Source organism: Ixodes scapularis, unplaced genomic scaffold (genome assembly GCF_016920785.2).
Source record: "Ixodes scapularis isolate PalLabHiFi unplaced genomic scaffold, ASM1692078v2 PGA_scaffold2__306_contigs__length_199485367, whole genome shotgun sequence".
Classification (NCBI taxonomy): domain Eukaryota; kingdom Metazoa; phylum Arthropoda; class Arachnida; order Ixodida; family Ixodidae; genus Ixodes; species Ixodes scapularis.
In genome coordinates this window covers 197095325-197167413 of record NW_024609857.1, presented here as the reverse complement: position 1 = coordinate 197167413, position 72089 = coordinate 197095325, and the positions used below count along the sequence as shown (strand labels likewise).

The window sequence follows — 72089 nt, the reverse complement described above, 5'->3', positions numbered from 1 at the left end:
CTGTTTATCAGGACTCCACGTGATTTTTGAATTGTTCTACCGGTACTTTAGACAGTTTTAAAAGTTTTGTTCGCTCAGCGTGATTACCACAGTTGCGTGCGTGGGAGCGTAACATCAGAGTGATAAAGGATCAGTCGCTTTCGTGTGGTTGGACGCTGCTACGTCCGACGGGCTCAACGTCCTTTGTGACAATGAGTTCCGCACGTTATGCAACGAGACGTTGCTCCGTAAAAGAATGCCGAAGAGACGGCCGCGCGGCTGGCGTCTCGCTGCATCGGTTTCCTATCGACACTCGAAGGTGAAATTCTGTTATTGTCAGTGAGATACCTGCTGTGTTGTGTTATGTTATGCCCCCTTTTAAAGTATTCTCCTATCTGTTAGTTTTCATGAATCTATCAGGATTGGCTGGATGTGCACAATGACAAATAACAAAGCTACACTCGGCCCACTACTGCACTGCCTGGAGGCGTGGCGTGTTTTTACTAGAAATGTTTAGCTTCGAATTCGCTCTGACTTTGAGCGTTGTTTGCGCTCATTACAAAAGCACCGAGGATAATCGAATTTACCTGAACAACTTTGGCCCTCTAGAGTATGGGGTCATAATCATCGACGCTCTAATCAATATGCTTTTATGTTATCAAACTTTTTCCTGTTCTTGGTTTTAAAAAACCTTGTACAATTTGGCAAGGAATGTAAGTTCTTATTGGCTACAATTTACATATTTATGAACATCCTTAGAGTTTACTGATCTGGGACATTTGTCACGTTGCAGCATCAAACAAAGGCCGCCGCAATGACAAGAGAAAGATGGACACAATGAGAGCCAAGGTACGACAGATAAAACAACGAAACAAGAGGCTGCAAAGAAGGCTGCACCGGCAGCGCCAGGTGAGGACTGTTGACGAAGTAGTTGAGACTATCTGCGTTCATGTGTCTCCAGCCGTCGCTGCACTCGTTGAGGCCCAGCTGAGGATGAGGGATGTAAGCCGGTTTGGTCGAAGATGGTGCAGGCAGAACAAGGCTTTGGGTTTGGGCCTCTTTTTGATGGCTCAAAAGGCCATAAGTATATTTTATGCGCCGGCTTAGGTTGTCATCACTCCGATCACTATGTGGCTTCAGTGTGGTCCATTGAGAATTGGATTTTACTCCGACATTTTCGAGCTGGTAAAGAGGCGAGCAACTTCCTTTTCATGAGCCGATCGGGCCAGCAGCATAGTCTTTGATGAGATGCACATTAAAAGAGAAATCTCAGAAAACCCCTCATCTGGCTGGTTCGAAGGACTTGAAGAACATATAATGGCGCGCAAGGTGAAAACCTGTCAAACAAGGCTCTCGTGTCTATGGCAAAAGGAATCCGAACATCATGAAAGCAGTCACTTGGCTACTTTTTGTAGCGTGAGCTACACAGCCCGAGGTTGAGCAGTACCGCGTGGCTCGCATAATGAGCCGTGCTCCATGCTGCGCATGCGCGAGGAGCAGTGATGTCACACGGCGCACAGCTGGCGCGCCGGAGCCGCCGCCGCCGCTCGCTCCGCCGCCGCCGCGCCCGCCTCGCCGGTCTGCGCGTTCCAGAGGAGTGACGTCATACCCGCGGCAGACGCACTGGCGCCGCCGCGTGCCCAGCTGTGCGCCTCCGTTGCACAGTAGCCAAGTCTGACGCTGCACCGGAGCCGCTTGATAGCGCCGCTCATTTTGAGTGCATAAGCTCACGCTACATATATCCTGGCGTAACCGAGCTAAGCCAGCCCGGTTTTTTTTTTTTTTTTTGCACATAAGGGCACGACTACCTATGTCCTACAGGATCTTCTTTTCCAGCGCTACAGCTCCCTTGTGAATGTTGGCCTGGAGGCAGTAGCTGTGGTATGTGATGAGGGGAGTCAGAACGTCTTCCTTTTTTCATGCCTTGTGATTTCCGAGAAGCCTTACATAGATGTCAATGGCAAATCTCTCTTTTTTTTTTGACGCTCCGCACCTGCTGAGGTGCCTCAGAAAATTGTTTTTTTAAGTATGACTTCAAAGTTTGTGATCGCGTAGTGAAATGCTTGTACATAAAGAAAGCTTAATAAAAGGACCTGACACTTGAGATCAGTTCTATGCCCAAGCTGAACGAGAAGCACTTTAATTTCACGTTCTGCTCAAAGATGTCGGTGAAACTAGCGGCCCAAGCGTTTAGCCATGACTGTGCTGCTGCAATGTGTGACTTTCTAACGTCCTAGCAATTGCCAGCTGCTGCTATTCATACAGAGAGATTCATTAAAAAAATTCGGCCGTCTCTTTGACAGCCTGAATAACTCGCACAAATTTTACAAGACGGCCTTTTCCCTTGTAATTTATAATGGCTCTGTCCATGGAGGGTCCATGAGGCAGCCAAACTGCATTCGTGGCTTCTGCTTGACTATGAGGATGCTCTGCGATCTCCTCACAATTAATTATGGTTTTGTCCAGCTTTTAACCCGCCACTGGAACCAGGATGAGCTTGAAAACACCTTCGCCATCATGCGTTCAAATTCTGGCGCAAACGCAAACTCTTCTTCTCGTCAGTTTTAGTCTGCGTTCAGGCATCTTTTGATTAGCAACTGTTCAAGTGGACGGAAAAATCAAACTGCGCTGAGGACATGATGGAACCAACCCCCTGAAATTTCTGCGAGTGGGTAGCATACTACGCTTGGGCACCATTGTGGTCAGTTTGCCTTGCTGCGTACCCGACCCGGACGAATACCAGGGAGCCAAAGGTTTCAAGAAAAAGAAACTACATTTAATTGGACACGGACGAGATGATCAATACACTAACATTGTTACCGGCGGCGCTTGAGTCCGGGCAACAACTGCCTGCGCGCCGCCTCTGATCGGGTGCGCACTTTCGGCCCCGATTTGATGTCCAGGGTGCGCGGCCAATGACGTCACGGACGTTCAAATGATATTTGGTGTTCCTTGACGCAAACGCGTTTTCTTTTGGATGCTGCCGACTGCATTTCAAAACGTCGGTCGGTCGGCGAGTGTGCGCGCGTGGTCGGGTGCTCGGCGGCTCGGCGGTGTACTCGCTGGTGTGTGTCGACGTGCCGCCTGTGCTCGTCGCGTATCAACTGCCGACATCCAGAAACAGTGTTTTTTTTAATTTCGTTCGCCCGGTGCCGTCGGTCACTCCTGTTGGAAGATTCGTAGTGACTATCGTACCGTCCGACGGCACTTCTGCAGAGCGTCCAAGTACCGCCCGACGGTACTCCACCGACGGTACTCCGCGTTTAGTGGCGTCCGAATGTCTCGTATAAAAGGGTTTGTCAAAACGACATTTTCGAAGCTGTAGCGTAGCTAAGCGGTTGAGATGTCTGCCTCATGAGCAAGGAGTTGTGGGTTTGATTCGCAGTGGAACCTTAATTTTCTTTCGTTCTTTTTTTCGAACATTTTGTTTTGCTGGGGCATTTGGCGATATTTACATTTCTTTTTTTACGATTAACACTGAAAAAAAAAAGAATGTTGTCGACGACAGTGCTAAAAGCGCGGCGGGCGGACGGAGGGACGGGCGAGCGGGCGGCCGGACGGACGGAGGGACGAACGGACGGGCGGACGGATGGGCGGGCGGGCAGGCGGGCGGACGGACGGACGGGCGGGCGGGCAAGCAGGCGGGCGGACGGGCGGACGGACGGACGGACGGACGGACGGGCGGACGGACGGACGGGCGGACGGACGGACGGGCGGACGGATGGACGGACGGACGGACGGATGGACGGACGGACGGACGGGCGGACGGATGGACGGACGGACGGGCGGACGGATGGACGGACGGACGGACGGACGGACGGACGGACGGACGGACGGACGGACGGGCGGACGGACGGACGGGCGGACGGGCGGACGGATGGACGGACGGACGGACGGACGGACGGACGGACGGACGGGCGGACGGATGGACGGGCGGACGGATGGACGGACGGACGGACGGACGGACGGACGGACGGACGGACGGACGGACGGACGGACGGGCGGACGGGCGGACGGACGGACGGACGGACGGACGGACGGACGGACGGACGGGCGGACGGACGGACGGGCGGACGGGCGGACGGATGGACGGACGGACGGACGGACGGACGGACGGACGGGCGGACGGACGGACGGGCGGACGGATGGACGGACGGACGGACGGACGGGCGGACGGACGGACGGGCGGACGGACGGACGGACGGACGGGCGGACGGATGGACGGACGGACGGACGGACGGACGGACGGACGGACGGACGGACGGACGGACGGACGGACGGACGGACGGACGGGCGGACGGGCGGACGGATGGACGGGCGGACGGACGGACGGACGGACAGACGGACGGGCGGACGGACGGACGGGCGGGCGGACGGGCGGGCGGGCGGGCAAGCAGGCGGACGGGCGGGGGGGGGGGGGTGGCGGGCAGGCGGGTGGACGGGCGGGTGGGCGGGCGGACAGACGGAAGGACGGACGGACGGATCCGGCTGAGCCCTTTGTATCGGACGGTAGCTCACGCCACCTAGCCATTTTGTTTTACCATTTAAGTTTACAATATAAAGAAGTGAAAACTATATTCACCCCGCACTGAAAAGAAAGTCAGGCTGTAAAACACCCTTGCCATTAGTTAATAAGAAAATATCTAGTTTTCTCTCGCTTTCTGCCACCATTCACTTAATCTTTGCTTGGTAATCTCTACTGTCTTGAAACCCACTTCTCCCTTGCTGTGTCTAAAACCCAGTGACATTATTAAATCTATGTTGTTCTCGGCAGGCATAGGGTGAAGCCCTTTACAGTAGGGTATCAAGTGCCCAGCCGTCTCGTCCTCCTTTTCACAAGCAGCGCACACTATATCCATTTCCTGGTACTTCGCTCTTTATATTCCGGTTCGCAAAACACCTGTCCTTGCCTCAAACAAAAATGAGCTTCCCCTAGAGTTGTCATAAATTCTTTTTGTGGCAATAACTGTTTTGCTTAATCTTTAGCTTTCCAGAGCCGTCTTGGTCTGCATTCCCTCTAGCCACCAATCTCTTTCTGTGGCCTTAACTTTCTCCTTAACTGAGACCTGCTCTTCTTTAACTCCACTATAGCCTACAAACTTTCCTCTTAAATCAATCACGCAGCACGAGCGCTCCTGAAGCGGGTGCACTCATGCCAGTCAAGGCTACTCGCTCGCCGCTTGCACGGCCTTCGCAGCTATTCTATGCAAGGGTGATAATCCGTCGTATTACACACAAGTACAGCTCCAGAAAAATGCGTACAAAATTACTGCGGCTGGGCTCTGTCGCCTCCGGTACACGTAATCTTCAATTGCAACAGAAGTGACGGACGGCACCGGGCGAAGTTTGAAAATGGAGACCGCTTATTTTGACGTTCCTGAGAATACGAAGAGTACAGGCGGCAACGTCGACAACACGCACCAGCGCGGACACCGCCGAGCTGCCGAGCACCCGGCCACACACACGCCGAGCGACCGACATTTCAAAATGCAGTCAACGGCATCCAAAGAAAACGTGTTGTTGACGTCGAAATAACTAAGATGTCAAAATAAAAGCTGTTATTTTGACGTCCGTTACGTCATTGGCCACGCCCCTTGGACATCACATTGGTGCCGAAAATACGCAGCCCCTCTGATCCGTCCAACGAGGTAGAGGGGCTTAGAGTGATAAACCGGAAGTTCGGAAGTGGCACCCCCCCACCCTCCGTTGCCGCCATGCTTTACCCAAATGTGACAACTCGTCACGTGACCTCCCAAGAGCCGTGACATCAGAGGTAAGATGGCAGCGCTCAGAGCTGGCGGATGCGAGTTTGTTCGGTGCGCGGTAGCCGTGATCTGCAGCTGCTTTCCGACGACTTCGGGCTTTTTCGTGTTCGCTGACGCAGGTATAATGTAAAAATATAAAGGAATGAGACTTTATATCCTTTTTGCGCGAGATCGCACTGGATCATCTGGATATTAACACCTGTGGGGCAGCACCAGCCATATCGCCGTACCGGTGCTCGGATTCGGGATCTGTTCGAGGATCGATAGAAATTTGAGTGCTTTCAGCATAAAATTTTTGCATTCTCTTAGCTTTGTTTGAACGTTGGAGTGTCTGAGAATCGATACGAAATGTATGCGTCGGATGTAGGCCCTAGGGGAATTTGTTTCAGCCCTAGGTAACTGCATAATCAAAGCAACTTTTAGCGAGGAAGCTCCTGCGAACTTTGCGTTTCGCACTTATCAACAATTTTAAGATATAACTTCAGGCATAAAATATTCGAATTTTTCTAGCTTTGTTTGAACGTTGAAATGTCTGAGAATCGAAGCGAAAGGTATACGTCGCGTTAGGGCCTAGGGGAAGTTGTTTCAGCCCTGCGTCACCGAATAATCATAGCAACTTTTAGCGAGGAAGTTCCTGCGATCTTTAACCTTTTGTGCTAATCGACGATTCTACATTCGATCGCTCTTCGTTTTTTGTGAGTGCGAAGTGCACACTTATTTTTAGCTGCGAGGATGACGTTTTATTGAGTGTGGGGATGAATAAATCGTTGCAGGCACCCGCTTCAAAGCAATAAGAAGAACCGTTTTGCTGTACGCATAGATTACCCGAAGGAAAAATCCATCAATGTAACCCTGCTTGGCAGTCAATGTTTTCTAGGGGACCGCTGACTGTGCCTGACTGTACGTCAAGCATGTCTGATTGGCCAACAAGTTACTCTGACCGACAGTCAAACTCCAGTCAAACTCCAGTCAGACTCCGCTTGTCGGCTTTCTAATGGTTTCCTGGTGGCAGTCGGCCGCCGCGAAATGCCATCAGGATGTCTTGGTGGCGATTCTGACTGTACATCGATTTCTCTGACTGTACGTCAAAAAGCTTTGACGTGCAGACAGACGTACGGTCAAAGGACGTAAAGTTCGTTCGGATGCCACTATTTCGTGAAATCTATGAAAACGAAAAGTAATCTATGCACGAGAAAACGATTTCGGGACGGGAGCCCATAAAACCGCTGACGTTAGAGATATGACACGCAACCGACCGACAACCTTGATCAGAAGCCCGCCGAAGCGCCGAACACGACACTTCGCTTCGCCCATAGAAACTTCGCCGAGCTTTCATGAACGATCGCTCTCGACTCGCTTTGTTTGCTCGCTTGCTCCAACCTGTCGATCTTTCCCGGGCTCTACAGTGTCTTATGTTTAGTAGAATTTCTACTCGACAAGACCCAGCCTGTTGTGAGTTCCGACGATGTAAGGGACTTTAGCGGTGTAGTTGAAGACGTCAAGGTGTACCAGGTCTACTGGGCCGGTGACGCGCAAACAAAAGGATCGTTCTACGACGCGAAAGTACTCTACATGGCAGGTCAGTAGAACTGAAGTACGGCGAGTAATGTGCGAGTGCTTTGCATAACATGCTGACGGCTTAATTGCGTTTGCAGCCGAAGCATCTCGTATAAAACGAGTAGTCAAATCGAGTTCCCAAAGCGGTGGCATAGCATAGGGGTTAAGGTGCCCGATTTGTACGCATGTGGTCGCGGGTTCGATGCGCAATGGTCCTACTTTTTTATTTTCTTTTTCTTGAACATTTTGTTTTATCGAGGCATTTGGCGATATTTATGAGTGCGTATAGCTTTACTCTTATATAAATGCTGCCCTTGTTGATGAAATTCCCTTGGCAGTGGCAGTCAGAGGTCATCTGACGGACCATCAGATGACGTCTGATGGTCCATCACGTTCCACCAAGTCTGATGACTGGCAGTCAGTGTCCCAAATTACGTACCTTGATGGAATTTTCAATAGGGTAAACTGCACATTTTTCCTTTTGTAGGATTTATTGCAGCAATACTTTTTTTTCATCAAGAGTGCATTGTATTAGTCGGTCAATTATTTACTTGTTCTAATTACCTCGACAAGATTATTCATATGTGTGTTCATCCCTTGCCCAAAGAGCAGTCTTGTTAAAAATGTTTGACTACCATTCCTTTTGGTCTCTTCAATAGACTTTTTGAAAAGTGCGGGCTGCCAATACTACGTATCACCGTAACTTGGGAAATGGCAACCGCCACAGCCCCCTCGTGCCAATCAGAGACGGAGTGAAGGTGTGTGACAAATCTGCGCAGATGAGCACTCAGATGATATGTTGTGATGTGCCTCTCTCCAACGTGAATATTTACTCACCGAGACTGTAGCCTTTGCCGTTTGCCGAATTGTGATGGAACGAATTACAGGAGGTACTACTCTAATCGCCCAAGGCCTTCGTACTTTGGGCATTTGTTAAACAAGAGTGTTATGTCCGCCATCACTGTGAACTCAGCTGAGCGCCTATTGGACTCGAATGCAGCATTAGCGTTCGACGTGAACTGGGGCCCATTCGTGTGCTTTACGCCAGAAGAAGTATGGCGACAGTCGTGTTGCTTGATGGGGTTTTGCAAAGGGTCTATTGTGTCATACGTATAGGAAGTGTCCTGCTATAAAACAATGCATCAACACATACTATTGAAGTATATGCTCAGAGGCGTGTTTGTTTCTGCGATTAACAAGTTACAGCAGTGTGCTCAAATGTTATTATCATGTGTGTAGGTTTAAGTATCCTCTCTGCAATGCCTACGAAGGCCCCTGGATGGAATAAATTAATAAATAACATTTTCGCATTACTGGAGTTGGTCTTCGAAGGCACCAGGTGTTCAGGAAAGGTGGAACGAGTGCAGCCCCATGCAACAAGTCTGCCAGTCTGGTAAGTCCCATTAATTAATGTTGAAGGGTCAGAGATGCGGGTGTCCTCAAACGGTCCAGCGCGTGCAGTGAACACAATTCTTGGAGGTCTCAAGGAGTAAAGGCAAGCGGAAATATGTTTATCAGGTTAGTGTATCAAATATGTTTATTTCCACTTGATTACATAATTATTGATTCTTAGTTAATGGTTCCGTAACGAGTTCTTTCTGCGACAGTCTTCTGTCAGGCGTTCAGTCGTAGTACCTGTGAACCTTGTTATCGGATGACGCTCCTGGCACGTCGGTGTTTAGTTTAGTCGAGTAGCAACTTTGACCGACTGATGCCGTCTTGTAATCATACGTCATCTGCAGCCACTGACATCTGATGCACTGAAGCCGCAGGGCTGGCTTTTAATCCGCAAATTTTCCTGGTGGTTTTCTGCATCAATCCAGCAACCTCGGGCTTGTATTGGTTACGTGGCTGTGCCTTTTCCTGTGCCGTTGACTTGATAGCTGGCAACAATGTTTGTTTGCTATCCCAGCCATTTCACTTCCATTTCGTAATGGCGATTTATTCTGCATCCCGCGACCACTGAAACTTGAGTAACTTTCGTGTGGCAAAGTGAAGTCTGGTGATGCTTGCAGTCCACTCTTGAGAGCAACCAACCATTCTATTTCTTCAAGTGTCTCAGCGGTATTCTCCCTCAAAGTTGGAAATTGTGTACTTCGTGGCGTGGACACAGATAATTAGTCGCAGCAAATGATTAGGTATCGTTCTTGGACGACAACCGACACCAGATCAACTGTCCTTGCATTGCCGCTCAACCTGCTTTGTCCTGCTTACCTCCCGTCCAGATAAGGTGGATCACGAGCTTCGGGGTAATGTCGGCACCACACTCTAAGAAAAAATGGAGGAAAAAGGTAGCAACGGCGCCTCTTCCTCCCTTCTACTGACGCACCCCCAAGCGGACACGAGAAAAGGGGAGGAACGAAACGTTTTTCTCCTTCTCCAGGCAGACGGGAGAAAGCTTTCGCCCTCCCGACTCATCTCCTTTCGGTTTCGTTTTTCGAGAAGGTCGCGCACGTTGCTTAATAAATAGCTGTTGAGTTGATTGAGCTTCAGCGGCAGCGAAGGGCGCCTGTAATTCCGTCTTCTGGTCTAAACGTGCAGAACATTTCGGTTGCATTGACGCTTTTATCACTAATTTTATCAAACGAGCAAACGAAGCCGCTAGAAACAGCGAAGTTCCGGAGCAGTGCCAGCAGCGCCACGTACACTGGGGGATGGCCGTCTCCGGATTGCGGCACTCGCGCGGCACGAAACTGACGGAACCACGGAACTACAGTCACTACAGTAGCGAAACCAAGCGGAACTGTGTCGACGTTTTCGACGTTATGGAAACCGCAGGAACCGCGTCCAAGACAGGCAGGTTTTGCTGCCGGCTGCCTGGGTGCCTTCCGTCCTGAGTTCGGTTCTGTTTTCCGATGCCGAGTACAACCGGCGTTCAACGTGGTTCTGTATTCGTGCGTGCCAGCAACATAGCTGCAACATCGTGTAGCATTGTTGTGGGTTGTGAACAGAAGACAGGAATTATCGCCGATGGGAACGTGTGTTCGCGTATCAGTGGTGTAACAACAAGATGAGATCCTAAACTGGTCGGGCATTGATGCCGTTTGTCGGGCCGTGATCGGAGGGTGCGAGGTGTCGCAGGTTGACATTCCGCTTTACATTAAAAAGTTTAATACCACTTGAGAGATTACGTGCAATCGATCAACGTGCGGATAGTCATGTTGGAACGCTGGTCTGAACTGAACAAGGCAAGGACTGAACAGTACGAAATCGTGACGGAAAGTACGTATATTTACAGTATGGAATTTCGGCATTAAAAAACAATAGTAAGTAAAATCGAAAAAAAGCTACCCTTTATTTTGCTGTTTAAATGTACTACTGTTCCTGGAGAAACTGCCCTCCAAGTGGCGCGCTGGGATGAGCGCTAGAAATTTTCGGGCTCGCCACGGCGTAGCTTCGTACACTTAACACCTGCCGCAAGTCGCGGCTTTGACTGCATTCAGCTTGAACGAAAAGCGATTTTTCAGCCCGTGAAGCATCACTCCCAGCTGAGTGAATATACGCTCTACAGAGATTAATTCAAGACGGCAATTGCAGCTTTGCGCGAACAGCACAAATAGAAAAACCAATAGAAATGCAGGCTATGACGTGCCGTGTGGGGAAACAAACTCATGGCTTCGAACCGCACTGGAGCGGCTTGATTTATTGGCTTTCAAATAATTACGGCATGATTGAGCGTTTACTTTTTAATAAGAGATTAATCCCCTGAGCCATTCAATATACTCTCAGAGGTATGACATTGCTTTGAAAAAATCAACATGCTGGGAATATTTTTTATTGCTTAGGGAGTCACCGAAAAGTTCCGTACGTTCAAAACGACCAGTATAAAAGACGGAATCGCAGAGAGCGAGGTAGTGTTCGGGTTAGTGTGGTGTTCCGTTCTATTGATAATTGTGTGTGCCGTGTATGTGCTCAATGTATGGTTACCTGATGCTTGTAATAAGCGTAATGTGTGTATAGTAGAGGATGCCCAAGCGCAGTAGTGGCCTGAGGAGAGCAAATTATTTTTTTGCAGAACATGAATTGGGCGGTACCTTTCGCCACTTAGCCTAACTTGACCCCGCCATCTGGTGGCTAGCGATTTAACCTTCCACGCTACGCGATAAACAGTGGCTTCGACGTTTGTTCTTTCGAGAGCGGCTTATGATTTCGCGGATTGAGTTTGCCCTTCTCCGTGATGTGGGGTTGACGAAGGAATTGTGAATCGAGGAACACCAAAGGTAAGACGCAAAGTGCGCGAAGTAACTGGGTATCGGTTCTCTCCGTTTAACATCGCAGTGCTGTCGACGAGAAGACTGAGTAACTGCTTTCGAAACGAAAGTTTCTGTACCTGTGGGGGGAATCTGGCTTCGGAAATAAACACAGTTTGCGGTAAGCCCGTGTTACGCTTTTATTTGCTGCTGCTCTCGTCCCGTACAAGAGACGTAGCGTCCTCGTCAAGCCTTATTGGGCTCGATTTGCTCGATTCGGGGCCGCCATATTGAGATGCGAGCGACGGAGGAACTTTGCTCCCCTGCTTCAGGGACGAAAGTTTCTCCCTTTCTAAAGGAACATAGGTTACAAGACCGTTCCTCCCCTAACCGCTCATTCACACTGGAAGCGGATCCGCGCTCGCAAAGCGGTTGCGAACGCGGTTGTATAAAGATCCAGTACAATTGCACGCGCACTTGATGTCATCGAGTGCGCGTGCAATTGTGCTGGATCGTTATACAACCGCGTTCGCAACCGCTTTGCGAACGCGGATCCGCTTCCAGTGTGAATGAGCGGTAAGGGAGGACTATCCATACCCTTTTTTCTAAGAGTGCAGGGACAAAGACCGCCGAAGATAATCCTCAATCTTCGCGGACGCTCGTCGAGACGTGGTCGAGGGTCGTTCCGCACGAACCCTTGCAATCCAATTCATTTGTACGGGCACCCCTAGTAGACATGGTCGGCCTCATGCAACGATAGCAGACCGGTTTTAGGTTGGCTATTCGCAGCACCTCCGTTTTCGTCGGTGCAATTTGTTCAGCGCGGACCTACTGTGGTTCTCCCCGATGTCAGGAATGCTTCGGCGTTGGGGTGTCTCGTTGAATTGGCATTGAATAGTAACAGATAGCCGGTGGTGGTCGTTGTGACTTTGCGGCATAAGTCGCCCTCGGTTCGTCAGATGCCGCTTCGCTCGAAGAAGCCTCCCCAGGCAGCACACGATATTGGGCCAACATTGGAATTGATGGGACAAAGAATGGCCCAACAATGGCCCAACTGAGCCATGTGTTTACCAATATTGGAATTACCTGGGCCAATAATGGATTATCATAGCCAATGTTTTTCCAATATTGGTGATGCACTGGAATAAGCTGTCCAATATTGGACTGTGAAAGCCAATGGCTTGCCAATATTGGATAAATGCTCGCATAACCTGTCCAATATTGGACTGTCAAAGCCAATGGTTTTCCAATATTGGATATATGCTGCCATAAGTTATCCAATATTGGACTGCCAAAGCCAATGGCTTTCCAATATTGGGTATATACTGGCATAACCTGTCCAATATTGGGCTGTCAAAGTCAATGGTTTTCCAATATTGGATATATGCCGGCATAAGTTATCCAATATTGGACTGTCAAAGCCGATAGGTTTCCGATATTGGATATATGCTGGCATGAACTGTACAATATTGGACTGTCAGAGCCAATGGCTTTCCAATATTGGATACATGCCAGCATTAGCTGTCCAATATTGGACTGTTAGAGCCAATGGCTTTCCAATATCGGATGCATGCTGGCGTAAGCTGGTCAATATTCAACTGTCAAAGCCAACAGCTTTCCAAGATCAACTCATGCTGGCATAAGCTGGTCCAATAGTGGACTGTAAAAGCCAATTTGGATTTCCAATTTTGGAAGTATGCTGACTTGTGCAGGTCATATTGCACTGCCAAGGCCAAGGGCTTTCTAATATTGAATGTATGCTGTCATATGCTGTTCAATATTGGAGTGTTAAAGCCACAATTCCCAGTATTGGAAATACCGGGATGAAACTGGGCAAAGCAGCTTTGGAGAAATTTTGGGAGCAGAAAAAAACTATTTTCATGAGCTACTTTTAGTTTTACGAGAGTCTATCGCGCTATAAAGTCATATATTAAACTCGGGTGAAGTCTCAAGAGGGTTGCTTCGACTGCCAGTGCACATGTCATCAGTGTAGGCAGAGCAACGACGTAGCAATCGCGACGCGAGAGCATACTGCGCCTCGATCTGGCCGGCCGCGCTCGCTCTGCGGAAATGTGAGCGTGGGACTCTCGAGCCCCGTTAGCTTACTGATGCTCCAAGACGCTACTTTGTTGTCGCGAATCATTTGCCCTTCGAACGGTCGCGAAGCCGTTGCGCCCGGCGTACCCTACGCAGCATATTTCAGAAACCATTCGCGCAGCATCGCAACCTTCTTACTGCGAGCGAAGGTGATTCATCGTGTGTTGAAAGTCGGACGATGTGCTGTTCGAGGTGTCTTTTATGTGCAACTCTCGTAAAAAAATTTGAAGTTTAAAAGCGCGAACCTAACAGTGTACAAACAGTTTTAAATTTATTGATAAAAAATATATTTATATATTTATAGATATATTTGTGTACATCGTGCGCAAAAAATAGTCGCGCTTAGTTCTTCATTCTAAATTATAATGTAGGTTATACGACGTAAAACATGCTGTCGTCACACTTGCCCCGTTTAGAACCACTTTTGGACTGGACAGTTTCTTTAGAAGTTCGAAAGCTGACCTTCAAAGAGCTGTCCTGTTAAATCGGTAATGACAGCAAGGTAGACGCTATGCGTGTTTAAGGCCAATCCTGTCTCCGGTTAGGGTCACGTGACTACTGTTTCAAGGCTGGCGATGAGGCAGAGCACGGAACCTGCCTAAAGCAAAAGGTCGTGCATAACTTCTACTGCACTATCAACCTTGGGTAGAAGTGACAAATTCTCTCGCTCCGTTCATTGTTGAGATGCCCCTGAAGATAAGCCTTTGTAAGCGCACCCCACCCCCGTTCTGGCCTGCTTGCTTTGTACTCCTTCTCTCTTTTTTTCTCTCTCCCTAAGTTGAAGGCGCGGTTGCTGTGCGTACTCGCCGGACTTGAATCCGCTCTCTGTGCGCGGGTAACGGCAGAAGTGTGATCATGTGGTTTGACGGATGACTACCCGTTGACAAACTCGGAATGCCTGCGTCGCAAGGACCGGACCTAGTTTCGCGCGTGATGCGGCCTGCGGGTGCAGGCCCGCTGTGGATTTCGCTTGTGTGGTAAATGGTATCTCGTTCGAAAAGTCCTACCCGTGTCGATTTCTTCAAAGAGGCCCAAGACATTCTTATGAACAGTTTAGTGTCCGGTTCGACAAATGGCAGCGTGTGCTACATTGTGTTGAATCTTCACGGATCACTTCCTTGTAGTTTTTGTGTTTGAGTGGTTGTTCTGCAGTGCCCGTGTTGACATATAAGTCGGATTACATCTTTCAAGTCCAGTATTTTCAACGTAAGTGTGCTGCAACCTACTTGATGATCATTGTCTGTTCTTGTATGGGCAATCTTCCGGATAACCTCTAGAATTGGGCATTGCCTATCTCCTGGCAGCTGGGAGAATAATTTTTCCGCAATCTTACCGACTGTCGCCTACCATTATCTGTCTGAAATAATGTCACAACCGCAGGTAGAATACTGACTTTTTTATTCTACCTGCGTTTCGCAAAAACACGTTTCGTTGCCACCTTTCTGGTCGACATTTACGTTCCATCGACATTCGTTACGCGAATTGCGCGCTGTAGGGGCATTTCGTCGCGCGTGTATTCCTGAGGCGCGTGCTCACCGAACCAGCCCACCCTTTCACGCCGCTTCATGCTAATCTGAAGCGGTTCATTGCAACAAAAAAAGAAGAAAAGAAAACATATTTTGAGTTTTTTTATGAAACATCGCGTGTTGATGAAACGATCTGTCTATGAAATGTAGTTCGATGAACTGATTGCACCGCCAATGAGGGGCGACTAGTGGTAGAATTTTGGCGAAACAATTCTGTCAGCTGCCGGGACACTGGACACTACCCAAGAATTACCCCGGTTGTTGCTTGCTTTGCAGTCTTTTTAATTGTATCACAGCTGAGTAGTACCTCTTCACATATTACGAATTGCTGAGATTGTGCTTGTCTACAGAATAAGCTGTGTGAATAAACTTTTAGGAGATTTCAAAACAATCCCTTGTGTCTGTTTACCTTCCTTTTTGCAAACAACTTGGCGAGGGCACTTGCAAAGAGCTGGGCGAGTGCAACGATGGCCAAAAATCAGCATGACGGCCAACATTGGATCGGGTCGCGCTTCCAGTGTTGTCCAATATTACGCCGGTCTTCGCCAATGTGGGAGCACCTTGGCTGGAACCATGGTTTAGCGATGGCCCAACGTTGGCACCAATGATGGGGCCAATATCGGCTGGAACAACGGCTGAATACGGGCCCAACATTGGCACCAATGATGGGCGAACATCGGCTGCGACGATGACTGAACGTTGGCCCAACATTGGCACCGATTACTGGGCCAACATTGGAAAGGGTAGCGCTTCCAATATTGTCCAATGTTGAGGCCGGTATTTGCCGATGTTAGGCCAATGTCGGACCGACATTGGTGTGCTGCCTGGGTCCGGTTCAAATGCCTGTCGAACTTCTTCTGAAACAATCTCGGCGATCAAAATAAAAGCCGGGCAACTGATGGCAGGAACTAGCTTCCTTATCTCCTCCCGGACACTGTTGTGGATGACGTCGCGGATGCCTGGGGGGCTGGCATCGAAGTTGCAGCTGGACGACTCGAGTGTCGAGATGCTGGGGAGTTTTTGACATCGACAGGCTCGGGCCTGCAATGTACATTCAATGTTGGAAGCCTCGGTGATATGAACCCTTCTACTGTTGTCGTAGGGTTGCGGACTAGACTACCGATGGTGTTGTCCCTCACATGAGGGACATGGGGTTCTTAGCTTCTTGTCTTCTGTAACATCAGGGTTGGCGTGGGTGCTCGATCAGGCGCAAGACATCCTCCACAAAGGTGGTGACGCTCTTGCTGGGACCGTGCCCTGTACAGAATCAGGAATTCGGCTCTCTCTCATCAATGTTGGCTGATGAACTTGCACTTCAGCTCGGTCTTGCAAACTTCCCACGACGTTGAGAAGGATTCCTGGTTCTCAAACCAGTGCCTGGCAGTTTTTTCCACGAGAAGTATAGGTTCTGCAGGAGCTGGTTGTCCATCCTCCCACTGTGGCGGGTTACATGGTCATATGCTCATATTGTTCAATCCAGCCCCCGACATCTTATGCACCTTGCGTGAAAGGGCATCACAGTGCGAGGTGCGACGGGCATGCAAACGATGGTGGGAGCGTACGCGGTTTGCTGCTACAGGTTTGTCATTGTTGGCTTAGTCAGCTTCGGTTTTTCTGGCAAAATACCTAATTCCAATGCTTCTTGCTGGTAGCAGCGACTAGCTTGGATTTCAGGATTTTCGTGGGGTATTTCCGAGGTTCGTCCTTGTGGTATTCGCTCGTCTTGTGGTTTTTCTGCCGGGCTCGGGATAGGACTTGGTTCACGGCTCGCCGGGGGTTTAAGACGCGGGACAATGTGCCACCCGTGTCCTGTTATCGGGCAACTCGGCTGAGGAGCCGCCAGGGTCCACACAGAGTGAAGGGCTATGGGTAAAGTGCGCAGCACCTCCACCAGAACATACAATGACAGCTGAGCATAGCCTGGAACTTTCCAGAATAATAAATATTAATAGAAAATAGGACTGGGGCAAGGATCCGTGACAATATAACAAAAGAGACAGAAGAGAGTCTATCCTGACCGCTAAAGAAGCTGCATTGCTTTAGTGGCATTCTGTCAGAATAAATCCTCTCCTTCGGGGTTTGGCGACTGCCGAGGATGAGCTGAACTGAAATGGATGTCGGACGACTTTTCTGGTAATGAGTCACTGCAGACTGTCGTCGCAAAACGGCGTGAACGGGTGGACTGGGCAGGTAACACGCGCGACGAAATGTCCATACAGCTTGCAATTCGGGTAACGAGTGTTGATGAAACTTTGGTGTCGACGAAACGTGCGACAGACCAGCAGAATCAATACCAACTGCAACAAGTCACCGTGAAAGTACACGTCTGCGCCAGAGCAATTTAGTAGGCAGCACAGCATCACCTAAAGCACGGTACAGGTACTACCAGCTTGAAGGCAGCTCTTCGGCGCGCCGCACACCTGTAAGGAACAGTTTGGGAAGCAGCACAGTATCATTTAGCACGGCGGGGTAACTACAAGCGTCAAGGCAGCTCTACGATGCACCGCACAACAAAAGTGAGCCTTCGGTCATTTGAACGAAGCGGCACCGCGATTGCACACCGCCAAACACGACTCATGCAATTTCCGTCGCTAAACTGTGTATCCAAATATATTGCACACGCTTCACTGCAGATCTCGAAGGTTCCGATGGTCAACGCGAGCACAGAAACGTTGCCTTAAAATTTATCCTAGTGGTGTCCGAATCAATCCGAGGTCCGAGCAACGTAGGGCCGATTGTCTCTTTCGTGGCAACATCCCCGTTGTTCACCAGCGAAATGCACACCGTTCCTCCGTATTTTCAAGTTATATCTACGTCAGACACCACGCTGAACTCTGAAGTCGCTGTCGACCGGCCTCATATGACGGCTTCCGCGTCTGAAATCAACTCGCTGAGACGAACGATAACCAACAAAGCATACAACAAGCTCCGGCCCAGCTGGGGCCAGCCGCTGCATGGGCGCTGCCATTTTTTCTGTGACTCACGTCCTTGGTTTGGTCATGTGACGAGTGGTCAAATTTGCGTACAATGGCAGCCGCCTTATGGGGGTCACTTTCGAGTGCAGACCGGAACCCCGGTTTATCGCTCTAAGCCCCTCTACCTCGTTGGATCCGTCTTATCAACGTCGCGCGTGCCTTTGGGCGGCTTGACTCTGCCGCCACGCGGGAAAGTCTGCCGCCTGTGTACCATATTTTGGCAAATGGGCCGGCGAGCCGCCAGGGTGCCCACAACTTTAAGGCCTACATACGCACGCTAGACCTGCTTCTCTCAAAAATCTGTGGCAATGTGCATTCGCAGGTGTGCCCCAATTGTCAGCAAAAGCCTTCAGAGGAATTCCAAGAAGTGACAGCGATTGATGTGTGGCGTTCGAGCAATGCGGGCGAAATCTTGGTGGAAACTGAAGACAGTGCTGTACATTTCTGTTATTGCAGTGTGGGTGCACTATTTTCACACACCGTGACAGCAGAGGTGGATACTGTGTTTTGTGCACTGATACCCGAGCGCGCGTGCCACCGTGTTCTCGTAGCAGTGGTCTGTATAAGAAATTACGGCCGTTGTTCTGCGTGAACGTCACCCGCGTCACGGCCCGGGTCACGGCCGTTTATACGGGAAGGCAACGCGGATGAAAGAATTGAGGTAGATGAAGGAGCATCTGCCATTGGAGGACGTCGTCTGTCCGGAAGTTCCCCTATGTCCTACTCGGCAATTTCCGCAGAGCGGGCAAGCTAGCTGAGCTACCTGCATGCAATGCCGGCCTGGGCGTCGAAGGCGCTTGCCTTCGACGCGACGGATCCTCCTCGAACGGCGCTCTCTCGAAAGCCTGCGGCACCACGGCTAGTATACCTACCGCGGTCGCGCGAGTGCGATTCATGCCGTTCCCGAGCGGGTGGCGGCGTCGAACACGCCATCAACGAAGTAGCAACGACATTATTTCTTTGGGCTTGCGGACGTTATTCTATTCTAAAACTCCCTAATGTTCACAACTTGTTCCACACGTGTACAATGCAAAGAAAGATCAAAGCATGCTTACCAATTGCGTTGAGTTGCTCGTAAGGCTGTCGCGTAGTGGGTCTTCCAAGCTCTTCTTGAACATAGTCATCATAAGAGGAAACTTCAGAGAGAGATAAACTTGAATAAATCGGCACGTTTCCACGTCTAAAAGCATCTCCATCCCGCGAGACCAACGCGCCCAACTCAGGAGCACAACCACGTCCTAAAGAACAACAAAAACGTACTAGTGTCGCTACCAAACCGAAACTGACAAAATCGCGATAGAGGGTTGCTGTAAACTGTCTTCAAAAACTTACGAATAAGAGAGGGTGAATACAAATATTGTTATAATGATAGAAAATAAATATCTAGATCATTAACCAAAACCGAAACTGACGGAATCGCGATTGAGGGGTGCTGTAAAAATGTCCTTACAAACTTATAAATGAAACAGGGTGAATACGACTATTGTTATAAGGACAGAAAGTAAATGTGTAGATCAGGAACGAAAACTGAAACCGAAACTGACCGACACGCGATAGAGGGGTGCTGTAAAAATGTTTTTACAAACTTATGAGCAAAAAGGGGCTGAATACAACTAGGAAATAAATGTGCCGAAACTGACCAAATCGCGATGGAGGGGTGGTGTAAAAATGTCTTCACAAACTCATGAATAAAAGAGAGTGAACACAACTATTCTTATAAGGACAGGAAATACATGTGTAGAGCATAAACTCGAACCGAAATTGAAACTGACCGAATCGGCGATAGAGCGGTGCTGTAAAAATGTATTTGCGAACTTTTGAATAAAAGAGGGTGTATACAATTATTGTTATAAGGACAGGAAAGAAATGTGTAAATCATGACTAGCACCGACATGCCATTTGTGTCGGGTGCAATGAAGTAGGTAATAGATTTCTTGTTTTAACCCATCAAGATATACATTTTTTGTGGAGAATACTTTTCATTTACACGCAGCTTACAGTGTTTTATTAGTAAATTATTTTAACACACCAAGCTCCAAAGCGTAATTTATATTATTGTCCTAGAATTCCGTCAGAAAAGCAAGCATTGCAATACGCTATTTTTGTTTTCTAGATTTTGACTCTACCTGAATTTTTGATCCTACCATTATTTCGAGCTACAAAGCTATTTGAATTTTCGTACCTTCATTGATGTACAATGATGGTGTGCTATGTAACCTGCGTGACAAATATATCAGTTTCGTCCAAGAACAGCTCTCCAAGAGTACAGAAACCTGTTCCCATTGATCGGAATCTGAATTGTTGTGTCCCATGCATATTTCCTTTGTTCTGACAGACATATGTCTAATTGGTTTCTATTGCTCAGATAGACACGGACAGTTGGTCTCGACATCCCTACTGGACCATTCGAGGTTTCCACTAGTCAAGGAGACATTCCTATTTGGCCAACAAAACTTTTCGTGACTGATAAAAATTCCTAATGGTCCGATAAAGTTCCTATGGGACCAGTCTAACCTTATATGTGACCAACAGAAATTCCTATTGGAAAGATAGAAATTTCTAGGGATTAACAGGCTTTCCTATGGAACTTGTACACATCCCAATGGGACCAATAGAAATTCTTATGGAACCGATACTGATTCCTAAGGCACCGATAGCAATTACTATTGGACCGATTGAAATCTCCATTGGTCCTGTAGAAATCTTTATCGGATCTTTTTTTGCTAGCGAGTGTACTAATACTGAAACAGTACATTAGAGACGTTTCAAAGATTAATAAGTTGCTTCCCCTAATGGCCCTAATGACATCCCATGTCGAGTGATTTTTTTTTTAATTCAAACATTTATTACAAAAAATCCGTAAAAGATGCACCCATGCGGTTTGTGCAAGGGAGTTATACGGTTAGGAGGACATTGTGTGGGTGGCTAATCTTTGCAATAAGTCAGATAATAATTAAAATTCGTTAATTAACTTTTGATTAGTGAAAAGAAACATATGGTTCCCATTAGAAACTAAGAGAGCGTCATCGAAAACCACCAGACCAACTCTTCTTAGAACGACTTGAAGCTCGTGGGAAACTCGGGGGCGCGCCAAAGTTCCCACTCGTGAAGCAGGCGCAAAGCCAGCAGTGGCGGAACGCGGGTGATTCGATCATGAGGGAGTTTTCGTAGATCGTTTCCGCTGTCCTGCAACACTCCCCGCAACCGGCTACGCTAGCCGGAACTCTAGGGTCAAGGCCATCGGCACGCAGGCGCAGTAGCGGCTTCTTCGTTGCGGAGGGCTTAGCGGAGGGGGAAACGCGGTCTACGAAAACTCCCTATTATCGCGTTCCGCAACTGCTAGCTTTGCTTCTGCTTCACGAGTGGGAACTCTGGCGCGCTCTCGAGTTTCCCACGAGCTTCAAGTCGTTCTAAGAAGAGTTGATTCAGTGATTTTTGATGGCGCCCTCTAAGTTTCTAATTGGAACCATATGCAAATTTTCACCAATTAAAAAGTTATTTGACAAATTTTAACTACATAACAAACTTATCGCAAAGATTAATTACCCAGATAATGTCCTCCTGGCCGTATAACTCGCCTGTACAAATAGCATAAGTGCATCTTTTGCGGATTTTTGTTGTAATAAATCTGTTCGAATTAAAAAAACAATCACCCGGTTTAAGGCCATACAGGTTGTGGCCTCCTGTAAGGAATCTCTTAGGACTTCCTTTTTTAGTGTATGCGGGAGTCGATTAGTTTCCTCACAGACCATACAGGAACTGGTTTCCCATACAAAGAACCCGTATAGGAAACAAACAGGAAATTCCATCCTGTAAAACTTCCCATACAAAAAATACAAGAACCCCTTTCCAGTAACACTTCTCATACAAAACTATACAGGAAAAACATACCTTCCTGTAACACTTCCTGTATAACATTTATAAGGTTTTTTGTTAATAAGGATGTTTTATTTTATTTTATTTTATTTATTCATCAATCCACCTGGCCCAAAGGCCGTGGTAGGAGAGGCACAAAAATACAAATAATACGAAAGCTACAATTGAACACCAGGAATATTGTGGCCCAAAACATTATACAATATAAATATAAGTAGCACCCAGCATACAACACAATAAATATTAATAGGACAGAATCTGAATTGGTCACATCAGCGTGCAGAAATAAGGCCTAAAACATTATGCAATATATATAGCACCCAGCATACAAAACAATAACTATTAACAATCAACCCAGGTAGCACGCCAGAGGAATGCCCAACTTGGGCAAAGGTCTGGCAAACATAAGGGCCCAACTTTGGCGCAGTTAGGTTTTTGCACCATGGCATTCATCAGTGCCAAAGTACGGTGCCTAACTATAGCCTTAGTTGGGCGATCCTATGGCATGCCAAAGTTTGGCTCTTCTCCGGTACGCCAGAGGAGTGCCAAAGTTGGAGCCATACTTGAGCCATAACTGCCATAGTAAATCCTAATCTGGGAATTCGGGGCGTGCCAAGGTTTGGCATTTCTCTGGTCTGCCAGAGGAGCGCCAAAGTTGGTGCCATACTTCAGCCATAACTGCCAGAGCAACGCCTAATTTCGGTATTTGGGACGTGCCAAGGTTTGGCGTTTCTCTGGTCCGCCAGAGGAGCGCCAAAGTTGGTGCCATACTTCAGCCATAACTGCCAGAGCAACGCCTAATTTCGGTATTTGGGACGTGCCAAAGTTTGGTTTTTCTCGGGTCCGCCACAGGATTGCCAAAGTAGTGCAATACTAGAGCTATAACTGCCAGAGCGATGCCCAATTTGGGTATTTTGGACATGCCAAAGTGTGGCGTTGCTCTGGTCCGCCAGAGAAGCGCTAAAGTTGGTGCCAGATTTGAGCCATAACTGCCATAGTAAAACCTGAACTGGGAATTCGGGGCATGCCAAGGTTTGGCGTTTCTCTGGTCCGCCAGAGGAGCGCCAAAGTTGGTGCCATACTTCAGCCATAACTGCCAGAGCAACGCCTAATTTCGGTATTTGGGACGTGCCAAGGTTTGGCGTTTCTCTGGTCCGCCAGAGGAGCGCCAAAGTTGGTGCCATACTTCAGCCATAGCTGCCAGAGCAACGCCTCTATTCGGTATTTGGGACGTGCTAAGGTTTGGCGTTTCTCTGGTCCGCCAGAGGAGCGCCAAAGTTGATGCAATAATTCAGCCATAACTGCCAGAGCAACGCCTAATTTGGGTATTTCAGCCTCGCCGAGTTTGGCTTTTCTCTGGTCCGCCACAGTTGTGCCAAAGTAAGTGCCAGACTTGAGCCATAACTGCCGCAGTAAATCTTAATTTGTCGATTCGGGGCATGCCGAAGTTTGGTTCTTTCCTGGCTACCCACTGAAGTGCCAAGTAAGTGCCAAAAGTGGTAAAGAAAGCCGAGAGGCCAGCCCAAGTTTCGAATATCTCTGGTGTGTCACAGAAGTGCTCTTTTACGCGTCCCAGAAGAAAAATAAAATAAATAAGCTTTGGAAGCACGATAGTAAGATGTCATCACCTCCGTTCCCAAGCAGCACGGCAATACTTTGCAGTATCGTGCCAGTGCCGGCCGAAAGTCGGTTCCAATATCGCTCAACTGTCCAGTTTTGCACCACCGTTTGATACCCGGCAGGTATTGCCGTACAGCTGTTTCGCCCCGGCCTAGCGTTCACGTAATATTGTGCGAAAACTCTACGATGCGTCTGCTTCGTATTGACCGAACGTCGTGCAAGTATGTGTACGTTGCATGTCATTTGTTGCATATCCAATCACTTATACGGACAAACAAATTTTTTCGATCGCTCCCAGAAGTTTATTAAACAACTATCATTACACACAGTGTATTCTCAACATATTTACAAGGTCACACTTCTCTGTAAAACGAAAAGCAAGTTATAAAATACAATTAACACTGTCCTCATGCCAAGCAAAACTCATCACACGTAAAACCGCGGAGAATGAAAGGAAAGCAGGACGACTATCAGAATCATGCTGGCAGTGCACTTACTAATAAAAGAGCGATATCATGTAATCCTTGATAGATGCATAATCCAACTCAGGCACCCCACAAACACATTCGAGGAAGAAGGTTGCGCACATTCAACTGACGTCTCGTCGTCGGCGAAGAGCAGTTTTTGTCGAAGCGTGTCCAACAAACACATCACAAGTATTCCACGAACTCCGGTGCAAAAAATGACTGTTACCGAAAAATTGGCATGGACGTATTCCGACAGTTTACGACGAAAAAACACGGCCGCGTCTGCAACGCACGAAAGCAACAGAACACTGAAGAGCCCAGTTCGAAAACCGGACCTACGTGGCCTGCTTATTTCTATAACTAGGCAAACGGCGAAAACGACAGCTCCGGAGATCCCATCAGCGTGACAGAGAAAGTCACGTGACAAATTTTCGTCCAAACGTTTTTGTCCTACGCGTCCTATGTAGAGAGGTCACGCTGAGTCACGCGTTTCGCTTCATCCTTTTGATTTGCTTAAAGCGGCTGTCGAGCTCGCTGACAGCCACACGAAGACGCAAAACCAGGTGGGGAGGATTTGCAAAAGGCGAGGTCGAAGGGGCATCAGCAACGCATAAAAGGAAAGGCCGCTTCTGCCGGTGACCTTGTCGCCTTGCCTAGCCTGTCAGCGTTCGGCTTCAAGTCCGAACTCGTCGACCCGCATGGACGTCAGGACACCAATTTGACATTGACAAGGCATCGACCTTGGAGGGGGATAAAAGGTGGGAACCGAGGAAGCTGCTGGAATCTTGGTTCATCCAGAACGACAAACGCGGAAGTGATTCATCGCTGGTAAACAAGAACCGTGGCCCCCTGCCGGACGTGTACACAAACTTTATGCCTAAATAGCCGAACTTTTTTGTGCGACTCTCACTCGCTCTGTGCTCTACTGAAGATGCCTCCCGCATTGGAGGCGCAACGTTTAATTAAATTATTATTTTTGTTATGTCAAGCCGTTTTTGTTATTACATAAATTAGGAGCGTAACCGGGACATTTTCTCCCGTGAATGACGATCGGGTGCTTGGACTCCGAAGCCGCTCTTTCGGGGTTCATTTGATGTTCTCGGAGTCGGTCGTTGAGGCATCGCCCCGTTTGCCCGATGTACCTGGTCCCGCAGGACAGGGGGATCGCGTACACTTCCTTCGCTTCCTCTCCTTCCGCCAAGATTTCTCTTTCCGGTACTCCCACGGAGCGGGCGGGTTTCGAGGTTGAAGCCGAAAATAAAGTTCGCTCTTTCCACTTTTTTTTGCGTTTCCTCCTCTCCTGCCCTCCTTTCCTCCCTTCACCGCCCTCCCCCGAGGGGCCAACGCGGAGAATGGATTAGGAGACGCCTCCGTTAATCCGGCATAACCCGCCGTAGAGGGGGCGTGCTGCTTGACTACAGATTATCTCGCTGCACAAAAAAAAAATAAATAAATAAATAAATAAGTAAATAAATAAAAAAAATAAATAAAAAACGTCGCGGGCAGCGCTTTGCCGGATGCGTAACGCTTCGCCCGCCTTGAACAAGCTGGTATGCATTGGACTAACATTTTTCGAAGGGCGGCAGGTTTAGTGTAGGTCCTATCATAATGGTCCTGCAAGACTTCCCTGTCCGCCACAAGCTAGCCAATAATTCAAGGACATAACGACGGCAGCGTATTCAAACAGTGTAAAATAAAATGTATATAAGATTTATAAGAACACCATCGTCTTCACTGCTTGGCTTTCAAATTTTTAGCGCCGCAAATAATCGTAATCAAAATATTTTTATAATTGAAGACCCCTCGTCGTGCATCGAACCCAAAATTACGCTTGCGTGAAACATGATTCGGCGCGGGAGCAACTCGAGCCACCGTAATTCTTTTTTTTTTTAACGTGGATTTTGTTTTTTAATCTAACTGAGGTACCACTGGCAGAACACGAATCGGATACTTGGAAGCATCTGAAAACTCATATAGCTGGTTGAGTGAATGCAATACTATCGCATTCGTTGAAGCTCGATTTGTTGATTCGAACTTCAACAAATCACACGCACCCATTCTCCCTATTTCTGTTTACCCAGTCATAGTCGTTCCCTCACGATGCAATACGAGTACAAGTAACGGCAGTTTATGCAATGTTGACGATACACAGCCGTGATCGCACGGTTTTTAGAAGCGCTATAGAGCGAGCACAAGCGTCTAATTTCGGTACTCTGATCGATTTCTGTCTTCCCGCCGTGACACCACACGACAAAAGCGATTTCGTTCCGTCTGTGAAACTAGGAACAAAGAAATCAAGATATAATCCCGTAATAAAACAATGCGAAATGGATCTCTGCAGCCAATACCCAACCGTTCGCGAGGTGACTGGGCAAAAGCATATATTGCCTCCGTGCCTTTACCCTCTGCGCACCGCCAGAGAGAGTCATACGAACTCCTTTGCGCTATTATCAACACGATTGCGTTTGCAAGCCGGTAGGATTCGTCCCTTCTGACATTCATAACTCTCTATGAAACCAGAAAGGTAGATACTTTTCTCCATTGGGTTGGTTTGCCCGGGGCCTCCATTTATTTACGGCCAAAATCACACTAGAGGCGCTTCAGCAATGTTCACTCTGGTCGACACACGTGCTCCTTAAAAATGCCTGTCGTCAACCCTTTCCCAAAAGATACTTGAAGAGCCAATCTTAGAGACCGACGGATAACGAAGCCTTAGACCTCAAAGAAATTATAACACAAATTTGGCGTCGTCATTCCCAAACTGGTTGCCGGACGAAATCCAGGGTTGGTAATAGTAACATAAGATACGTACGGCAGAATTCCCTGCCATAAATAAAACGATTTGGCTAACGCCAATGTAACGCGAAATAGGTGCATAGTGTTTTGCGATAGGAAGCGTAAACCGAAAAAAAGGAAAAAGAAAGAAAGAAAGAAAAAAAGATTGAAGAAAAGGAGAAATTAGAAAAAAAACCTCTGGTGACTTGGCAAAAAAAAAATTCTGTTCATGTGATTTTTCTTGTCACGTGACCAAACAAAAAAAAAACGAAAAAAAAAATAACACGAGAAAAAAAACATTTCCTGCCCGGTTTCGAAGCTAGGCCCTCTTGATCGTGAAATAGCGCGCTATCCGTTGCGCGAACATAACTTTTTTTTTCTTACTTTATTGCAAGTTGCGCCAACATAACTCTGCCTGTAATGCTCACGCATTCCCACATCATAGGCGAAAGCTTAGGTGCCTTCGCAGTTTTTCATGCATGTGTTATTTTTATTTGTGGCAAGAGTTCACGTCCAGAATGCTTTTAGAGTTTTCGACCAAAACGAGTTTTCTTCTTCCGAGTCACCTTCTAGAACCTGTAGACCGCACTGGGTCGGCCGGCTAATCAAGCAGCTATTTTCAAATTCTCTGGCGTGCCCGTCCTCGGATCCGAGGTCGCCGTTTGACAAGCTTAACTTTCTTCCACCTTTTAGCCGGAACCCCACGGCAGCTTTGTTCCGTCCCCACTCCCTCTCGAGAGGATGGCTCGCCCCGAGGCTAATCCCATTCTCTAAACCTCTTTTCATCCAACGCTTGACCTTTCCCTCCCCGTCCCCCAGCTTCGGGACAGAAGGTTCTTCTCTGCAGAACGTCCCGTTTGTACAGCGGCCTTTAAAGTTCAAAGATTGTCCTGTCTTTATCGTCCCTTTTGTGTCTCCACTTTTTAATGTTTAAAAAGTATCAACACGCTAAAATAGTACAATTTCCGGGATTTCATTTTCATCCCCCAAGTGTGATGCGGGAACTGCGCCATAGAGCCACGGTCGTTTCCGCACTTTGTTATCGCTAGGATTTGACAGTGCTCAATCACGATGCAAGACACGCACAGAGCCACGCTCGCTTTTGCAATGCGCCGCCTAAAGGGGTGTCCAAACAGGACACGACTCCGACAAATCGTGAAAATTGAAGCGGGCTTGAAGCGGGCGCGTCCGCTTCAATTTTCACGATTTGTAGGAGTCGTGCGTTTTGTAGTGTCCTGTTTGGACCAGACATGTACAAATTACTCAAAAAAGGTAGTTAAGTTAAGTTACTGAGTATCGACGCCAAAAGTAATTGGAGTAGAGTAGAAATTACGCATTTGTAATAGTAATTGAGTAAACTACTAACTACTTTAAAAAGTAGCGAGTTACTTTGAAGTTTCTTTCGAAGTTACTTTTTTTTATATTTTCGTGGCAGCAAAATGAACAGCAGTTTTGATCAATGAAAAACCCTGCGAGCCTAAAATAAATGCAGTCTATTTATAGCTTGCGTTTGCGCCAAAATAATTTATTCGCTCGCAGAAGCAATTGCCTTTCAAAGTTCTTGATAGGAGAGTTTTCCCCTTTTCCTTTTAAAGACGTCCCCAGCCGAGGTAAATAGACGTTCCACCGTGGCACTGAATAGAACGGCAGCGTTAAATTTGAGAAACAGGCTGTGCAGGGTCGAGTAAGCGAGTGTCGGCATCTTAGGTGTCCATGACGAAACATGTGAGGTTTGCCTCGGGTAGAGGGTCTTTTATAACAAACTTTCCTACTTTTGTTTCTTTTTTCTTCGTCAAGTTGAGATTGTTATGACTGGCCCCTCTTTATTCCGACGTCGTTCTGAGAGTACGCTGAGCGAGTGCACCAGACCGTCAAGGGTTCAAGTCTTGCACCACGACGATGAGATCATCCTGACGACTGCGCGTCCCGTTGTAGTGCTAGTGCTACGCTACTGAAAAAAGAAATGTTTTGGTTTAACAGAAGATGAACCGAAGTATACTTCGCCGCTGACGCCGGGTCCAACAAAAGGATCTCCCAAGGGTAACTCGCAATCCTCGCCGGCGACTACAATATTCTGACGCGCCTGACACCCCTGACAAGTAAATCATTTTTAACAAAAAGGAGGTCTCCCAGGCATGGATGGTCGGAAGGACACGAAGGATTACGTGAACAAGCATCGTCGCTCGTATACAGTTACAGCTGGGAGCAGGAACGTGCTCCCATGAACGGATTATCCGTGCCAGGGTTTGTGCGCGGGGGAGTCCGGCTTTGCAAAGGCGTATGCGCTGACGACAAGGCGACCATGGGAACAGGCGCCCAGCTGCGAGGTCATTCCAGTGGCGCCTCCCGTGGAACCTACCGCTTGAGTCAGAACTCACTGAAGACAGACAACTCTCGCAGTGTCCCCGTCTTTCACGGTTGCAGCTGGAAACGCGGCGCCTGCGTGCATTACCGGATTAGGTCAATACCCGACCAAGGCTTGTTAAGCATCTCTTCCTGCGTTCGTGCGTGCCGGTGTTATGTTTTGGCTGCTCCTCGCCACCTTGACCCAAGGACGCCTTCCCGAACAAGGGGGCCCCCTGTTAGGAAATGCCACCTCATCTGCCGGCGTCTTATTCATTTCTGCGCTCAAACTTTCGCGATGGGCAAAATTAGCACTAAATAATTTCGAAAGTAGTTAGTAATTTGAGTAGAAGTTACCTGAAAAAAGTAGTTAAATTAAACTACTAATTACCCAAATCAAGTTGTAATTGAAAGTTACCAAGTTACTCGAAAAAGTAGTTAAACTACAGTAGTTTGAGTAGAGTAGTTGAACTACGTCCAAGTCTGGTTTGGACACCCCTCAATAATGATATATCTTGTTGAGACGTGCGCACAGCACTTTCTGTAAAGGCGGATTCACACCGGGGATAGCAGTCACGCGATCCAACTAAATCGCATCGCCAAAAAAAAAAGAAAAAAAAACAATTAGTTGGTCAATTTGGCGTGCGCGATGAGCGAGTCCAATGCCTTCGTTGGCGAGTCGCGTCTCAAAAACTCTCGCTCCGAACGCCGTTGGTTGGCTCGGCCTCTCCGCGACTAGAGTGCATCGCAAAACGTCGGGACAGCAAGCGACTGCTCAAAACCCGTCACTTTTTGCCCGCGATGGTCACTTTTGCGATGAAAGTTATGGCGCGACTAGATCGCGTCGCCGGTGTGAACGCGCCATAATGTCGAACCAGTCTCACGGCGCGTCCCGATATTGGCTTGTGTACCTACGCGCGAGTAAAACATCTGGCACAATTTGCGTTTGCAAAGCCTGCTCCAGCCGCGTCAAAGCATTCAGCCAACCTTTGGACTGCAGAAATCAAGAGACAACCAAAATAAGATAAAGTTGCCAGCCGAATAAAACTTGATTTCTATTTATTTAAGATGAAGACCACCCGCGTACATCAAATACCTCATCAGCCGAACTCCAAGGCAGTAAGCCTAGTTCTGGCACTTGTTTGGCACCTTTGGCCCGTCGCTGCCAGATCACAGCCAAACTATCGGGAAGCGAAGCCTAACTTGGGCACTCGCTTGGCGACTTGGGCCCAAAGATGCCAGATCTCAACCGAACTACAAGGTAGAAAGCCTAACTCTGGCACATCTGTGGCGATTTTGGCCCGAATGTGCTAGGTGACAGCCGAACTGCCAAAAAGTGAAGCCTAACTTTGGCATTAGTTTGGCGATTTTGGCCCGAATGTGCTAGGTGACAGCCGAACTGCCAAAAAGTGAAGCCTAACTTTGGCATTAGTTTGGCGATTTTGGCCCGAAAATGCCAAAGCTCTGCCGAACTACAAGGTAGTAAGCCTAACTCTGGCACATCTGTGGCGATTTTGGCCCGAATGTGCCTGGTGACAGCCGAACTGTCAAAAAGTGAAGCCTAACTTTGGCATTAGTTTGGCGATTTTGGCCCAAAAATGCCAAAGCTCTGCCGAACTACAAGGTAGTAAGCCTAACTCTGGCACATCTGTGGCGATTTTGGCCCGAATGTGCCAGGTGATAGCCGAACTATCAAAAAGTGAAGCCTAACTTTGGCATTAGTTTGGCGATTTTGGCCCAAAAATGCCAAAGATCTGCCGAACTAACGGGCAGTAAGCCTAAATCTGGCATTTGTTAGGCGATTTAGCCCCAAAAATGCCAGATAATAACCGAACTACCCGGCAGCGAAGCCTAAGTTTGGCACTTGTTTGGCGAATTAGGGCCAAGATACCCAGACTGTTGCCAAGGGAGGTCAGGTTTGGCACTACTTTGGCTTCTTCGGGCCTTTTAATGCCCTAAACTGCCAGACGCAAGCCAAGTTTTGGCCCAGAACTCGGTGCTGCCTGGGAAGTCATCTAAACATGAGAAAAATTAATTTCCATCTATTTTGTAAAGAAGACACTGGCTTTATCGATAAAATAGTCAACAGAGTCTGAATTGGCAACATCAGCGGGCAGCTTGTTCCATTCAACAATGGTCCTAGAGGAAGAAGAGTATTTGAAGGTGTCCAATCGCACTTGAAAGTCCAGTATTGAACATGCATGAGATGATCTGGTGTTTAACCTGCCTGAAAATGTAATATATCTGGAAGTGTCGATATTTAATTTACCCTGCATCATTAAAGATAGCATCTCTAATCTACCTATCTGCGCTCTTTCCCTTAATGTTAGCAGGTTAGCTCGTTGCAACACTTCTGAAGGGGAGCTTCGCGTTTCACATTTGTAGTAGACAAACCGTATTACTTTCCTTTGTACACCTTCTAGCTTATTAATATTAATTTTAATGAACGGGTTATAGACAACATTTGCATATTCTAAGATCGGCCTTAATATCGCTTTATAAACTGTAAGTTTTGTGCTGGGAGAAGGGTGCTTCAAGAGACGTTTCAAGGCCCAAAGCCGCCGCACTCTAAAAAAAAAGGGTGTCATGGGGTACACCCACAGGGACCGTAAATGCTTGTCACATATACTACACCTTTCGGGGGAACACTTGTACACCCCAGATATGGGAGTATGTGTACACCCGTTGGTGTGGTGCACATGTACACCGTTTTCTACAAAAGTATCACTCGAAAGGAACACAGGTGCAACCCATTCAATGGTGTACGGCTACACCTCTTTCTACACCCAATGAAATGAAAGGGAACACAGATGCACCCCGTCCGAAGGTGTACCATTGCACCGCTTCATAAACCCGCCTCACTCAAAGGCAACACAGATGCACCCCGCTCAATTGTGTACCATTACTCCCCTTTCTACACCTACTACTCTCAAAGGGAACACAGGAGCACCCCGTTCAATAGTGTACCTCTTTCTACACCCACTGAATTCGAAGAGAACACAGATGCACCCGATTCAAAGGTACATGGTCACACTACTTTATGTACCCGCTTCACAACTAGCTTCATAAACCTATTTAACACATCAAGGAAACCCTTAAAAAATATACGCGCCCCGGTGATTGCAAAAAGGCAGGTAAACGGACACAAGGGATTGTTTTCAAATCTCATAGAAGTTTGTTAGGCAGCTGATTCCGTAAACAAGTACAAAGTTGCAAGCAATTCGTGATATGTGTAGAGGTTCGAAGAAGCTGCTACAGAAAAAGAAGATTACTAAGCAAATAAGAACCGGGGGTGAGTCTTAGGTAGTGTCTATTCTCCAAGCAGCCGGCAGAATTATTTCCACAAAATTTCAACGGCAGTCACCACTCATTCATCGAACGACGTTTCATCGACATCTCAGATTAGCTTTCTTATATTAGCTTCTCTCTTTTTTTTCTTGTAACGTGCCGCCCCAGAATATATCCCCGTTAACATTTTCGTAATGAGCCCCGCAGACTGTCGCCACGAAGCGGCGTGAACGGGTGGGCTGAGTCGGTGAGCACGCGCCTCGGAGATACACGCGCGACAAAATGTCCCTACAGCGTGCATTTCGCTCCCCGAGTGACGATGAAAGGTTAGTGTCGATGAAAGGTTAGTGTCAATGAAACGTGTCTACAAAACGTGTATCAACGAAAACGTGTCTTCACAAAACGGCAGGAGAATAAGAAAGTCAGTATTCTACCTGCAGTTGTCACATGATTGTAGTCAGCAAATGGCAGGCGACTGCCGGTTGAATTTCGAGGAAATTATTATCCCGGTTGCTAGAAAATAGACACTGCCTTATTCTAGAGGTAACGCGGGGCAGAACGGTCAATTGTTGCAAAGTAACGCGGGGCGGAACGGTCATTGTTGCAGAGCAATTGCGATGAAAATGCAGGACTCGAAATATGTAATCCGAAATATATGTCGACACGGGCACTGCAGAACAACACTAACACAAAAACGAAAGGAAAGGGGTCCGTGAAGATTCAACACGATGTGGCAGAAGCAGTAATTTGCCGAACCGAACACTAAACGCATCACATGAATCCTTGGGCATTTTGAAAAAATCGCTTGTTGCCGATATAGGCGTAGGACTTTTCAAAAACTGGAAATCTTGGTACACTCGAATATGTTGTCGCGGACAAAACCTACGGCAGCCCCGCTGGTCGCAGCACAGCACACAAGAAACTAGGCCGAGAAGCAGGCGTTCCGAGGTCGGAAAAAACTACTACGTCACCTGTGAAACCTTTACCACATAATCACGCTCCTGCCGTCACCCGCGCCCAGACAGCGATGTCGAGGGATAAAAAAGCCTCCGGTTCATTGGTCCGGACATTGCGTACCTTCTTCTACGCTTTCAGCTTAGGGAGAGAAAAAAAAAAGAATATTGCAGCTCCTTCAAGGCCAAAAGGGGAGCGCCCTCGCAAGGGCTTATCTTCAGGGGCAACGCAACAATGAACACAACGAGCGGATTTGTCACTCATATCCCCTTGAAAGTTCGACCTAAAGTTAATAGCGCAGTGGATACTATCGTTGATGACACAAAAATCCTGGGGGGCATAACAGCAGATTCGGCAGGGAAATCATAGAATCATTCGCCATGACCACAGCAAAAAACGACGTGTCAAACCCTTCCCTCCTGCTGACAAAAACTGAGGTTGAATTTCTAAAATTCGAGATAACCCTACCACCCTGACTTGCACTTCGCGTTTCTTATCTTTCCTTCTCTCCCCCTTCTCTCCTCTACTCCTACTGGGTATAGTCGGCGGCTCGCTTTTGAAAGTTTACTCGTCTGTTGCTAGTTGAAGAATGTGGTTGTGTTGTCCTTTTTTAATTGATTTATTCCTCATCCATGGATACTATCCTTGGCCTTGGCCTTCAGACAGGTGCCGTGCTCTGCCTTATCTCTAGCTTGGAGACTGTAGTCACGTGATCCTACCCGGAGGCACGATTGGCTTAAAACAAGCCTAGCGTCCACTCTACTGTCAACACCGAGTGAACAGGATCCCTCCATACTTCCTAAGAAACTGCCCAACCCAAAAAGTGAACCCCAAGGGGTAGTCCAAGCACAAGCTGATCGGGGCGCGTGGCTAGCGTGGGGGTGCACTGATACGCCTGCAGGTCTTTAAGGGGGAGGAGGATGCTCATTGTCGGTGTACAAGTACACTGGCTGGGTTGAGGTTAACTATTTCATTAATGTTTTTAGCTAAGGATGGTATTCAGTTTTAGAAGAAGCTTGTTGTGAGGAACTTCATCGAGGACTCTACTAAAATCCAGAAATAAAACATCTGCCTGACTTCTGCTATTCATTACCTTACCAAGATCATGCGTTATTTCTTTCAACTGGGTTACTGTATACAGGCCTCTTCTAATTCCATGCTGACTCGCCGCTAAGATATTTAAATTTTCAATGTAATCGAAAATAAGCCTAGAAATTATGTTCTAACACTTTACAACACTGACTCGTTATGGAAATGGGGTTATAGTTTGCAACATTTTTTTGTTGCCCGATTTAAAAAGAGGTATAATTTTAGATATCTTCCATTCTTCAGAAACAGCACTGCATTCTAATGATTTTCGGAATATTATGAACAAGTGCTTAGCCATCCACTCAGAGTAACGTACCAGAAAAGCATTTGGAATTAAATCTGGCCCCATTGACTTTTTAGGATCGACGTTAAGAAGCAGATTAAGGATGCCTTCTACAGTTAAAATAGGGTCATACAACTCTGACAGAGCCTGATCAACAGCGTAACTTGGCAGCCGTCCATCGTCGCTAGTAAAAACAGATTTAAAATGTTCATTAAAACTGGCGGCCATCTTTTTGGGCCCTTCAATTATATCATCGTTTATTTTAAATGCAGTGCCAGTCTCTCGTTTTACTGGTAGATATTTCCAAAACTTGGTTGGAGGCGATTTAAGGAATCGTTCTAGAGTTGCATTATGAGAGCGAAACCTAGATAACATACGTTTTAGTTCTCGAGACAGAGTTGTTACAGCTTATTTTCTTATCTGTGATCCAGTGGCCTCGGCCCTTTGCGAGCACGCGCAATCCTACGTTTCAAATGTATTATTTCCCAATTAATCCAAGGACGCTCGTGCTTAATAATCTTCATTTTGTATGGGACAAAATTAGTTAGACACTCCTCCACAATAGTTTTAAAATGGTGCCAAAGCTCATCTATATTCGCGTTACCATGCTCCGAATGATCAGTGAACTTCTCAAGGAACCCCAATCCAGTGTATCTATAATACTAACTTCATCTGCATTATTGAAATCCAGCACCTTAGTCTTCATAACTTGAGGCCTGTGGAAACGTAGGGGTACCTCTAGCAGCACCAGTTTACGATCAGAGATTCCGTCTAGTACTTTAACGCTAAACTCCTTGTATTCACTACTAAGCAGAATATTAATCAAGCATCGACACTGAATTTCCCTGAATTCTATACTTCGTTTCACCTTAGGTCCGAGCGTTGACGATGTTATGAGCCGAAGCGCCAATCGAACACCTCCAAAAGCGCAACGTCACGGCGTGCTCTCTGCGCTTGATAGGACTAGCCGGAGGAGGAGCACAAAGAGACTGCGAATAGCGGCTGGTACTATCAACTGCAGAGAGCACGCCACGATCTTTGTGCCTCTTTCGCCGTTTGATTGGCCTTTCGGCTGTAATATCGGCCGAGCTCGGACCTAAGCTGAAAAGAAGTGTAGTATAAGATTGCACTATCTGATCTAGGTCAAACGTGAACGCGATATCTAAAAGTCATCCCGCGCTGTCACTTTCTTTAGAACCGGCCGATATGGAGTCTCAACTTGTCGAGGACAGATTAAAGTCACCTGCTAGCAGAATTTTACTGTCACTTAGTTTGTGCTGTATACTCGAAGAATCGCGTGCTAAAAGGCAACGGAAAGATTACCTTCTTGCGTTGCCTTTCCTTCCAAACTCAGAATATGGAGATCTTCAAAGATTCATAGATCGTTCGAGAAACTTGTAGTAAATCCCCCACCATTTTTATATAAAAAATAATAATCAAGCAGTGTTGGGAAGTACTTTATGTACATGCTACTGAAAGTACTAGTGTTTAGAAAAATTGTACTTTACTTGAAGTGAATTTTCTGAGCATGTACTTTTATTTTTCGAGTAAAGTAAAACTCCCAACTTCAATGTATACTCCTTGAATCAGAAAAGAGAAACAAATGGCGGTATCGTCGTGTGAAAACGCGCTCTTTTGAGACGTCATCTGTTCATTTCTTTGAGTGGAGTAAGGGTGGCTGTAAGACCAATGGAAATAAGTGCCTTTAGGTTTATTGTGTCACATACCTCGTCAGCGAGAGTAAAACAACCACTCTGTGGCGAATTAACCTTATACAATATTTGCTGCCATTTCTGTAAAAAACTGATGCGCCTCCGATTACCCCGGGAGCAATGCATACCAGTTAAAAAAACACAGTATAGGGAATGAAAGAGAATCGTGAAAGATTGTGCTAAAAGTGCTTGTATTTTACCGTGAAATGTATTGTGTTGATAAATATTACTTCAAGTACATTGCACCTGGTGTTCTTACAACTTTACTTGAAGTACATAACCTCTCATTTACTTAGTACTTTAGTTAAGTCCTTTCCAGATGTAGTTTATGCAACACTGTAAACAAGCAAACACTGTCTAAAGAATCAAGCTCAGACAGCGCTAAACCTCAAAGCGCAAATGATACATTCGTAATACATCATTGACCAAACAAACAAGAAAGTACAAAACAATTAGGCACGCAGAAGCAGAACCAGCTATTAAAACATTTTTGTGAAAAGAACAACAAAAAACAAGCCGATTCATATTTGTCTAGCACAATTTCGCTGACGGATCAGAACCTCTGTACTTTCTTTTTACCATAAAAAAACATATAAAAGTAAATTCAAAGTAACTTCAAAAGTGATTCGGTACTTCTTACGGTAATTAGTAATTTTCTCAATTACTTTCTATTTGGGTAATTTCTACTCTACTCAAATTACTTTTGACGTCAATACTCGGTAACTTAACTTAATTAGTTTTTTTTTTAGTAACTTGTACATGTCTGCCTTGGAGGCACGATTTATGTTGTGTTATCCTGTCATAATGTGCTTTATGTATTGATCTACTAGTTTTCTTTTACCTGAAAACTATGTATTGATTGTATGCTTCTGTAGAGTGTTTTGGTTGAGTGGGTTGTAAGCAGTTGTAAGTGAATAAAATGTTAGTGCAGCATTGGACTCGCATTAGAATTACTGTTGTGTTTTTAACGCTAACGCACTCGAGCAACGGTATTGCTATTCACTTTTTTGTGAGGTTACCCATATTTCCGAAAAAGCTGGAGAAAAAAACACAAAAAAAACGGTTATTTAAAGATAGTTCTGTGGGATGAAAAAAAAGAAAAGATTCTCGAAGCGAACTGCCTAAAAAAGGCGGCCGCGTACAAGAATGAACGACCTTCGCGCAGAATTTAGGGTTAAAACGAGATGGTGTAGATTCAACATAACAAAAAAAACAAACGAAAAAAAAAAAACTGAGACTGCAGTCAACAAGGACGATACATTAAAAAAAGTTTCAAACAGCTTGGCACAGCTTTGTTTGAGACTTTTTAGTGTGACTAAAAAGCTGTGTTTTAGATCTTTAGAAACCGCGACTGCAAGCAAAAAGGACGTTCGTCCTTTCTCCTGCAGTCACGGTTTCTAAAAAGTCTCAGACAAAGCTTTTTAGCCACACTAAACATCGTCCTTTTTGCCTGCAGTCCCGGTTTGTTGATATATTTAATTTTCGCGCCGTAAATCACAGGAAAGTGACATCACGTTGGTTTCTTTCGGAAGTGACGTCACTTTTTGTTTATTTTTTGTTCTTCCGGAAACGCTATCACGACACATAGATGGCGCTAGTGAAGCCCCATGAGCAGCCATTTTTTCGACACGTGGGCTTCTGGTAGCTTCATACCTTGGAGCCTGCTCTGAAAACATGGCACCGATCCGTACTCTAGAACGGAACTAAAAGCGATCGCAACGCCGCCACTTCTCCCTCAGCGACCACTCGGGGAACTGCACGGCTGCTTGTAATGGTTCGGGATTATAGCGTCCCCTGTTACTTCTTTATCTTGGCTTTAATCCGTCATTTTGGTGCCGAAACCTATATCGTGGAAGGGGTTTCAGGGACGCCGACCCCCGCCTCCCAAGAGTGCGCGACGCAAATTACTACCGAAGTTAGGACGAACCCAGGTTGAGACGCGCTTCCTGAAACCACCGGTGAGACATGGTTGTATAAAACAATATTAATTGTGTCGGAAAACCTTGTAAACTAAAGATTTTAGAAAACATCACGCGCCCCGGTCATTTTGCACTAATCTCCAATAAAGTTTCATACATAAAGAGCTCTTTCAGTTGTTTTTACGCAAAAACATGCTTCCTAAAAGCTCAAAAGGACCACAGTACAAAGAAAAGATTGAGCCGCTATCTTGGCACCTCGAGCCTGGGAGTTTCGGTACTAGGGAACATTCATTGACTCTACCATTAGCCATACAAAGCAACTTTCATTTGTCAACTCGTAGCTAAAAACTGGGGCTGTTATCTCGTTTAGAATAAGATAACGAATAACAAAATAAGATAACAACAAGTAAGAATTATTTCGGTTCCTACTGAACACCTCCACTTCCACATTGAAGATTTCCAGCAATGAGCATGTCTCTAAACATCAATGTAGCATATTGATGCCCGACACCTAATAAACAACTCTTTAAATCGGACACCTCCCTACACCTAACGAAAACATCTACCCGGCATCAATTTAGTAATCTACCAATCTATAGCTCACACCATAGAGAGGCACTAGAAGGTCTATAGACTCACCAGGCCCATAACATGGCAATAGGAAGGAATGAAAACTAAACGAAAGACGTTTACGATTCTCTGTGATGCCGAATCAGAACGCACCTTTTGAAGAGGAGGAAGGGAGGGTACGGAGGGAAGTGTATACCCCTCCTCGCCCTCCTCCCCTTCCCCTAGTCCACTCCTACTGCCTTCCCATTAGGCGGGAAATTTTCGCTGTATTTCCCGCTAAATTTAGATAAAATTTTCCCGCTAAATTTAGCGTTAAATTTAGTATTCTTAGAGCGCGGCTCTCAGGCGCCCGTTTCCGGCTTGAGCGGCGTCGCCGTCGGCGTAACCGCGCGGTGCATTATGCGACGCGTGACGTCACTGATGACGTCATCGCCATCCGCATCGTCGTCGTCGTCCTCCCTGATGACGTCATCAGTGATGTCGCTGATGCCGTCATCGGCATCCGCATCGTCATTGTTCATGATGACGTCATCAGTGACGTCACTAACGATGTCATCAGAGACGATGACGACGACGATGCGGCATCCGCATCGTCATCGTCATGTCCTTGTCCCACCCGTACACCTCTCTCTCCCACCCGTACACGTATAACCTGGCTAAAACATGGGTTTAGTGTTCGGTTCGGTTTCTTGAGCATCCACATCGTCATCGTCACTGATGACGTCATCAGTAACGTCACTGATCACGTCATAGGCATCCGCATCGTCATCGTCACTGATGACGTCATACACATCGCCATCGTCACTGATGGCGTCATCGGCATCGTCACTGATGATGTCATCGGCATCCGCATCGTCGCTGATGACGGCACTGGTTATGATGACGTCATCAGTGACGTCGCTGTTAACGTTACTGATGACGTCATCATTATCATCACGTGACCTCATAGGGGTCACGTGACCCCCTTAAGGTCACGTGACCCTCGTGAGGCAACGGCGACACCGCTCGGAGGGAGGAGTAGCAGACAGGATGAGGAGGTGAGGAGGAGGGTATCCTTCCCCTCGGTATCCTTCCCCCCCTTTTAAAGAGCTGCGTTCTAATTCGGCGTTACAGGGAGTTGTAAACGGCTCTCTTTTTTTTTTGCTAAATTTAGCGGGAAATTTACCAAAAATTTTCGCGCTATATTTAGCAAGGAAACTGAATTGCTGTTGAGGTCACGTGACGGGGAACGTTCTTAGCGGGGAACGTTTTCCACTAAATTGAGCGAAAAAGTTGTTCTCAAAAATTTCACGTGACGTCACGAGGCTAAAGATTTCCCGCTACATGTAGAGGAAACATTTCCCCGCTAAATTTAGCGGAACATTTTCCATGTAAATTTAGCGGAAAAACTTTCCTGGGTTAAGTGCAACGTTATTAGATTAGCTCAGTTAGGGAACTGCTCATAGACGCCGCATGCACGAACAGTACCCCCCTCACTCACCACGACTCGCCCAGCGTAGGGAGCCTACATACTCGCCGACTCCGTCTTTTAGGGTGGTGAAAACTCCAACCATTGTTGCCAAACGCCCGCTCAGACGGCCGCCAAACCTGACGAGCTGCCATCTTGGTCCCCAGCTTTTGCGCGGAAAACGGTGCAGGGGTAGCAATTTGCACAGATTTCGTTGGTACAGTGACGTTTTACGTCATTTAGTAACAGAAAAACTGTTTTGTGGTGATGTATGGTGGTGCTCAGCTTAAAAGGCGAGTTTTTTGGGCTCATTCATACGATAAATAAATTAATGTTTTCACCGAAAAATTTCGTAAGCAACTAAAATTGCCCATAAAAAGGCAGCAACTCTCCTAAAATAACCTTTATGGCCACATTTTCCCATTAAAGTTTACAGTTGCAAATTGGAGTAAAAAATGAAAACGCATTTTTCTTAGTTCTTTTTTATTAGACTTGAAATTTTAATAAAAAGAATTGACTAATATAAGACATGTTTGAGGAAAGTTGCCAATGTATTCTTCAAGTCCCCAAATTTCGCGACCCGTTCTGGTGAAGAGCTAATTGGCTAGGACAAAAACGCTAAAGGGCGTTTTCAGTCACGATCATTCCCAGTGTTGTAGCAATGGTAAGGGGGTCAAGGGGGACGGTCAATGGGGGAGGAGGGGTGCCACCTCTGCAAGCGCGTAACCAGAGGGGGGGGGGGGGGGGGTGTTCAGGTGCCAGAACCCCCCCCCCCAATTTTATTTCATTATATATATATATATATATATGTATATTGTTTGAGCGATTTGACCAGCTCCTTGAAACACCCTCCGAAAATATTTTGTGGCTCCGCCACTGCACCTCTGGCAGCAGCCAGCACCCCCAGCCCCGCCCCGCTTTACTGGTAGGTTGCGATCTCAGGGAGTGAATAGGGGAGGGGGGGGGGGGGGGAGGGTAAGGACAAAAGACATAAGGGCCCCGGGCGCCGGGTGGCCTAGCTACACCACTGATGATCATTCCTCTAGCATGAGATTCCCGACCTTCGATAACACTTCGCATCTCGTGAAGTTTGAGCATGAACATGCGCAGCCAGAACAGGACAGAAGGCAATGAGCACGTGCTGGATGCTGGTCATCAGAAAAGATGACTAGGGCCGGTTCTTGTCCTGTCATTGACCTTACCATTATCATTTTGCTCAGCAGTAGGAAAAGACTCCCTTTGTGCGGGTGAACGAGTCAGTATGAGAGGGAACTAAGATAGCTAGGAAAGCTGGTAAACATTCGCAAATCTGGCTTCATGAAATCTAGAACTAGCCAAAGAATATGTCACGTTAAAAAAGACAACGTCCACAGCATGACATTGTTAGCGTAAAGAAGCAATAGCTGGTTTTCACTGTTCAACTTTTACAAAAAAAAATATATATATATCACTAAAGCTACTTATGTAGTGGAAAGGGCTCATTTGGGCATCACCTTATGCGACAAAAATTTGCATCTTTTGATTCACTATATGAACAAAATGAGAAGAAGCGCTGGTGGCGTGTTTGTGCTAAAAGTGTAGTGCAGTGTAGAAGAATGCGGCCTGCTACATTGATGAAACCTACTGAACATTTAATACTCAGGAAGACGTGCAGGGCACAAATCACACGACAAAAATGTTCTGAAGTAGGACAGCAGGCAATAATAAGAGCACAAAATAAGAGTAAAGGCAAAAGCCCAAATAATATTTACAAGAAAGCAAATTCATCACTCACTGGTGACAACATGTACCAATAAATCACGATATCACTGAATTGAGAAGTACTCTTCGTGATAAAACACACCATTCAGCGGTTAATTCAAGTTTGCCGCAGCACATGTTTTGCTCGACGCTCCGTTTACTTCCTGTGCGTACTGCTGTTGCAGGTGAATCCTGATTCTTGTTCTGACATACTTTTTAAGAAGAATCTTCTCCACACACGCTTTGTGTATGTCACAGCACCCTAACTCCAATGTTACAGATTTGCGCAGGAACTCCAGAATAGTGGCAAATGGAGCCTTGAGCGTCAAGATGGCGTCTAGTTCGGTAAAAACCTTCATGTCCTCTTCGCACTCTATCAGGACACTCATCACAGCTTGGCTGGGGTAGACAAGGTTCCCAGCACTCTTGACATACTCTTTCAGGTGAATCAAACTGCTGTGCAGGTCATTACCATCCGACACTAGGACACCTTAGCAGTCCTGACAGTTGCCAATCGACATCTTGACAAACCTAAGAATAAAACCTCCCAGGTAGGCCAGAATGTCGTATTCGACTGCAGTAAGTTCACACACGAACAGGTTCTCCAGCTCTTCAGACTCTTGGTTCACATCTTGCACGTGCTTCTTGAGGGCTGGATCAAGGAGGTCAGCCAGGTGCATGCTGTCATCAACACTGTAGCACGAAGATGTCGGGGTGAAGAGAAACTGACTGATACAGATCAACTTCAAAGCACACTTAATGTCATATGCACTTGGCACGGGTTTTCTGAGTCGCAGTACAGAGAAAATATTCTCAAGGCAGTCCTGGCTCTACCTGCCTGTGAGAAGGTACTTGTAGTTGTGCCTGTTCAGAAGTTCGTCATACAGGCGCAGAACGACAGTGGTGGAAACAAGAAACCCGGCCTGCGACGTGTTCCAATGAGCTGTTGCTCCCATGTCCATCCGACAGAAGGTGGTGATTGCCAGGTCCAAAGTCTCGAGTGCTTCCGTGTGCTTTGCAGCATCAAAATGACTCAGAGCGACCATTGGGTGACGTGACGACATCAAGGTGTACCACTTACTCACTAGATCAAAGAACCTGGCTGTTGCCTCAGCTTCAAGCGGCAAGACTTTTTGCTGAATTAGGTAGCGGATTGCGGGAGGAGCCTCACGGAACAATCGCACAGCAATGCTTACATTCATTCTTGTGAAATGTCCATTGCTGACGTGAATGCCAGAAAGCCTGTTGGCGATCTTGAGTTCATTGTTTGCACCGTATGCAACGAAAGATTCAACATGGTGGATGTCCACGGTCCCTCCTGGGAGGTTGTGCTCTCTCAGAGTCTCTTCTCCTAAAGTAAAGGACTCTGAACGAAGCAATTGGGCACGAATATTTTTTTAAAACATGCGCTGGATCAGCCATGAATAAGAGCTGCCTCCCGTCGAGGTGCGGGTGTGGGACAGAACACACAGTCTCAGAGTGCCTGCGATTTGAAAAGTTGAACAGACGCCACACTGCACGGTTTGCTAATCCCATGTCACTTGTAACTATGAGCACCTTGAGAGAGATGTTGAAACATAGTTCAATGAGATGAAAGACAAGCTCCTTCAAAGCACTTTCGCCAGTTGATCGTCCAGTGAAGTGGTAAGCAATCACTTGCTTCCACCGTGTGTTTAATACCCCAACCATAAACACAAGGGCATGGTTCGCAACATTCACGCGGGATTCTGGGAGTGTGGTGCTTCCAAAAATACGATCCAGCGAACTGTCGTGGTCAAATCCCTGACTTACCTCCATCTCATCGATAAAGAGCACACAATCTTTCTCTATGTCTTCCATAGTCTGTACTTTCCGCTTTCGAACTTCAAAAACTTCGTCAAGAACCCCAGGCAGAAACTTAATGTGTTGGAGTCTCCGAATCAACGTTCTGTTTGAGGGTAGCGGATATGACAGGGACCTCAGCAGTTCATACCCTGATGTACCACATGCGTGTTTGATTTGAAGGGCAACTCGAATAGTCTTCTCTGACCACTTATGTCCCTTCACTGATTTTACAGTCAAAGCCTTTGTTTGGTCTGTGTTCAAAAATCTTGAACTTTTCAAAGCACTTATTTCTTTCTGAGCTGATGTCAGTTGCTTTTTTTTGTAAGACTTCGCAGTCTTCATTTGGCTTCATCATGGAGCCTTTGCAAGTTTCGGTACTTTCGGGCCAGATCGGAGTTTTTCTTTCGAAGCTCGGAGTTTTAGCGATGCATCAGTAACATACTTTACGTGGTACTACTTCCGAATATGAAAACAGCGGACGAGCTTGTTAGTCCTTCTGAAGACCCTTCAGGCTGCATTGTTTCCTTCAGCTCCTGAACAATTGGAACTCGAAAACCACCTGGTTGTTCCAATGCAGTAGAACAAACAAGCTCAGATGACGGAGCAGTAGTGCCAACAAGGCTATCACAAGGGTAAATAGCATAGCCCCTGAACTTGGGACATGAAAAAAAGAGATCGAGCATGGTGGCCCGGGTCACATTCTTCATTGTCGAGAGGTGGTTGTTGGAGTGGGACGGTTGTCACTGTGCATGTATGCTTTGACCGAGGAGCATTGTCTGTGGTACTTGCACTGTCGTTTAGGGTTAAGGGCAGTGAAACGACTGTCGCTGTACAATCCTGCACGAATGAAGCATTTTCTGTGTTGCTCGCAGAGATATCAAAAGCTAGTGGCTGACGGACGGTTGTCACTGCACGAGCATACTCGGACTGAGCAGCATTGTGCATGTCGCTTGCACTGTTGTCGAAAACTGGTTGCCGTAAAAAGGCTGCCGATGAGCAGCAAGTATCGGACCCACTGTTCGTAATATTTGCGCTCTCGTCGGGGGCTGATTGCATTGAAACGACCGTCACTGCACAGGCACGCTTGGCTGGGGCGTTGTCTGTGCTACTTGCAGAGATGTCGAGAGCTAGTGGCATAGAAATGGCTGTTGCTGCACAAGCATACCTGAACTGAGCAGCATTGTGTACGTTGCTTGTAATGTCGGCGAGAGGAAGTTGCAGTGGAATGTCTGCCGCTGCACAAATACGCTTTGATCGAGGAGCATTGTCCTTGGTGGTTACACTGTCGTCAAAGGTTAACGGCAATGGAACGGCTGTTGCTGCACACGCACGCTTGGACTGAGCAGTGTCTGTGGCACTTACGTCAAGAACTTCTGGCAGTGGGGTAGCCATCACATAGGTGAAGCAGCACGGTTCGTGTCCCTTGTGCTGCCATGTAGAGCTGGTGGTGATGGAATGGCTGTTGATCCCTGAGCACGCTTTTCGGGGGCCTTTCTGTGTTTTGTAATGGCTGTAAAAGGTCAATAAACATATATACATTAGTATTAATGCATAAGGATTTTTGAAGAGACCAAAAAAAAAACACAAGATTAAAAATATACAGGTTTTCTTTATCATTCCTTAGGTACCAGATAGAATGCTATGAAATAAATAACAGAGTGTTGCCGGGCGGCATTCATATGCTTTAGGGGTTGCGGACCCAAACTGTTTGCGCATCTCGTCTAGTTGTTCAAACTGTTTAACAATTAACCATCTTGGTACTGTGAGAACTAGTCTGTCTATATTTCTTTTTACGAAGTCTACAAAAGACGAGAATATAAGACTGTAGTTCAGAGAGAATGTTACATTAAGCATGCATTGTGTAACAAGCAAATGCTGGGAAAGAATAGTTTTAAAATATTACACAGAAATAAACTCTTGGAACTTCAGAAGTCCACTCAAATAGACCTATGAACATGCTTACACAATATTAAAACTTACCACGATAAGGAAAACGTGTCGGAACAGCATCTGGCCTCAGTTTTTTCAACCCGTCCTGCCGGTTTTGTTCGAAACTGCTGTCCTCAAAATCAGCCTAAAAAAATGAGTTTTAAATTAGTTAGCAAATATTTAAAAGACACCACTGTGCCTGCTCGTTTAGTTGACTAACACTATAAACAGAATTAGGAGTGAACTCCTTCACCAACTAAATTTTTTAACACACTCACAGTTGTTTCGTGAGGTCTGCTGTCGCTTCGCTTGTCAAGTGTTAGCCAAGCGAAAAAACAGAAGAGGCATTACTGGATCAATGTGTCCAATACACACCTGCATACGGGACTTAATCAAATTATTGAAAACTACCTAATTTTTGCGATGTCTGAATTTCTCGATTTGAAATCAATCCCCAAAATTTAATCCTGTAAACGAACCACTACGTGGTGAAGAGGATTGCGAAAAATGTGTTCAAGAAATATTCTTGGAAGCTGAACAAGTCGAGAAAAATCGAGTAAGCAAAAACTAGGTCCTTATCAAAATGTTTTCAAAACCCTTGTTTTCTTAACATAAATTCTGAGCCAAACCGTTGTTCGCAGCAGCTTTGTAAACGGAGTTCGTATTTTTGTTTCCCGAACAAACTTGATAATACTCATCGGTGTGGGTCCGGATATTTCTTTGAACGCCGTTTCATAGAACACCGTTTTATCGAAGCCGTTTTATCAAACACAGTTTTATCGAACGCCGTTTCATCGAGCGCCACCTACTTGAGCAGTAGGAATTCTACATCTAGGAAATATTTTCCTTTTTAGCGCCGGGAGGATAGCAGTCTTTTAATATTTAGTATAATTTATAAACTTATACATATATAAAAAGAAGAAATCTTTTTGTCACCTTCTATTTTTTTTTTTTTTAGTAAATGATGACCTCCGTTAATGAGGCCAATAAGAAACGGGAACACTGACGACACTTTTTAGAGCTGTGATCATCAGGTGCAGTGATAGATTCTGCTTCAAGACGAAGCCGTCCTTGAAGCAGTGATCTGTCTCCGTGTCCAATGATACGGGGGAAAAAAAATGTGTCAAAGATCCGACAAGTTCACAATTCTTTCGGTTACAATAAATTAACGAAAAGGGGAGACTCGTCGTTTTTAAGAACATATATGTTCTTTAAAAAAAAGCAAATCTCCTAGGATAAAATGAAAACACAGGTAAATCGACAAATACCAAATAAAAAAGGTGCTGCAGAGAATAGCTGTTTCCCTCTGAAGAATGTGCCTTTCACGCAGTGAAAGGCATTTTCACTGCAGTGAAAGGCCATAAATAGACGGATGAAGTGGGAAAACGTGTGTGGCCGAGAACAGCCGCGTACCTCGCCAAGAAAAGCATAAGTCGCGGACCCACTCAAGTTCTGATATGATAGCTACCTTCTATGATTCAGTAGTCAACGTTTAGGTGGACAAAAATTGACCGGGTAGTAATTCTATTCCCGGTGAATTTTGAGCGCCGCCAAAACTACTTCAGAAACGAGAGTAAATTACGTACAAAGTATTGTATTACTCCAAAATTCAGTAAAGGGAAATTCGATGAAACAGCGTCAAGTGATTCGATGGAACGGCGTGCGATGAATCGGCGTTCGATGAAATGTCCGGTACCCTCATCGGTGCATTCAAAACGCGTGTGCAACGAGCGCGTCCTGAGATCGACGTGTGGCGAGCAAACCCTGATACGGAGAAGGCAGGCTCCGTCTCAACCTGTGATATTGCAATGCCGCTAAAGCGCGAGACACATGCGCGAAAAAACCATCCGATCCGACGTCCGATCCGGCAGTACGACTGCCTGATCCGAAAAATTTGGTCGCTTCAGACGTCGGATCGGCGATCCGACACGCGTCTAACGCGCCAGATAGTTTCGCACGGCGGACGGATTGTCGGATGCGTCCAGCCAATGACAGCACAGCTAGCGCGAACGTCATGATGACGTGCTGGGTCTGTCGGGACGAATCAGAAAACGGGACGGGCGACGGGAAGCCGGACGCGTGGATCCCGCCGACCCATTCGAGGAAGATGGCCCCAGCGAAGAATGCACGCGCTAACGAGAACGAGCTTCTAAGTTTGCTCGTGTGAGCTAAACCGTCAATCTGGGACCAGAGATCTGTGAACGCGGACCTCCGCTGGAGTGCTTGGATCTCCTGGGCGGAGCCGAACGGATCGTCGTGTCGTACGCAAGGTCGGAAGCGTGTGTCTCAAACTGTCGCGTGCGGCGATTCGGACTGTCGGATCGGACGTCGGATCGGACGATTCTGCCGTCCATGTGTCTCGCGCTTTAGACGTCGGATCGGCGATCCGACATGCGTCCAACGCGCCAGATAGTTTTGCACGGCGGACGGATTGTCGGATGCGTCCAGCCAATGACAGCACAGCTAGCGCGAACGTCATGATGACGTACTGGGTCTGTCGGGACGAATCAGAAAACGGGACGGGCGACGGGAAGCCGGACGCGTGGATCCCGCCGACCCATTCGAGGAAGATGGCCCCAGCGAAGAATGCACGCGCTAACGAGAACGAGCTTCTAAGTTTGCTCGTGTGAGCTAAACCGTCAATCTGGGACCAGAGATCTGTGAACGCGGACCTCCGCTGGAGTGCTTGGATCTCCTGGGCGGAGCCGAACGGATCGTCGTGTCGTACGCAAGGTCGGAAGCGTGTGTCTCAAACTGTCGCGTGCGGCGATTCGGACTGTCGGATCGGACGTCGGATCGGACGATTCTGCCGTCCATGTGTCTCGCGCTTTAGACGTCGGATCGGCGATCCGACATGCGTCCAACGCGCCAGATAGTTTCGCACGGCGGACGGATTGTCGGATGCGTCCAGCCAATAGAGAGTTTTAGCTTACCGCGTACCGGGCGACCGCCGGGGTTACCGGGACCGCGACCATCGAGCCGGTACCGGACCGAGAGCGTAGCGGGTAAAGAACGTTTTAGCATACCGTAACCGCGCCTGACCGCGCCTATGGAAGTTTCTTCTTTCTCCAACGGCTGGAAAAAGTCATGATGATGATAGTGAATACCTGCGTGGTTCGTTTTTAAAGCGGTACATTTATTTGGACAAATGCCGCATAAAAAGCCACTTTTAGAAAATATTTTCCTCATTACGAGTAGTTATAGTGGTACTTCCTTAGTATACGACCAAGTAACTTAATTTGTCAGCTAAGCTGTTGGATACTGGTCGCAGGGACGGGGATTTGAACCCAGTGCTCTGAGTTCTGCAGCGCGAGCTTTCGCTACACGTGCTCCGAGCTGTGGTGCGTTAGCCCACTCGGCCACCGTTCTCCCACGAATGCAAGCAAACAGCATCATCCTGTACGCTGCTTGTTTGCATTCGCAGCTCCATTGCCATCAGCACCAGTCTCTAATGTCGGCTAGGTGGCTCAGGTTGCCGCCCGAAACAAGGGGCATAGCAGTTACCACCTATCTATTCAACCGGCCTGTCCGGCAGCCATGGAAGCCCGGATTTTTGCTATGAACCTCGGGTAGGCGAAAGCCTTTATAGGCCAACCAGAGCCGCTTCACTTGCCCTTTCCCATGTTATGTGGTGCGACGATTGTTTCTAGACGCCTCCCCCGCCATTCCAAAACAGTAAGTGATTAGTCTACGCCGGCCGTCGGAGCCGATGCCCGGCAGTCGCCATTGACGGTAAACGCGGTAAACCGAGTAGCGTGGCATAATTGGCGCATGCGCAGTTCTGCAGTGACGGTCGCGGTAACCCCCCGGTCGCCCGGTAGGCGGTAAGCTAATACTCTCTAATGACAGCACAGCTAGCGCGAACGTCATGATGACGTACTGGGTCTGGTGGGACGAAGCGAACGCGATAATGGGACGGGCGAGGGGAAGCCGGACGTGTGAATCCCGCTGACCCATTCGAGAAAGATGGCCCCAGCAAAGAATGCACGCGCTATTGAGAATTAGCGCGTAATTTCGCTCGTGCGAGTTGAACCATCAATCTGGGACCAGAGATGACCTCCGGAGTTCTCTGGAACGCTTGTATTTCCTGGGTCCTGGGTGGAGCCGAACGGATCGTCGTGTCGCAGGCAAGGTCGAAAGCGTGTGTCTCAAACTGTTGCGTGCGGCAATTCGGAGCGGCGTTCGGACTGTCCGTTCGGACGTCGGATCGGACGATTCTGCCGTCCATGTGTCTCGCGCTTAAGGCTCGAATTCGGAACTCGCGACGTTGTTTATGTGCTCCCGACGCGCAACCGAAGACGCTCGCTTCTTGCAGAGTGACGCTAAACATCCCATTTACACCTGCGATCAAGGTGCAACAAAACTTATACTCACGGCGCAAACACGAGCAGCTGCAGTGGGTTCCCAACGGCCTCGTTTGACTTGAGCGAGCCAACGTTACTTTCGAGTAGGACTACTCGGGAAGCGGAACATACGTGTGCCCCGCCTGCAGTGGTTCGTACACTGCGGAACAGAACAGCCAGGCATTTCTGCTTCTCACGCCTCTCTTGCTACCACACTTCTTCGCTGCGAACGACTCCGCAAAACACACCGGCACCAGCCGGACACACGGCACCAGCCGGAGAATGAACACGGTACGACGACGTTGCGACTGTCGAAGCTAGGCCTGGCTGGACGAGCGCCGAGCGGGCGGTCTGGGGACCAAGATGGCGCGGCGCCTTCTGGTGGCCATGGCAACCGATGCTGGCAACACTGATGGGCGGCGGCGAGTGATGTGTCAAAGGATGGCACCACCCTACAGACGGAGTCGGCGAGTATGTCGGCTACTCGCAGCCGTCTGGCGTCGCTCGACGCGCCGCCAGACGGCTGCTTTGGTAACTGAATCAGGATACGTACGTTTCAACGTTACTAGAAACGGAAAAACCAACGGAAAAAACTTTTTGTAGCAACTTTTATTGGAGTTCAGTACAAAATGAGGAGCGCGTGATGTTTTCTAAAATCTTTAGTTTGCAAGGTTTTGCGGCGCAATTAGTATTAGACACTTTTAGTAGAGCGTTGCTGGATCTTACGTACGCAATACGCAATAGTATAGCGTACGCTAAAAATGACCTGCTCGGACTGAATTTAGTTGTGCGTTACGTTTTCGAGTGAACACCGCGCATGATCTCGGTTAAATTTGCTAGAGCAGTAGAATTCCGCGTGCTTATAGCGCAACCATGCTCCTGGAAAGAAATATTGAAAAAGAAAAAGTGTCCAATCATTTTATTTCAGATTAAACCGGGCCACAGCTGCCTCGTCAAACGCGCTTTTCTGCGGGGTACAGAGGCTACGAGTACGAGTGCCAACGTTACTAAAACACTCAGTTGGGAAACTCGCCGTCGAAACCTGGGCCGCTGGCGTCCACCGAGACCGAGCTAAATGCGACAACAGCGCCACTCTTTATCATTCGTCTGTACTGTGGACACCTTGAGCTTTTAGAAAGCATGTTTTTTGGGGTAAAAACAAACGGAAAAGACTCTTTTTGTATGAAATTTATTGGAGTTTGGTACCAAATGATGGGCGCGTGATGTTTTTAAAATTTTTAGGTTGCAGGGTTTCGCGGCACAATAAATATTGTTTTTATACAACCATGCCTCAGCGGGCCTTTCATGTAGCACGTCCCGCCCTAGGTGCATTTTAACTCCAATAGATGAGCGCGGCGTGTCCGCCGGGGATACGGGGGTGGCACCCTCTACTGCTATGTCTGTCCTTAGAGCCAAGATAGAAGTCACGTGCAGTTCCTCGAGTGGCCGCTGCGGGAGAAATGGTGGCGTTGTGTTCGTCATTAGCTCGGTGTTCGGAGACAGATTGGGGCCATTTTTTGAAAGCTTTCTCTATGGGAGTTTCCCAACTGAGTGATCTAGTAACGCTGACGAGTGCGTAGCCGAATTCGATCACGGAGCCTCCGTCAGTCGTCCCGTGGAAACGGCACCTTTTATCAATGCTATCACGGAATGAAATTCATGACCTTGATGTCCAGTGCGTAGCGAGAACTTCGGCGATTTCTTTTAGAGTCGTTCGTCCGTCGGCGATGAACTGTGGGAATAGGCTTAGCATTGAGCAGATCGCAGCGTCGACGCACACTGCGAGCGGCGAACATTTCCACTGTACACTCCTTCAGCTGCAGGGAGATCTGATTCCACCGCGGTAGGTCCAAGAAAGAATCGCCGAGCTGAACACCACGCAATTTCACGTAACACAGAACTTCGAAAACACCACGTCCTCCTTGCTGCGCCTGTCAAGGCAACCGCCATCTTGAAACTGGCGCTCTCGTTGGGTCCGAGATCTCACGAGAGCGTCCCGCAAGGCCCGCTAGCCAGCAACGCAAAATCCCCAGCGTTGCGTGCGTACGCAATACGCTAGCCCTTCTATTGCGTTCTGCGCATGCGCACTCACGACCCGCAATCTCCTTGCGTACGCGAAGCTATAGCGTACGGTCCACTAAAACTGTCTATTGTTTTCATACAACCATGCCTCAGCGGTGATTTCAGGCAGCGCGTCCCGTCCTAGGCTCATCTTAACTTCGGGGTGAATTCGCGGCGCGTCCGCTGGGAAGACGGGGGTGGCGTCCATGTAACCCTTTCCACTGTATCTGCTTCGGCTCCGAATTGGCCGATTGAAGCCGAAATAGAAGTTACGTGCAGTTCCTCGAGTGACCGCTGCAGGATAAATGGCGGCGTTGTGATCGCTATTTGGCGCTTCATCTGGGCTCTTTGGAACGCATAGTTATGAAACGAAAATATAGACCGACACGCGGAGCGGCTCTGTTTACCAACACGGCCAGAAGGCCGCACATGCGCGGTAGCTATGTGGGCAAAAGCATCCCGGCTCTCCATGTTTTCGCCATTGCGCTCTATGGCGTGCGCTCGTTGTTGACGTTGTAGGGACGCTTGTATCTTTATTTGTGCGTCGTATTTCTTCATAACGTATGTCGTATGCTATGCCCGACTATTTGAGCTCGTTGCCCGAGCCTGAACGGTAGCGGTATCGAAACAAACTGTGCGTGGACGGCGTTGCCTACGAGGATCCGTACGCCGTAAACAGTGCTGGACTTCCGACGTAAAGTTGCTGCCACGGAAGTCGACGGCTCAGGTAGTCGTTTATTTAGTTTTCGCCAAGTCAGTTCACGGCCGACACGGTGCAGGCCTACAAGTCTCTCGAGGCCTACGATTACATCAAGTCGGTTTCCGCACTGCCGGCGGGATCAGCAGACTGTGGGTCTGCGGAAGTGTGTGTATTCACTAATTGATTAAATACACAGAGCGTCTTCAAGTCAAGGTATGATATTTTTCATACCCTCGTGACCACAAGGCATTACAACCAGTAAAGGTTTGTCCGTTCTGCAGTCTTGGCGGTAACAGGTTACAAGTAACGGCGTTACCAGGAAAGCGTTACTTTTTCAGTAACGTAGTAACCTACTCGTTACGTTTTTGACACAGTAACGGGTAACGTACTTACGTTACTATTTCAAGTAACGTAGTTACGCTAGACGTTACTATTTCCCAAGCCTTAAAGAAATTACACTTCAATTGTTTCCGTGTTTTAGGCGTCAAGCCATGTTTTCTTTGCGTTTTTTCTCGTAAGTATTTAGGTGAAACTGTAAAAAGAGATAAAGTATTTATGTTCAGCTTCTGCTTGATATATGACCTGTATCGTCAAAACCGTAAAATGTATTAAATCATAATTTAAAGAAAGTAACGCAGAAGTAACGTGCCTTACATTTTATCGGTAGCGGTAACGCGTTCCTTTTATTTTTAGATAACGTAGCTCAGTAACGCATACCTTTGATTCGCAAGTAACGAGTGACGTATGTCGTCACTTTTTTTCGGTAACGCTTACAACTCTGCCGTTCTGTCGCCGATCCCCTTCTGCTCGGTAGCATGTGCGTAGCGAGCCTCCGACGAGCGCTTGGCCGGTGCGTTGAGCGCGAACACCGTGGGAACAAAATCCGGGTGATCTCGATCAGACAACGGTTTCCCTGCACATAAGCAAGCCTCGGAACGGAGATTGAAATGGAAGCTGCACTTGCCTCCAAGAAAGTGTTTGCCGCACAAACGGTCGTTCGCGCGAGGCGACCATTCTTTTCGTTCCACGGATATTATCCACCTTCTGTGCCTTTCAGAGTCTGTCGGGAACTTGTGGAAACTCACTCCGCTGCTTTTCTTGTACATTTCGGTGCAATTAACGGCAACACAGCTTCGCGACATGCTGAAATGCTACGACGCCCATGCGAAACGTGCGCGCTTTTGCCCACACACCCCGGCTCCGGCGCGATCGCAGCGCCGCCGCAGCTCCGTGACGTCAAGCCCGCGTGTCGGTGTATAGATGGCGCTTCGAACGACGGCTGGCGGATTGAAGTGAGTGAGATGGGGTAACCCCCTCCGCGGGAGTTCCGCAACCGAGGTACTCTAATAACGTTGGTTGAGTGGCGTCATATGTGACGTCACGGGGGTGACATTTTCCTGCTAAATTTTGGTGGGTTACGAGGGTTACCCTCACGAGGGTCACGAAGGCTACCCTCACGATGGTTACCCTCACGAGAGTTACCGTCACGAGGTTTACGAGGGTTAGGCTCACGAGTGTGACGAGAGTTACCCTCACGAGGGTCACCCATAATGACGTATGATGTCCTTATGGGATGCATTATAATCATCATGGGAAACGTCCCATAATGCAACGCGCGGTAACGGCTGGCGGTGACGCCGACGGCGACGCCGCTCAACCCGGAGACCCCCTATGAAAATGGTTAATGCCATTTGAAAGTCATATTATTGCCAAATGGCAACAGCTGTTTACAAATAGTCAATCAGCAGGCAACAGATGTTAATCGTCATTGAGACGTCACCCTGCTGACCCGGATAGCCATTTCGCCACCGTCAACTTTTTGCCGTTCTATTGGTTATTGTCGGTGTATCATCAGTGTATCTACATATTAACGTTAAATGGCTAAAGGAGGCAATCAAAGGACTATACATTTTATAGTCTTTTGACTGCCTCCAATAGCCAATTAGCATTAGCATGTAGATACACTGGCAATGCACCGACAATAACCAATAGAACGGCAAAAAGTTGACGGTGGCGAAATGGCTATCCGGGTCAACAAGATGACATCTCAATGACGATTAACATCTGTTGCCTGCTGATTGACTGCTCTTAAACACCTGTTGCCATTTGGCAATAATACAAAATGGCATCAACCATTTTTATAAGGGCATAATTATCACATAGATGTCATTTCCCGAAGGAAAAATCCATCAATGTAACCCTGCTTGGCAGTCAATGTTTTCTAGTGGACCGCTGACTGTGCCTGACCGTACGTCAAGCATGTCTGATTGGCCAACAAGTTACTCTGACCGACAGTCAAACTCCAGTCAGACCCCGCTTGTCGGCTTTCTGATGGTTTCCTGGTGGCAGTCGGCCGCCGCGAAATGCCATCAGGATGTCTTGGTGGTGATTCTGACTGTACATCGATTGTCTCTGACTGTACGTCAGAAAGCTTTGACGTGCAGACAGACGTACGGTCAAAGGACGTAAAGTTCGTTCGGATACCACTATTTCGTCAAATCTATGAATACGAAAAGTAATCTATGCACGAGAAAACGATTTTGGGACGTGAGCCCATAAAACCGCTGACGTTAGAGATATGACACGCAACCGACCGACAACCGGCCGCGGAAGCGCCGAACACGACACTTCGCACCTCGCCGACTTCGCTTCGCCCATAGAGGCTTCGCCGAGCTTTCATGAACGATCGCTCTCGACTCGGTTTGTTTGCCCGCTTGCTTTAACCTGTCGATCCTGCCCGGGCTCTACAATGTCTTATGTTTTAGTAGAATTTCTACTCGACAAGACCCAGCCTGTTGTGAGTTCCGACGATGTAAGGGACTTAAGCGGTGTAGTTGAAGACGACAGGGTGTACCAGGTCTACTGGGCCGGTGACGTGCGAACAAAAGGATCGTTCTACGACGCGAAAGTTCTCTACATGGCAGGTGAGTAGAACTGAAGTACGGCGAGTGATGTACAACGAGTGCTTTGCATAACATGCTGACGGCTTAACTGCATTTGCAGCCAAAGCATTTTGTATAAAACGAGTAGTCAAATCGAAGTTACCTAACGGTGGGGCGTAGCATAGCGGTTAGGGTGTCCGATTTGTACGCATGTGGTCGCGGGTTCGATGCGCCATGGTGCTGCTTTTTTTTTTTTTTTCTCGAACTTTTTGTTTTATCGCGGCATTTGGCGATATTTATGAGTGCGTATAGCTTTACTCTTATATAAATGCTGCCCTTGTTGATGAAATTCCCTTGGCAGTGGCAGTCAGACGTCATCTGATGGACCATCAGATGACGTCTGATGGTCCATCACGTTCCACCAAGGCTGCTGACTGGCAGTCAGTGTCCCAAATTACGTAGCTTGATGGAATTTTCAATAGGGTTGATTGAATTTCGTGACCATTTCGCCATTGTCAACCCCTCGTAAACTTTAAGCTGGCCAGCCGAAAAACTGCAATAGTTTACATGGCCTACCATTGATTCCATGCCTGATACACATAGTGCCGGCTTGCAATATGGGAAGAAAACAAAGATTGAAGGACAATTTAAAGACCCAAAATTTATTTATCACAATGTCATTAAAATGACGTGTTTTTTTCAAGACTAAGTTAATCACCCAAGTGTAAACGATGAGTGAAAAAATAACCTTTCCTTGCTTCCTGACATGTCTGTAAGGTGTCAGCTGAAAGAAGAAAAACATTATAAATTAAGTGGGCATATAACCAGAAATATTCTTGCAGCACATTCAAAAATATGCACAGAAGAACCTTGCTCACATGTTTTCTCGGCTGTTATGTTCACGGAAACCGGTCCTATCGAACGTCCAAAAGTATATATGTGTTAGAATTACAGGCTTCATGAATTTCCTTCTTGGTTCTTATGCCCAAACACTGCCACTCAAGGTGGCCGGCATGACTACTAGAAACACACACCCTGTTCCTTTTGCTTTACTCCCTTTATTTTACCTTTTTGCCTCTCTTCACTGTGTTTCTTGCTTGGACTTGTATGACAATAAGAGATTCAGGCTCTCACGACACCCCATTTTTCTTTACCACCTCCATGCCACCATGTTCAAGCAGTGCTGATTGCATCAAGCCCCACTGCTTTGATGTGGCATGCAGGGTGCAGTGATTTGTTTGAGGCAGCTGTGGTTTAGCTCGATGGGCTCAGAATTTTTGCATCCTTATACTTCAATATTTTTTTAACTGCAACTATAGACAACGCATCACTGCGATGGCGCGGCTGTCGGCACAGCACATGTACACACATGTCTGCTCACACGAATCTAGTTCCTGCGTATGCAGTGCCCATAGCTGCTGTGGGCAAACACAAGCTTGTCTGTAAACAGTGTGTTACTTATAGTTCAACCACAATTTTAAGAAGTGTTGAAAAAATTGTCAACATATAAAATAAGGCAATCTTTTTTACAGCCATAAAAGCTAAGGTAAGATAAACAGAGAATACAGCTTCCTGAAGCATCTATAGCTATCCCAAGGGCATTATCAGTTGTTACATCTTCGATCATGTCATGATCCTTTATTACGACTGCATAAAGATGCAGCAGCAGGGTTCTACTGTATTTCACACAATGTTTGAATGTGCAATAGCTTTAACTTCCACAACACATCAGCCAACCACAGGTTGTCAAAATGTGAACTCCACAATAATGTAATAAGTATGAATACAATAATAATCCCTGGAAAAGGGGTACAAGGGGGAGAAAGGTCAAAGAGGAATCTCCTTTGTCCCCTTGTTCCCCATTTTATCTGATGTGATTATTATCGTCATTCTTGTCTCGAATAAAAGGGTCTACTCGTGTCTCTTAAGAGGAAGCAGCTTACCTGGAAGAGCATAGCGCCCCCGGGACAGAAATTGAGAGAGGCTGTCCTCGACTTGCTTCCCCACATTGCTGTACTCCGTGAAGGTGCGAGCTGAAAGAGCAAATGAGAATTGCAATTTAAAATGATAATAGCCCCTAGAAAGCTACACTCAAGTATTGGTACCCTTTTCCTCATAGTCCAGTTCTGCCAAAAGGGTCATTCATCCATTTGGATGGTGAAATTCGTTCATGCGCATGCAGCTTCTGGGCACTGCCATGTTGTTATTGCGTCATTACTTGAATTTAATGTAAATATTCACTTCACCTTAGACAAAGATTTATCTATTACTTTTGATAAGAACTTTGGATGCTTGGCAATTTTAACAGCAGCCTGGGGGGCGCACTGATAGATGCACCACTCTTCAATCAATTTGGGGAGTGCGTCTTTAAACGCTCACTCCTTTTATCGTACGGGAGGAAGCACAATCTATCACCTAACATCGGAAATAATTTTCCTTTAGAAATTAAAGCTATGATGGTAGCACAAGAAAAGTTTCGTACAAAAAAATATAGGCAAAATAGGGACAAAAAAAATTTTTTTTGGTCATGGGTCCCCAGTCAAGGGGTCAAGAAATAGATTAATCTTGTGTGTTAACATTTTTTTCAAAGCAAAAACATGACAGGACTATGTTATCAAGTGTATAGCTCTTTTTACTGTGGTCATAATGAGGCGGCATAGCCTTTGTCATTTGCCCAATAATGCTCAACAAACACAAAACTAAAACAAAAATTCTCGCAGACCAAGAGCCATTACTACATGCAGTGCAAGTTTTGAGGGTAAACATTTTGGCAGAGGCCTGCCTGGTCGGGAGAAAGCTTAAAAACTCAAAAACATCCGTCCACACACCCGCATCTGTGTTCCCTACATAAAGGGGACTAGCGAAGCGCTGTCATGTATGCTGGTAAAAGAAAGTATTCAGGTGTCCCACAAACCGGTATCAACACTTTGACGTATGATGCTGCGAATTAAAGGTCATCCCTCTAAACAAAGAGCGCAGGGCATTGTATATTCAATTCCATGCCACCTACATTGGAAAAACAAAGAACTTCCCAGAAAGAATTCAACAACACAAAAACAACTGCAAATTCGACCACGAGCGCAGCGCTGTTGCAGAGCACTGTGAGGACAATGAATATCGCATCAACTTTGCCAACACCCTCATAAATGTTGAGACAAACTTCTGCCAGCAGCTTTTTATAGTCATGGCATATCCAAACAACACCAGGAAACATCAATAGGTCCACTGGCACATTGCCATCATGCTACGTGAACGGACTCAGCCACCTAACGAAGTGAAAAAAAAAGAGACTATCGTAGAAGAAAACGAAGCTGTTGTCCCCTATCTGGAAGCAGTCACCCCTGAAGAAAAAAACAAGCTGTTTTTGAAACGTTGGGACCTTGTTGTAGGATATGGTTGGTGATTTTTTTCAAATTCCAATGTATGAGTTTTGCATTTGTTTGAGTCATCATTCACTTTTTTACCATATTTACCCGCATAATAAACACACCTCTTTATTCTGAAATTGACATATATTTCGGGGGTGCGTTCATTATGCAGGGTGCATTTCTGCATTTACACACTTCGCGAAAATGTAATTTTAGGTGGCAGTATGACACGGCAAAGTACTGTGGCATGTCTCCACTGACGGAGGCGCATTGACGGCTGGTCGTGGGTGCGCTACAATAACCATGTTCTACAATTTGAAAACCTTTTTTTAGGGTGCTTTCGGTGTACCTTCTGTCAAAGGAAAAGCGCCCTCCTAGTGAATAGTAAAAAAATCTTGCATGTAAGAAATTTAGGTGTCCAATAAAAGCATATGACCAAATAAGATCATATAAAAACCTTATAAAAACGTATAAGAACAATATAGGAAATATATAAGATTATATAAGAAGTTTTAAGAAACTGAAAAGAAGTTTCTTATAACTTCAAATATAATTTTATATTGTTCTTATATGTTTTTATAAGGTTCTTGTATTTTCTTATATGATCTTATCGGATCATACGCGTTTGTTGGACATACATTTTTTTTATACATTTAAGATTTTTTTACTAGGGAAGCTCACTCAGCATGGTGAGTGACGCGACCGTCCTTAGGCCTAACCACTTTCACGATTTCACTGTCCGAAAGCACACTACAGATGACCGCGTGTTTGTTGACATCAATGCATTCGGTGGGCGAAACATGTCCAAAGCTGGACAATTCCTCGACCCCAGCTTTGTTACGTGTATGCGCCGCTCGGTTTCACTCTTGATCACATCCGCAACTACACACTTGCAGCCATGAAAGCATGTACCGCTATGCTTTGCCTGGTTTGAAGTGGCCTGGCCGCTTGGCGGCGAAAGAAAATTGGCTTGATGGCTAGCCGAGTTGGACGTAGTTTGAGACTCATGGAGCGAGTAGACACGGTAAATAAAAACATTCTAAAAACTTCTCAGGTGTTCCTCAAGCTTTGAGTACTGTGACCTATTTAAAGCTTGAGTAATTAACATTCACCTCTAAGTTGACTGTGGTGGTAACTAGGCACCCACCGGATCAATCAACCACCTCCCTCTCGTTACCTGACCCCGCCTTCTACACATGGTTATGGGCGGGAGTGTAACACATGGCGAAAGGTAGGCATATCACTGGTCCAACGAGCATGTAGCTTCTACTACGATTTCAGCTGGTCATTCAACAGAGTATAATGATGCAGCACAAAAAAATTTGTGCCATTTCAGAATGTCTGAAGGAGAACACACCCTCAAACATCCTGAAACTGTAGAAAGTTTCCTGCAAAGCCACTCGATTTGATTGGCCAAGCAGTAAATAAAAGGTACACTCACTAAAGCACTGTGTCGCTCATGATAAGCCTGCAACTCCCTTTAATAATTGGGAAACAACCAAAAAGCCACAGGAATGTAACACTGGATCCTGAAACAGAAAAAAAACAGCAAAATGCAGGAATTAACACAATATACAAACCGCTTCAGCGAGTGACACTTAAAACTAGCTACAGTTCTTTGGGCACCGTCTTTTTATTACAGATAATTGTGAGTGAGGACGTGCTGTCATTATTTTTCTAGCCCTGTAAACCTTTCCCATTCGAAGGTCTCCGACGCCGGTTTCGCAAACTTCATAAAATCTGCCATTGCTCCATTATCAAGTTCTAGAGCAAGTGACAAGTTAAAATTTCAATGGTGGAGGCTCACAGACATTAAGCACCTGCTTCAAGCCCCTCGGCTGTCGAGAAAACACTATGTCAACCGCTCCGAAACATAAGTTTTGTGCAGAAGAGAGATTGAAGTATGCTACTGATTCAGTAGAAGTACATCATATTCATCAACCATTGTTAGCCGATTCACTATGCGACTCACCGTGAAAACGAGACTTGGACTTGGCCAGGGCAATATGTTTTACAGAGAAATGTTTACCGATTTGACGGACGCTGTCATTTTATTAAGCAGCCTTATATATTTGCTCTTTATGAAGCAGATGAAGAGGAGCAAAACACAAATAGTGCTATGGACAACAGCAAGTTGAAGAAGTGATAGGACAAGCGCTACTTGTGGTTCTTCAACTTGTCCTCGTACTGCCATTTGTGTATCACTATTGTTTGAGCAACTTGTCAAGCGGTTCAATTTAGTACCCGTGAAGCGGCTTGTCAGTGGCCTTGTCACTAAAGCAGGCAACATGCAGACAACAAATCACTTTGATGGTGATGACCACAACATTTTCATGTCATCTCAGAAAAATCGCCCCCCCCCCCCCCCCCCAAAAAAAAAAAAGCTGATCCTGCACTTATGTTGCAGAATGTGTGCATCGTCTGACGGCAGAGACTGGAGGGTCGCACTGCAGTTCTCTTCGTGGGTTACACTCCCAGTTTCAATGCGGTGACCAATAAATGTTTCGGTGATGCAAAAAAATAGAAAGAAAAAAAAAGACATTGCTCTGAATATTTTGTTGTTCCCCTTATTTAACTTATCAAAACAAATTTCCCGTTAATTGGACCTCAAGATAAACGTGACACGCCGACCTATTAAGGATAACAGCAATCCAGTCCTCGTCAAATTAACTGAGGGCAACAAAAAAAAAAACAAGGAGGTCATGCAATAATTGTATAGGGGAATGGCAACGGTCCCAGGAAGATATGCTTCAGTTTGTGCAGTATCATTGATTTCCTCATTAGACAAGTGTCATCAGCTTTGGCCACTGCTCATGCATTACATTTTAGAGTGAAGCACACTGTACAATGGCATGTTTACTACATGACATGCCAACCTTTTGCTGGGTTCCCAATTATCCTGAATAACACAAAAATTTGCAAATAAAAGAAGCAGTTAGATCAATAGGTCACTCAAATCTATGTGAAACGAGCAGTCTAGATCAGTGCATGCAGGGTGACTCCATGTGGGGCTGTATAGGAGCTTTACAACCACCCCAATACCTTGTTAAATCAAACCCAATTATCCTCTGCTAAATGTGTGAGCTACATGGTCTTGGTAGACAGTTCAAATTCCTCACTTACCCCGCATATAAGTCCTAGAGTTGTATTCACACTGATTGCGTTTGCTTTGGCCTCCACCCCCCCCCCCCCCACCCATTTTCTCCCACACTAGGTGGCAGAAACACTGTTCTTATTCTGCATGTGACTGATTATTAAAAGCCTTTTGGCTTTTCAATTTAAGTAAATGCACATATTGAAAAGGAGCTTATTGCCTAGTAATCAGGTCTACGAGAAAATTTTGGTGTAGAATATATGAAGTTTGCTAGACCTATGGCGGACAATATTTACCCTCCAAATCAAAGCAGCACCAAATGTGTCAGCCATGTGCCCATGACAACTTCAGATGAGACTAATGACAAATGCATAAAGCATATGATAATTACAGAACGACCCGATACTATGACCCAGAAAGTTGAACAAGCTTACGTGAACACGCTTACAAAAAGATATCTAGAATGCCAAAGAATCAATGGAAATAAAAATAGGAAGACTTGACTGATCCTCTCTGAAGTCCCAATCTTGGTATCAATAGCGTGCATCTATGCTTACAATCATGCTCTGTGGTGTAGCCAGAAAACACACCTGAGTGAAGCTCCCAATCATTATGCTCTTAGGTGGACAAAAGGCTCACTTCAAACAGCTTTCAGCAATAAGAAAAAAAAACATGCCAGATACTAACATAACATGGTTTCCCCAAAAATAAAACATATAAATCTCCAACATCTTTAGGGGCTAAGGAAACAACAAAGGACGCACAAGAATGAAGCACCTCATCCCAAAGTGAATGGAACGCCAAGGTGCAACACATCGCTCTCCTAAGCAACTAACACTACTTACAATTTTTTGAACACCTTCCTGGTAAACTAAGAGCGGGAATATTAATTATAATTACATGTGGTGCATCGCCTTCAGGATTGCTGGATGATGTGAAACTCTGGAAGATCTTCAAGATTAAAGTGAGCAGAAATGTTTTACTTGGCCTGAAAATGTCTCATACTTTGTATCTTGTTCAGAGTTAAGCAATAACACCATAGCTATCTACTAACACATTACGCCAAGAAAGTATCACCTATGTAAGACAATAATGATTCAGACACTACATATTGTTAGCGCCATTTTGTAAAAGAGACTTGCACAGTCTGCTCACTTTCCATGTGGCACACCCATGAGTTCTTTCGCCGGGCAGATGTGCCAGACGCATATTAAATCTCTCACACCGGCCTCCATGTCCACAACAAGGCTCTAACATTTCAGAAATGTGGTCACGTGGCAATGCCCCTCTGCAGATTGACTGCTGTGGTGCCATGTAGCTCAACAGCGGTGGACTTCGCCTACTAGAACCTCAACATGGAAAGAACGAATTCCCAAGGGCTACGGCAGAATGTGCGGAACTTGAACTGACCGGCTGTGGCGGCAAACCCTCTCCAAGTTCCAGCCACCATTTCAACAGGGACGACGGGGAGCACAGGCTTTGTCAGTAGCGACGGCACCCCCACGAGCCAAAGACCGTGGCAGCACCTGCGACAAAGAGCCCTTGCATAATCCCTGTCACCACTCCGGCTGGGATCACAGGGAGCACAAATGATGGCGGTGGAGCCGCCACGAGCCAGAGCTACATGGCAGCACCTGCAGCAGCAAGGCCCCCACAAGTATACCACTCACCATCTTGAATGGGAAGTCGGGGAGCGCAAACGCTGGGAGGTGACGACAGCGCCACCACCAAAAATGATGTGGCAGCACAAGAACCAGGTTCTGATGACAACAGGCGCTGACATCCAAGTCAAGTTGGTGGCTGTCCAACCAAACAGACGTGACGCGTACCTGAGAAGGCAAATAATGTTTTGTTGTGATCGAAGTGGCCAAAAAGTTGCCAAGCGAAACTCAGCATTCAACTCTAATGATGAGCCACGCTGTTTCGACTATGATCGACATATGTCTGCGAATCGCTCTAAACCGCAGAAGTGTGAAGGCTGCATCAATTTTAATGGACATGGACAATTAATGGACCATTTTTGTGTGCAGGCAACAAACTGCCAGCGAAAACAGTGATGAAAACTCAAGTGAGTTACTCCGACACTGCTAAATAAATAGGACAGCTTACCATCATCTCCTATTGATATCTGCCATTAAGCCTGTACCTCGGCACTGTAGGTGATGTCAGTGGTGTCCGTCTCAGGGAACTCAAACTAGTAGTTCACTGAGCAACTCCTCCTTGACCAGGCCTGCAGCGATTATAAATATGAAGAACAGATATATTACGTTACATAAATGACACAAGATAGAAAAGGCACAGACAGTACCATACCTTCCAAGTTTGGGGACACCAAATTCGGGATAATTTCTAAGCAGGGGAGGGGGGGGGGGGTGTTTTAAAAAGAAATATTGAGAACAAATTTGCATGAAGACAACTTCATTATATTTATATATTGCACTGCCTATGCTCATGGGATTGCAGCCGTCCACAGTGATGGCAAAAACTCTTCTTTAGTACAAAAGAGAGGGGGAGGGTAATTTCTCTTTTCGGGAGGTTTTTCTGTCAATCATACAAACTGATCAAAATTTAAAAGACTTCTGGGTAATACGGGGAAGTTGGCAGGTGTGCAATACTAAACAGACACAATTTGCTACCGGCAATGGCAAAACAGAATGCAGGTTGGATCAGCTATGCATAAAGGTATACGCACTCCGGAATGCACTTCGGACGGAAATGGCTATACGCACTCCGCTTTTCTCGCATAAAACGAGTGGTCACAACGAATTTTCTAAGCGGAGGCATGGCATAGGGGTCAAGGTGTCCGCTTCATACGCAAGTGGACGCGGGTTCCATCCGCAGTGGGCCTGCTTTTTTCTTTTTTTTTTTCTCAAACATTTTGTTTTGTCGAGGCATTAGGCAATATTTAGGACATTTCTTTTTTTTTTTTTTTTGCTATAAACAGTAAAAAGAAAAAATCGAGTGTTGTTGAGAAACTTTGCAAAACTAAATGGTATGGGACTCCCTTTCGAGGTGCGATCGGGGACAGCGGGGCTTGGATTGCCGGCTGGACGCCGCGAAGCGGCGTGTACTGGTTACGATTTGTAATTAGCAGCCGATACTGTCGCCGCGAAGCGGCGTGAACGCAGGCGGCGGCCTGTGTTAACGAGCTCCCCAGTGATACACGCGCCGTTCTAAAAGGGTGGCCCGAGCGGCATGATCTCTCGGAGGAGTGCGTATAGCCATTTCCGTCCGAAGTGCACTCCGGAGTGCGTATAGCTTTACTCTCTCTATATATACATATAGTGCAGTAGATCAAACGGCTCCAACCACAATGTTTTCTTTTTTTACGCGTTTCGCTCGCGTCGCTTGAGATCAGCCACAGCGATAAGACGCGCGGGCCGACAAAGAAACCTGGCCAGTACAGATATGGGTAGGCAGCGATGCGTGCCGACGCGAAGTGACGACCCACGTGCGATAAAACGTTTGACAGGTCGACCGACGTGTTGGGTGACCGAATCATGGCTTCGCGATTAGAACTCGCAACCCGTCGGACGGTTTGACGAAAAGCGCGAGGAGAGATACTCGCCTAAGGAAAATACCTGTCAGAATACACTTCTCGGGCGCGATTAGGCAAAGGCAGGGCAAGGAAACAAACCAAGGAGATGCTTGAACGGAAGCTTAGGAGGACACAGAGAAAAAAGGCTTACCTTCGAGAAGCACCGAGGAATGAGTAGTGCCCATAACCTCCAGGGCTGTTCATTCTTGCTCGCGTGGTGCCTCGCCACTTATTCGTCGCAAAATACATTCTCGGACGCGGCATATCGGATCGATATGAGTTCTACGTAAAAATAAAAGACACACCAAACCGCAACAAATCGTCGGAAACTTCGACGCAAATGAAGTTAACGGTGGATTGGATTGGCTTGTAAACGACTTTGTTTAGAGGTGCATAATAAATGCGAAAATAAAAAAGTTAACGTAACATTATTCGTAAAACAGTGGCGAACCGAAACAATAAAACGTTTTAACAAACTTAAAAAACTAAAACAAATGTATTAAAATAAAAGTTTTATACCCGATACGAAACTTCGCTTAGCCACACAACTACGACGGGATTTCAGTTTCGGTTTGGAATCGGAGGCTGCGTATTTTCGACACCGATTGGATATCCAGGGGGCGTGGACAATGGCGTCATGGACGTAAAAATAGCAGCTTTTATTTTGACATCTTAGTTATTTCTACGTCAACAACACGTTTTCTTTGGATGCCGCTGACTGCATTGTGAAATGTCGGTAGCTCGGCGTGTGTGTGGCCGGGTGCTCGGCTCGGCGGCTCGGCGGTGTCCGCGCTGGTGCGTGTTGTCAACATTGCCGCCTGTATTCGTCGCGTTCTCAGGAACATCAAAATGAGCGTTCTCCATTTTCAAACTTCGCCCGGTGCCGTCTGTCACTCCTGTTGCAAATGAAGATTACGTGTACCGGAGGCGACAGAGCCCAGCCGCAGTAATTTCGTACGCATTTTTCTGGAGCTGTACTTGTGTGCAGTACGACGGATTGTCACCCTTGCAGAGAATACCTGCGAAGGCCGTGCAAGCGGCGAGCGAGTAGCCTTGACTGGCATGACTGCACCCGCTGCAGGAGCGCTCGTGGCGCGCGATCCAAAGCAACGAGCTCGCGCTTTTAGCACTGTCGTCGACAGCATTTTTCTTTTCTTTTTTTCAGTGTTAGTCGTAAAAAAGAAATGTCGTAAATATCGTCAAATAACAAAACAAAATGTAAAAAAAAAAAAAGGCGGCCGAGGCTGAGGTTTTTAAGGGTCTATGAAGTAATTTTTTTTTTATTTATTTGTTTGCCAGTTTTTTTGCGCCCCTCTTTGAGTACTGTCGCATTTTTGTATTATTTCCACGTTTATTTTTCGTTGGTTTTACTTCGGATATTATTTGCATAAGCATTTTTGAGCTGACTTCGCACCTGTGGATATTGTCATGATGGATTCGGGAGCCCATATTCGGGTCTTTTTTTTTAGTTTGAGCCATTGTAATTTCAACTCACTGTACATAATTTAGGAAAAAATGAAACGTTTGTCTGTAAATATGGTTGTATTAGCGCGTGTGGATGTAGGTTGTAGTCATATATTAACACTATTAAAATATTCAGATATGGCTAATTGTCACATTTTTATTTGCCTGGCTAACAAAAGTGTGTCAACCAATTTTATTTTAGTGATCTGGTGTCTTCATGTATATAAACTAATTTATTATTATTTATTGAAAATATAAGAACGTAGGATTTCATTATCCCAAATTGTTAACTTCTCTCATTAATTTAAGAAAATTTACAAAAAAAATGTACAATTCGTGACATATATTCGGCGATTCAAACATTTGGGCAAGGGATGAAGAAATGCGTTGCATGCTTAACATGTTGTTTGAAGTTATATAGACGAAAATGGTCGCTCCCAGAAATAAGTAATTGTAAAGTAATTGCATTACTTTTTGATGTAATTTGTAATTGTAATGAATTATTTTTCACATAGTAGTAGTTGTAATTATGGTTAAACTACTTTTGGAGCGAAATGATTGTAATTGTGATTAAATTACATGTTGGAAGAAATTTACCATGTATGGTTTTCTTCAATTTGCCGCGGAAAACAAGAGCCAATTGAACCTCTAGCGTATATTATAACTATGGTTTGTACCTAAAGTTTGATTTATTTGCAGCAGAATTTGGCCGGTATTGCACTGCCACCGGGGGCGCTTGATTGACAATAGGATGAGTATAAAAAGACGATACCCGAATTCTGTATTGACACCTGCCAATAAAAAGACGCTAAAGGGTTCTTTCGCCATTTGATTGCCATTCTAGCGCCTACCACGTCAGTGCCAAACTTCAATAAAGGGGTAATACCGTGTCCATAAATTTCAAGCGAGAGCAATGGAATGGCGATAGGGGCAATAGGATGTCAGTCAGATGTATATTGAATGGCGGAAGCCATTTTTATAGGGGACGGGCGACTAAGAATGGACTACTTCCAGAACCGACGCGCCCCATCGCGGCGAAATACCACGCAGCGCACTCTGGGAAGTAGTTGGCCACTCAGTTTCGGTTTCGACTGACCAGCTTCACCTCATGCTATCACTCCGCGACCGAACGCGCTGCTTGCGTTTTCGATTATCTGACTTTTCACGAACGTAAAATAGACTCATTCTCGAGCGATACAAAACAAAGACCGGGGCACTTTCCTTGGTTCCCGAAGCACCGGATATTGTGCGTGCGTATGCGAACGTAGTAAGACGTGGCCTAGTCACCTCACCCTACGAATGTATGTTTGAGCTCAATTTCAATAATCCCGTCTAGTACCACTGAACTAGAACTGAAATTTGTTCATCTGGAGCCTTATACGTATTTTGTTTACCAAACGTCCGTTTCTTGTTACTTCATTGGGCGAAAAGAAAGCCGCATCCTCAGGTATCAAAGTTGAGCCCAGCGTTTACGCATGAACTTTTAAGGAAACGCAATAAATTCGACCTCACTACTGCACAAAAGTTACTATGATGTCTTCCTCGTGTCATCATATATCTCCCACTCGAATTTTATGTAGGTAGAAGATTAATTTCTCGCAAACGCTGAGATCGGCTAGCTACGACGGAGGCCCTAACAAGCGTCCCCTACTCCTCGCTAAGCCTTTTTGGACGAGCTTTTACTGACGCCCAAGATCTGCGCCTGAACGGTGTGTCCGAAATTATCTCGGCATACTCAGGCAGGAAAAAAACAAAGACAAAAAAAATATTATGGCCATTAGCAACCGTCAAACGCGCTTTGAATTCGTTCGAGCACTTGTGTCAAGAATGTCGCACCGTGCGCCGGACGGGCATGAACCCCTATGCGGTCCGCATGGGGGTTCATGCCCGTCCGGCGCACTTCCGGGGAACGGTGCGACACTCTTCACACAAGTGCTCGACTTTTGCTTTTTCAAAACGGTCTGTATGTGCGAATTTGCCTATATGATTGCAGGATAACTTTATGTGCATACGCGATGTGGAATATTAATGGAATGCAAGCGGGTGGGGACTTCGCTTCGTGCAGTGCTGCGGGTCAGTACAGATAAGAGATAAGAAGTGTGTCAATATTGAGCTTTTCAATGGCGCCTCCGAGTTTTACCTCGCATACTCAGGCATATTAAGAAATACAGTAATTGCAAAAAGTAATATTTCGTCTATGGACGCACGAAACAAACAAACTTCCTGATCAACAACACTAATGTAAAGGCGCGAGCTCGATGTATGCATACTTATTGGTTGCTACAGCTTGTTGATTCGTATACAAGCAAGATCCCCGAGCTTCGCAGCGTCGAGATTCCCAGCACTGGCTCGTCCACATACCTCGATTAGAACGCTAACAGGAAGGCTCAAGGACAAAAATACAACAAGCATGTGTTAAGCCAAGCTATACGTCTCAGGCTTGTGCTAAAGCTTCGAGGCCTGGCCATTTAGGTTGGTTTAGAGACCACAAATGACGCTCTCGGGACCAGAAAACCATCTCTTGTCGACGTGTCGATCGAAACCGAAACCATGCCACCCTCCTCCCTGGCCAACTAGTTCCCAGAGTGCAACGCGCGCCGTGTTGCATGCAGGGCTTTATGGAAGTAGTCTATTGCACTCTAAAATATGAAAGACGTTTACAATTAATTCTCCATAATCCCGAATTTGAGTGCAGCTCTTGGGGAGGAGGAGGGGAGGGTATGCCCCTCGTCCCCCTCCGTGCCCTCTCCACCTCCTCTCCTGCTTCCCTCTCATTTAACGGGATATTTTCGCTGAATTTCCTGCTAACTTTAGAGCGGAATTATTTTTGGCTAAATTTAGTTGGCCAATTTTTATGCTAAATTTAGCAGGGAAATTTTTCCGATAAATGTAGCGCTGAATGTTCACTTCTAAATTTAGCGGGAAAATTTTCCCGCTTATTTCGTGGGGAAATTTTTCTGCTAAATTTAGCAGAAAAATGTTTGGTTAAATTTAGCGGGGAAATATTTCCATTCATCTTAGCAGAAAACTTTTTGTTCAATTTAGCAAGAAAAGTTTCCTCTCATTCAGCGGGAAAATTTTTCCGCTAATTTAGAAGAAAAATGTTTCGGCTAAGTTTTGCGGGGAAATTTTTCCGCTAAACTTAGCGGGGAAATTTTTTGCTAAATTTAGCGGGAAACTTTTTACACTAAATTTAACGGGGAAATTTACCCATAATGCAACGCGCGGTTACGCCAACGCCACCGCCGACGCTGAAACCGAAAACAGGCGCCTAAGAACTGCGCTCTAAAACGTTTTGTACCAGGAGATCACTATATCGTTGTTATGGCCATTGTACGGCAAACCAGCGGTCCCTAAGTGGTTCATGAACTGTGTACAGGAATCCATAATATGGACATAAAGTAATAGAATGGCACTAGTATGGACGTAGGAGATCCATATCTATTTTGTAAGGGGCACTGTGCCCCAGGGTAGCATTTCCACTGCACTCGCTAAATTTTTCATCTACAGCGGAGTCACAGATGCCCATAGGGGAGGACAGACTTTCAGCTGTCGAAATGTACACGCAACGCAATTACAATGCGTGGTGTCCAGAGGGCGCTACGAAAGCGGGGGCGTTGGCCGGGCAAAAACCTGGTGCGCACTGCACTTTTGAGTTGTACTCGGCACGAGCGGTGCTGGGGAGCGTCAGTCGAATAAAGGTCTTCGAAAACGAAACAACTGGCGACGAGCGTCCAGCCACGTGATCCCCGTCGAAGAGTCGCCTGCCGCACTATTCGCCGGTGACGCCACGACGCCATGGCGACCCTCGGTCAAATTGAACCGTTCGACGGAGCGGGACTGGCCAACCTACATCGAGCGACTCGACCAGTTTTTCCTCGCAAACGACGTCAAACCAAAAAGGCAAGTGGCAGCGTCCCTAAGCCTCATTGGCGCGAAGACGTACGCTCTGCTAAAGAGTTTGGTGGCTCCGGACATCCCGGCTAGCATGTCGTACATCTTGCAGCCGTATTGCGAGAGCACCTGTCGCCGAAGCCTCTCGTTATCGCGAAACGCTTCCGTTTTCACAAAAGAAACCAACACGAGAATGAGAGTATCCTCGAGTTCGTAACCGAACTGAAAAAGTTGGCGCAGACATGTGAATTCGGCGGCACCTTGAACGAAGCCTTACATTACCGCATGGTATGCGGTATCATCAGCGACTCAAGCGGCTGTTGTCGGAAGCTGGCCTGACGTTTAAGGAGGCGCTAGAAATCGCAGTGGCAATCGAAGCCGCCTCAGCGAACGGACAAGTTTTACATTGCCGGAGCGCGGACGACGAAGTGCTCAAAGTGGAGCGGGACAAGCCCGAATGCAAGCACTGCGGACTTGCGAATCACACAGCAACGAACCGCAGGGGGAAAGGCTTAGACTGTCGTAGATGCGGAAGACGCGGACACCTTGAACGAGTGTGCAGGAGCCAGCAGTCCGGGCCAGCAGCTTCTCAGCACCGCGGAGCACCTACACGAGGCCGGATAAATCAAGGGGAAAAAGTAAAGACGCTAAACGTCGACACGGAAGGCGAGGTGGAGATGTTCGAGCCTCGGGGGACACGTCCGACGCGTCTGCAAGTAACAGTGAAGATGAACACGATTCCCCTGACGATGGAAGTATACACCGGGGCAACGGTGTCTGTACTCCCGTTAGACCTGTACAAGGAAAGGTTTCCTAATCT

At 46.7% G+C, this 72089-nt stretch overlaps 1 protein-coding gene and 1 pseudogene across 5 annotated transcripts; both read right to left on the bottom strand.

The window, feature by feature from the left end:
- Positions 1-42091: 42091 nt before the first annotated feature.
- On the bottom strand, positions 42092-44436 carry LOC115324997 (annotated as a pseudogene).
- A 12117-nt stretch (positions 44437-56553) lies between these two features.
- Positions 56554-66257, bottom strand: LOC115325028. 5 transcript variants are annotated; one of them, XM_040208941.2, is made up of 8 exons: positions 66063-66257; positions 64687-64722; positions 64483-64603; positions 64044-64202; positions 63784-63899; positions 60721-60808; positions 57855-57944; positions 56554-56825 (listed from the first exon to the last, which is right to left on the bottom strand). In XM_040208941.2, exons 4-8 carry the CDS (start codon positions 64154-64156, stop codon positions 56786-56788), a joined length of 447 nt encoding a protein of 148 aa, XP_040064875.1. In that variant the 5' UTR covers positions 64157-64202; positions 64483-64603; positions 64687-64722; positions 66063-66257; the 3' UTR covers positions 56554-56785. The 5 variants fall into 5 exon arrangements, with proteins under 5 accessions (XP_040064875.1, XP_029841590.2, XP_042148068.1 ...); XM_029985730.3 differs by lacking the exon at positions 64687-64722 and having other exon boundaries at positions 56554-56695; positions 56790-56825; XM_042292134.1 differs by lacking the exon at positions 66063-66257 and adding an exon at positions 65010-65223.
- Between the last annotated feature and the right edge of the window lie 5832 nt (positions 66258-72089).

Coding starts and splice junctions, on each gene's coding strand:
- LOC115325028 (XM_040208941.2), bottom strand. CDS start 64,156: ATGTCAGCGCCTGTTGTCATCAGAACCTGGTTCTTGTGCTGCCACATC. Junction 60,809..63,783: donor AGGGTTTGCCGCCACAGCCG/GTCAGTTCAAGT, acceptor TTTCTGTTTCAG/GATCCAGTGTTACATTCCTG. Junction 57,945..60,720: donor ATGAGCGACACAGTGCTTTA/GTGAGTGTACCT, acceptor TTGCTCTTTCAG/CTCGCACCTTCACGGAGTAC.